Raw genomic sequence first — 72,089 nt, 5'->3', positions numbered from 1 at the left:
AGGTCAAAGTCCCCCCCAATCTGTCGGTGGTGCCGAAGGAGTACCACGATCTTGCTGACGTCTTCAGCAAAGATCTGGCACTCTCTCTTCCCCCGCACCGTCCGTACGATTGTGCCATCGATTTGATCCCGGGCGCTGAGTGCCCGTCCAGTAGGCTGTACAACCTCTCACGTCCGGAATGCGAATCAATGGAGACCTACATCCGGGACTCCTTAGCTGCTGGGTTGATCCGGAACTCCACCTCCCCAATGTGTGCGGGTTTCTTTTTTGTGGGTAAGAAGGACGGCGGACTCTGTCCATGCATCGATTACAGAGGGCTGAACGAATTACAGTTCGCAACCGATACCCGTTGCCCCTGTTGGATTCGGAGTTCACTCCCCTGCATGGAGCCCAAATCTTCACTAAACTCGATCTTAGGAATGCGTACCACCTGGTTCGGATCCGGAAGGGAGATGAGTGAAAGACGGCATTTAACACCCCCTTAGGTCACTTTGAGTACCTGGTCATGCCTTTCGGCCTCACCAACGCCCCCGCGACGTTCCAAGCATTGGTAAATGACGTCTTGTGGGACTTCCTGCATCGGTTTGTCTTCGTATATCTGGACGATATACTCATCTTTTCTCCGGACCCTGAGACTCATGTCCAGCATGTACGTCAGGTCCTACAGCGGTTGTTAGAGAACCGGTTGTTTGTGAAGGGCGAGAAGTGTGAGTTCCACCGTACATCTTTGTCCTTCTTGGGGTTCATCATCTCCACCAACTCCGTCGCCCCTGACCCGGCCAAGGTTGCGGCGGTGAGAGTTTGGCCCCAACCAACAAGCCGTAGGAAACTGCAACAGTTCCTCGGCTTTGCAAATTTCTATCGGAGGTTCAAAAAGGGTTACAGTCAGGTAGTTAGCCCCCTGACTGCCCTGACCTCCACTAAAGTCCCTTTCACCTGGTCGGATCGGTGCGAAGCCGCGTTCAGGGAATTGAAACGCCCGTTCTCGTCTGCGCCAGTTCTGGTGCAGCCTGATCCTAATCGCCAGTTCATAGTGGAAGTGGACACCTCTGACTCAGGGATAGGAGCCATGCTGTCCCAGAGCAGGGAGTCCGCTAAGGTTCTCCATCCTTGTGCCTATTTTTCCCACAGGTTGACCCCAGCCGAGCGTAACTATAACGTGGGCAATCGGGAACTCCTCGCGGTGAAGGAGGCTCTTGAAGAGTGGAGACACCTGTTGGAGGGAGCGACGGTGCCCTTCACGGTTTTCATGGACCATCGGAACCTGGAGTACATCCGGACCGCCAAGCGGCTGAACCCCAGGCAAGTCCGCTGGTCACTGTTCTTCGGCGCTTTGACTTCCAGATCACATACCGCCCCGGGACTAAGAACCAACGATCGATGCACGTCCCGGGTGCACAAGCGGAAGCCAAGGCCGAGTTGTCGGACCCAGCAGAGACCATCATCCCTGAGTCCACTGTCATGCCACCCTCACCTGGGACGGGAGAAGACCGTCCGGGAGGCCCTGACATGGAAACCCGGACCTGGGGACCGGCCCAAGGAACAAACTATACGTCCCACCGGAAGCCAGAGCTGCCGTTTTGGACTTCTGTCACGGGTCCAAACTCTCCTGTCATCCAGGGGTGTGCAGAACTGTGGCAGTGGTCCAGCAGCGCTTCTGGTGGGCGTCTCTGGAAGCCGACGTCCAGGACTACGTCCAGGCCTGTACCACCTGTGCCAGGGGCAAGGCAGACCACAAAAGAACTACGGGCCTCCTCCAGCCTCTGCCGGTGCCTCATCGCCCCTGGTCCCACATCGGTCTGGACTTCGTCACGGGCCTCCCGCCGTCCCAGGGCAACACCACCATCCTCACGATAGTGGACCGGTTCTCCAAGGCAGCCCACTTCGTGGCCTTCCCGAAGCTCCCGATGGCCCAGGAGACGGCAGACCTCCTGGTCCACCACGTCGTGCGTCTGCATGGGATACCATCGGACATCGTCTCGGACCGTGGTCCTCAGTTCTCTTCCCAAGTCTGGAAGAGTTTCTGTAGGGAGCTGGGGGCCACCGTGAGTCTCTCGTCCGGGTACCACCCACAGACAAACGGACAGGCAGAGCGGGCTAACCAGGAGCTGGAGCAGGCCCTTCGCTGCGTGACCTCTGCGCACCCGGCGGCCTGGAGCAACCATCTGGCCTGGATCGAGTACGCTCATAACAGCCAAGTTTCGTCTGCCACCGGCCTCTCCCCGTTTGAGGCATGTTTGGGGTACCAGCCCCCATTGTTTCCACTCGTGGAGGGAGAGGTCGGAGTGCCCTCGGTCCAGGCCCACCTCAGGAGGTGCCGCCGGGTGTGGCGGACCGTCCGTTCTGCCCTGTTGAAGGCCCGGACAAGGGCCAAGGCCCATGCAGATCGCTGGCGTTCCCCGGCCCCTGCATACCAGCCCGGGCAGGAGGTGTGGTTATCAACCAAGGACATTCCACTCCAAGTTGAGTCACAGAAAACTCAAGGACCGCTTCATTGGACCATTCACCATCCTTAAGGTCCTCAGCCCGGCCGCAGCTAAAGCTGCCAGCTTCACTGCGGATCCACCCAGTTTTTCATGTGTCTCGCCTCAAACCACACCACACCTCGCCGCTTTGCCACCCCTGGACCTGCACCGCCTCTGCCCGGATCATCGACGGGGAGCCAGCATGGACCGTGCGTCGGCTCCTGGACGTCCGTCGAAAGGGCCGGGGTTCCAGTACCTGGTGGACTGGGAGAGGTATGGACCCGAAGAACGCTCCTGGGTGAAGAGGAGCTTCATCCTGGACCCGGCCCTCCTGGCCGATTTCTACAACCGTCACCCGGACAAGCCTGGTCGGGCGCCAGGAGGCGCCTGTTGAGGGGGGGGTCCTGTTGTGTGGGCCGCTGAAGAGGAGGTACTGCTGGCCCACCACCACCAGATGGCGCCCTGCTTGGAGTGCGGGCTCCAATCACGAGAGGGCATCGGAACTACGGGGAGTGACAGCTGTCACTCATCCACACCAGCTGTCACTCATCAACCACATCTCCCATAAAAGCTGGACTGCCACTCCACCTCCCCGCCGAGAAATCAGCAACTGAGAGGTAATACTCTGCTATTCTGAGACTGTATTGTTAGTCTAAACTCTTCTTTGCAGCCGTTTTCCTGTTGGTGTGTCCTTATCTGTGAGATTGGCGTAAAGTGTGATCCGCGACGGCTTCACTTCACACTCCAACCAGGTAAGTGGTTAGAACAGGAGCTGCACGAGTGTGTGATTGGAGGTGGAGGTGCTCCCTCCCTAAAGAACACTGACTGTGGAATTACTGAGTGTGCAGACTCACACTCACCTGAACTGTTTCTGTTCTCTGCCAGCAGTACCAGGTCCGACAGCCGGAGACAGTGGCCACCTGGGGATTCAGGACTTGGCGGCTCCGGTGTTCTTCAGAGCCGTTGCGGTGGAAGCTTGTGGGATCCGGCTCTTCTCTCGCCAGAGGTCTCTATCCTTCGAGCCTGCCCACACGTCACCTTGTGTATAATTGGCAATCCACATTTCTGTCTTTGTCTGTATTCCGTAGTGCGATTCACAACATTAAATTGTTACTCTTTTGGCTTATCCATTGTCCGTTCATTAATGCCCCCTGTTGTGGGTCCGTGTCACTACACCTTCACAACATTTAATACCTCTAATCTCTAATAAAATTTTATGGTCAACAGTATCAAAAGCAGCACTGAGGTCTAACAGAACAAGCACAGAAATGAGTCCACTGTCTGAGGCCATAAGATCATTTGTAACATTCACTAATGCTGTTTCTGTACTATGATGAATTCTAAAACCTGACTGAAACTCTTCAAATAGACCATTCCTCTGCAGATGATCAGTTAGCTGTTTTACAACTACCCTTTAAAGAATTTTTGAGAGAAAAGGAAGGTTTGAGATTGGCCTATAATTAGCTAAGATAGCTGGGTCAAGTGATGGCTTTTAAGTAATGGTTTAATTACTGCCACCTTAAAAGCCTGTGGTACATAGCCAACTAATAAAGATAGATTGATCATTTTTAAGATCGAAGCATTAATTAATGGTAGGGCTTCCTTGAGCAGCCTGGTAGGAATGGGGTCTAATAGACATGTTGATGGTTTGGAGGAAGTAACTAATGAAAATAACTCAGACAGAACAATCGGAGAGAAAGAGTCTAATCAAATACCGGCATCACTGAAAGCAGCCAAAGATAACGATACGTCTTTGGGATGGTTATGTTATGTGTGGGACGCGGCTCGAGGAGCGGTCCAGCGTCTGACTGAACCCAGCGCTAAATAACCAGAAGCAGTTCCAAAAGAAACAAATTTATTTTTTTCCACTGTGCAATACAAAATAAATAAGTCTGGTGGGGTGAAGAGGTGGTGCGCTCTCCCAGCGCCTCAACGGACCGGAGTCCAAACGTTCTGGACTCAGGTTTTCCGCCGACACCCCCCCAGGTGGCTTTTCCCAGAACGGTACTCTGTGGAGGGGGAACAGAGGTGAGATTATTCGATACTATTACCAGAAAGCTATTAAAGGCACACTTATCAGCAACACGTTCAGTTCAGGTTTCAGAGTTAATTCAGATGAACAGCTGCTCACGGCTTGTGTAGGTTTATTATTCCGCACACCACAGCCGCGAGGAGCAAACAAGACAATTTCTTCAATGTTCAAATTTAGCTGTGCAAAAAACACCACATTATATTCACAAATAAGCCTTAAAGATAATCACCTCTGACGTGTGCTGACAGCTTTTGCCTCTCACCCTAGTCCTCCTCCACAGACGTAACGTCAATCTCTGGAGCGGCCCTCAGCGTCCCCAACGGTCGATACAAGGTCGTAACAAGGTTGTATTCTCCGGCAAACAGCCCTCATCACTGCTGGCTTAAATGCAACTCCTCATTTCTTCATTGACGCCAGCTGTGAGTCCTTAGTCTGCACGTGAATGTCACAGGTGTTGCAGATCATCCTGATAAAGAGCTGCACGAGGATGCAACAGGTGCAACCAAAGATCACAGAGGTGAGAGACTCTTCTGCAGCACAATTTTCCCAGAGGTCAGTCCCAGACCACCTGGGAAGGAGAACAAACACAAAAACCACAAAACAGTGTCCAGCCAAGCCCCCCAACACACAACAGTACCACCCCGTCAACGGGAAGCCTCCCGGCGACCGCACAGACCTGACCCGAAAACCGGTCCTCTCATTGTCAAAAACGAGGCAGGCAGTGACGACACAGCAGGCAACAGGGCCAGGAGATGCGGCTGGAAGGCAGGCTGGCAACAAAACAAAAACACCCCCAAAGAACCCCAAAAGAGTCCCAACACAACCCATACATAAAAACAAAAACACAGAAAAAGCCCCCAGCACCCCCCCCCCCCCCCCCCCCCCCCCCAGAGAATACCACTAACACACCCCAGGGAAGCACACCAGGGAAAAAACAAGAAAAAACATAACACCCACCCCAACACCTCCCCAGGGGACCGTCCCATCAAACCCCGGGGAGAAACAAAAAACATAACAACCCCAAAAAACCCCAACAAAACCCCCCCACACATTAGAACACAGGTCAAAAAGAAAAAACAACACCCTCCCACAACATGTGGAGCCCGACTTCCCCCAGGGGACATCATCGTCAACCCCAGGAGCAACAACCACGGCAGGAGCCATCCAGGAATCCCCAGGCATACACGGGAGCCTTAACGTCCCCCAGAGGACCGTTCCATCAAAACCCCAGGAGACACCCCACAACCCAGGAACCCCACCCCAGCCTAACACGGCCGGTCGGCCCCACAGCCACCCTCCCCCCCAGAGGACCGTCCCATCAAACCCCAGGGGAAACGGGAGGAAACAAAAAACCCCAAACCCCCAGGGATTTCCCAAAAACCACCCCAGGAGCAAACAAAAACAACCGGAAGCCCCGTTGACCTCCCCAGCACCCCGAAAGACCCCGGAACACCCCCAGAGTCTATTGGCAGACCCGTCATGGCAATCGGCTCAGGACTACTGAGCCGGGAAAGACAACAGGAAAAACGCAACCCAGCTCCAACCGCAAGGGCAGGGGAAAACTGGCAAGACGGCCGGCGTCGACCCCCTGACTATACTCCAACCTACCGGGAGGGGTGGGCAGCGGAAAAGGCGTACGGCACTGATCGTCCCCACCGCTCCGACTGGAGTATATCCCCACTGCCCTACACCTCAGTGACGCCAATGGCGAACGGTCAGAGGCTCACCGAGGCTGAAGTGGAACTGGGAATAACTAAAACCAAAAAAAAGCCCTGGACCACCCCCCCCCCAGGTGCAGAGGTCCTCATGGGAATGCCCAGTAACCAACCTGCACCATCCCACAACACTAAAGACGAACGGTCAGAAGTGTGTGAGGTTGGGGTTAGAGGACAGGGAAATAAAAACCAACAAAACAAAACGACCCACACCACTAACAAAAATTAAACAACTATAAATAATAAAAACTCACGCTTACCTGAGTCCAAGCGAACTCCGATCAGCCAACCCGTTCACTCCACCAGAACTACCTCAAGTGCTGTACAAACAAAAACCATTTACAAAAACCACCCATTTATATATCCCACATATTTCCCAAAAACACCTGGAGCATGTTACGATCCCATCTCCTGCTGCTCGTTTGACCTGAGCAATATGGCTGTTCTAACCTTTCCGAGTTGAATTGGCTCGTCCACTAGAGGAGCTAGAGGTCCCGTCGGAGGAGTCTCAGTGGAGCGAAGAAGAGGCGGTCCGGACTTGTGTCGGGGAGCGCCTCGAGACACAAAACCCCGCTCGGACGCTCGCCCTCTCTTCCGTCCACGCTCCTTAATCCGATCGTCTGGACGACCAATCAATCAACTTTTTTCTTGTATAGCGCCAAATCACAACAAACAGTTGCCCCAAGGCGCTCCACATTGCAAGGCAAGGCCATACAATAATTATGAAACACAGTCTACGTCTAAAGCAACATAACCAAGGGATGGTCCAGGGTCACCCGATCCAGCCCTAACTATAAGCCTTAGCGAAAAGGAAAGTTTTAAGCCTAATCTTAAAAGTAGAGAGGGTATCTGTCTCCCTGATCTGAATTGGGAGCTGGTTCCACAGGAGAGGAGCCTGAAAGCTGAAGGCTCTGCCTCCCATTCTACTCTTACAAACCCTAGGAACTACAAGTAAGCCCGCAGTCTGAGAGCGAAGCGCTCTAATGGGGTAATATGGTACTACGAGGTCCCTAAGATAAGATGGGACCTGATTATTCAAAACCTTATAAGTAAGAAGAAGAATTTTAAATTATATTCTAGCATTAACAGGAAGCCAATGAAGGGAGGCCAACACGGGTGAGATATGCTCTCTCCTGCTAGTCCCCGTCAGTACTCTAGCTGCAGCATTCTGAACCAACTGAAGGCTTTTTAGGGAACTTTTAGGACAACCTGATAATAATGAATTACAATAGTCCAGCCTAGAGGAAATAAATGCATTAATTAGTTTTCAGCATCACTCTGAGACAAGACCTTTCTGATTTTAGAGATATTGCGTAAATGCAAAAAGGCAGTCCTACATATTTGTTTAATATGCGCTTTGAATGACATATCCTGATCAAAAATGACTCCAAGATTTCTCACAGTATTACTAGAGGTCAGGGAAATGCCATCCAGAGTAACGATCTGGTTAGACACCATGCTTCTAAGATTTGTGGGGCCAAGTACAATAACTTCAGTTTATCTGAGTTTAAAGCAGGAAATTAGAGGTCATCCATGTCTTTATGTCTGTAAGACAATCCTGCAGTTTAGCTAATTGGTGTGTGTCCTCTGGCTTCATGGATAGATAAAGCTGGGTATCATCTGCGTAACAATGAAAATTTAAGCAATACCGTCTAATAATACTGCCCAAGGGAAGCATGTATAAAGTGAATAAAATTGGTCCTAGCACAGAACCTTGTGGAACTCCATAATTAACTTTAGTCTGTGAAGAAGATTCCCCATTTACATGAACAAACTGTAATCTATTAGACAAATATGATTCAAACCACCGCAGCGCAATGCCTTTAATACCTATGACATGCTCTAATCTCTGTAATAAAATTTTATGGTCAACAGTATCAAAAGCAACCAACCAAGGATATAAACTCTTTTACATCATTCGGTTCATCCCGGACGACGAGCTCGTCTTTCAGGGAAAGATTCAACCCGTCTATGAACACCCCCCCTCACAGCAGATGCACTCCAACCGGACTGCGCAGGAAAGACCCGAAATTCTACAGAATGATCAGCTGCGCTTCGTCGCCCCTGTCGGAGGACCAGCAATTGCTGAACCACGGCATCTGTCTGCTTAATTTGAATCAATAGGTGCTGTACTTGCTTCCAATTCATCTCCAGGTGTTTCTGGAATTTTTTCTGAAAAGGAACTGCTTCTGCCGCTGGGTCCATACTGGTTTGGCCGGAGAATTCTGTTATGTGTGGGACGCGGCTCGAGGAGCGGTCCAGCGTCTGACTGAACCCAGCGCTAAATAACCAGAAGCAGTTCCAAAAGAAACAAATTAATTTTTTTCCACTGTGCAATACAAAATAAATAAGTCTGGTGGGGTGAAGAGGTGGCGCGCTCTCCCAGCGCCTCAACGGACCGGAGCCTGAACGTTCTGGACTCATGTTTTCCGCCGACACCCCCCAGGTGGCTTTTCCCAGAACTGTACTCTGTGGAGGGGGAACAGAGGTGAGATTATTCAGTACTATTACCAGAAAGCTATTAAAGGCACACTTATCAGCAACACGTTCAGTTCAGGTTTCAGAGTTAATTCAGATGAACAGCTGCTCACGGCTTGTGTAGGTTTATTATTCCGCACACCACAGCCGCGAGGAGCAAACAAGACAATTTCTTCAATGTTCAAATTTAGCTGTGCAAAAACCACCACATTATATTCACAAATAAGCCTTTAAAGATAATCACCTCTGACGTGTGCTGACAGCTTTTGCCTCTCACCCTAGTCCTCCTTCACAGACGTAACGTCAAACTCTGGAGCGGCCCTCAGCGTCCCCAACGGTCGATACAAGGTCGTAACAAGGTTGTATTCTCCGGCAAACAGCCCTCATCACTGCTGGCTTAAATGCAACTCCTCATTTCTTCATTGACGCCAGCTGAGAGTCCTTAGTCTGCACGTGAATGTCACAGGTGTTGCAGATCATCCTGATAAAGAGCCGCACGAGGATGCAACAGGTGCAACCAATCATCACAGAGGTGAGAGACTCTTCTGCAGCACAATTTTCCCAGAGGTCAGTCCCAGACCACCTGGGAAGGAAAACAAACACAAAAACCACAAAACTGTGTCCAGCCAAGCCCCCCAACACACAACAGGTTATGAGTAATTTTTTCTCTAATAGTTAAAATTTTATTAGCAAAGAAAGTCATGAAGTCATTACTAGTTAAAGTTAAAGGAATACTCGGCTCAATAGAGCTCTGACTCTTTGTCAGCCTGGCTACAGTGCTGAAAAGAAACCTGGGGTTGTTCTTATTTTCTTCAATTAGTGATGAGTAGTAAGATGTCCTAGCTTTACGGAGAGCTTTTTTATAGAGCAACAGACTCTCTTTCCAGGCTAAGTGAAGATCAAATCAATTTTATTTATATAGCACCAAATCAAACAGTTGCCCCAAGGCACCTTATATTGTAAGGCAAGGCCATACAATAATTGCGGAAAAACCCCAACGGTCAAAACGACCCCCTGTGAGCAAGCACTTGGCAACAGTGGGAAGGAAAAACTCCCTTTTAACAGGAAGAAACCTCCAGCAGAACCAGGCTCAGGGAGGGGCAGTCTTCTGCTGGTACTGGTTGGGGCTGAGGGAGAGAACCAGGAAAAAGACATGCTGTGGAGGGGAGCAGAGATCAATCACTAATGATTAAATGCAGAGTGGTGCATACAGAGCAAAAAGAGAAAGAAACACTCAGTGCATCATGGGAACCCCCAAGCAGTCTAAGTCTATAGCAGCATAACTAAGGGATGGTTCAGGGTCACCTGATCCAGCCCTAACTATAAGCTTTAGCAAAAGGAAAGTTTTAAGCCTAATCTTAAAAGTAGAGAGGGTGTCTGTCTCCCTGATCTGAATTGGGAGCTGGTTCCACAGGAGAGGAGCCTGAAAGCTGAAGGCTCTGCCTCCCGTTCTACTCTTACAAACCCTAGGAACTACAAGTAAGCCTGCAGTCTGAGAGCGAAGCGCTCTATTGTGATATGGTACTATGAGGTCCCTAAGATAAGATGGGACCTGATTATTCAAAACCTTATAAGTAAGAAGAAGAATTTTAAATTCTATTCTAGAATTAACAGGAAGCCAATGAAGAGAGGCCAATATGGGTGAGATATGCTCTCTCCTTCTAGTCCCCGTCAGTACTCTAGCTGCAGCATTTTGAATTAACTGAAGGCTTTTTAGGGAACTTTTAGGACAACCTGATAATAATGAATTACAATAGTCCAGCCTAGAGGAAATAAATGCATGAATTAGTTTTTCAGCATCACTCTGAGACAAGACCTTTCTGATTTTAGAGATATTGCGTAAATGCAAAAAAGCAGTCCTACATATTTGTTTAATATACGCTTTGAATGACATATCCTGATCAAAAATGACTCCAAGATTTCTCACAGTATTACTAGAGGTCAGGGTAATGCCATCCAGAGTAAGGATCTGGTTAGACACCATGTTTCTAAGATTTGTGGGGCCAAGTACAATAACTTCAGTTTTATCTGAGTTTAAAAGCAGGAAATTAGAGGTCATCCATTTTGCAATATATCTGTATATTGTGAGTGTTTGCAGGAGTACCAGTCCCTCTTTCTGTGGAAGCTGATTGAGTGCAGGACGGCACTCTTTTCCTCTGAGGAATCACTGCAGTACTCTTCAGCATATTGAGTGAGAGGTGGAGGTGGCATTCCCACCGTTGTTGTTACTGGTTGTACACACACCCACACTTGACTGTCTTTGTTCTTTGCCGGCAGTACCAGATCCGACAGTCGGGGACGGTGATCACCTGGGAATTCGGGACTTGGCTGCTCCAGTATTCACCAGGTTCGGTGGCGGCGGAAATCGTGTGGTTCCGGCTCTTCTCAGGACAGACGTCTTCTATCCTCGAGCCTGCCCACACGTCACCTTTGTGGATTGACTGTAATCATATTCTGAGATTGTCTGTGTATTTGTTGTGCACCTTCACAACATTAAATTGTTACTTTTTGGCTCATCTATTGACCGTTCATTTGCGCCCCCTGTTGTGGATCCGTGTCACTACACTTTCACAACAGGATATCTCGGCCAGCGTCATGGATCCCGAGGGGCGTCATCCATCTGTTGGACAGCCAATGGAAGAGCAGGGTGCACAGGCGTCTGCAGGAGGCGTGCTCGGTGAGTTGCAGCAAATCCTCACCGCCTTTACCGCTCGGCTGGATTTGATGTCCGAGCAAAACATCATCCTTAATTGCAGGATGGAGGCTCTCACCGCACAGGTGGAAGCGCGTGATCAGAGCGCTGCTGCGGCTCCTCCTCCTGCCGACCCGGTGCCGGGTATTAACATTCCGCTGGTCATTCAACAAACCCCCCCACCATCCCCTGAAGCATACATAAGTCCCCCTGAGCCATACGGGGGTTGTGTGGAGACGTGCGCGGACTTTCTGATGCAGTGTTCGCTCGTCTTTGCACAACGACCCGTGATGTACGCGTCTGACGCCAGCAAGGTGGCTTATGTTATTGCTTTGCTTCGGGGTAAGGCACGCGCCTGGGCTACGGCGCTCTGGGAACAGAACACACGGTTGTTATCAGCATACACTGGGTTTGTGGGGGAGTTTAGAACAGTGTTTGATCACCCTAACAGAGGAGAGACCGCTTCAACAATGCTGCTGTCAATGCGACAGGGGCGCCGGTGCACAGCCGAATATTCAGTCGACTTCCGCATCGCGGCTGCGAGGTCCGGCTGGAATAACGTTGCGCTCCACAGCCGCAGCGCTCCGTGGGGCAACAGCTCCCCCTGTTGACGTTGTTAGGGAAATGCACAGGGCCAAAATGAGGAGGCTGGTCCGCGGGGAGTGTTTTCTCAACCGCCCTCAGAGACTGGGCTAAGGGGGGGTCAAAACATTCACGTGGGACACACACAGATTGCCACATGACTCCCAGTTACAATCCTGAGCGGGGATTTAACCCTTCAAGCCCCAGCACTGGTGGACACGGGGTCAGAAGGGAATCTGCTAGACAGCAGATGGGCAAGGGAGGTAGGGCTCCCTCTGGTGGCGCTTCCTTCGCCATTGCAGGTGCGGGCACTAGATGGCACCCTCCTCCCTTTAATCACACACAAGACACAACCAGTAACTCTGGTGGTGTCTGGAAACCATTGGGAGGAGATTGAGTTTTTTGTAACTCCTTCTACCTCCCGCGTGATTTTGGGCTTCCCATGGATGTTGAAGCACAATCCCCGGATTGATTGGCCGTCTGGGGTGGTGGTTCAGTGGAGTGAAACCTGCCATCGGGTGTGTTTAGGATCCTCGGTTCCTCCCGGTTTACAGGCTAAGGAGGAGGTCAAAGTCCCACCCAATCTGACGGCAGTGCTGGTTGAGTACCATGATCTTGCTGACGTCTTCAGCAAGGATCTGGCACTCACCCTTCCCCCGCACCGTCCGTACGATTGTGCCATTGATTTGGTTCCAGGCGCTGAGTTCCCGTCCAGCAGGCTGTACAACCTTTCACGACCTGAGCGTGAATCAATGGAGACCTACATCCGGGACTCATTAGCTGCCGGGCTGATCCGGAACTCCACCTCCCCGATGGGGGCAGGTTTCTTTTTTTGGGCAAGAAAGATGGCGGACTCCGTCCATGCATTGATTACAGGGGGCTGAATGAGATTACGGTTCGCAGCCGATACCCGTTGCCATTGTTGGATTCCGTGTTCACCCCCCTGCATGGAGCCAAAATCTTTACTAAGTTGGATCTTAGAAATGCGTATCACCTGGTTCAGATCCGGAAGGGAGACGAATGGAAGACGGCATTTAACACCCCGTTAGGTCACTTTGAGTACCTGGTCATGCCGTTCGGCCTCACCAACGCCCCCGCAACGTTCCAAGCCTTGGTTAACGACGTCTTGCGGGACTTCCTGCACCGATTCGTCTTCGTATATCTGGATGATATTCTCATCTTTTCTCCGGATCCTGAGACCCATGTCCAGCATGTACGTCAGGTCCTGCAGCGGTTGTTAGAGAACCGACTGTTTGTGAAGGGCGAGAAGTGCGAGTTTCACCGCACGTCTTTGTCCTTCCTGGGGTTTATCATCTCCTCTAACTCCGTCGCCCCTGATCCGGCCAAGGTTGCGGCGGTGAGAGATTGGCCCCAACCAACAAGCCGTAGGAAGCTGCAACAGTTCCTCGGCTTCGCTAATTTCTATAGGAGGTTCATTAAGGGCTACAGTCAGGTAGTTAGCCCCCTGACAGCCCTGACCTCTCCAAAAGTCCCCTTCACCTGGTCGGATCGGTGCGAAGCCGCGTTCAAGGAGTTGAAACGACGGTTCTCTACTGCGCCAGTTTTGGTGCAGCCCGACCCTAGCCACCAGTTAGTGGTTGAAGTGGACGCCTCTGACTCAGGGATAGGAGCCGTGCTATCCCAGAGCGGAGAGACTGATAAGGTTCTTCACCCGTGTGCCTACTTTTCACGCAGGATGACCCCGGCTGAACGGAACTATGACGTCGGCAATTGAGAACTCCTTGCGGTGAAAGAGGCTCTTGAGGAGTGGAGACACCTGTTGGAGGGAGCGTCTGTGCCGTTCATGGTTTTCACTGACCATCGGAACCTGGAGTATATCAGGACCGCCAATCGGCTAAACCCCAGGCAAGCCCGCTGGTCACTGTTCTTCGGGCGTTTTGACTTCCGGATCACCTATCGCCCCGGGACCAAGAACCAGAGGTCGGATGCCTTGTCCCGGGTACACGAAGAGGAGGTCAAAACTGCACTGTCGGATCCACCGGAGCCCATCCTGCCTGAGTCCACTATCGTGGCCACCCTCACCTGGGACGTGGAGAAGATCGTCCGGGAGGCCCTGGCACGAAGCCCGGACCCGGGAACTGGACCAAAAGACAAACTATACGTCCCACCAGAGGCCAGGGCTGCGGTCCTTGACTTCTGTCATGGTTCCAAGCTCTCCTGTCATCCAGGGGTGCGAAGGACTGTGGCAGTTGTCCAGCAGCACTTCTGGTGGGCGTCTATGGAGGCCAACGTCCGGGAGTACATCCAGGCCTGTACCACCTGTGCCAGGGGCAAGGCTGACCATAGGAAGTCCCAAGGTCAGCTCCAACCGCTTCCTGTGCCTCATCGCCCCTGGTCCCACATCGGCCTGGATTTTGTCACGGGTCTCCCACCGTCCCAGGGCAACACCACCATCCTCACGATAGTGGACCGATTCGCCAAGGCGGCCCACTTCGTGGCCCTCCCGAAGCTCCCTACGGCCCAGGAGACAGCGGACCTCCTGGTCCACCACGTCGTCCGTCTGCATGAGATACCCACTGACGTAGTCTCGGATCGTGGTCCCCAGTTTCCTCTCACGTCTGGAGGAGTTTCTGCAGGGAACTGGGGGCCACCGTGAGCCTCTCGTCCGGGTACCATCCACAGACGAACGGACAGGCAGAGCGGTCCAACCAGGAGCTGGAACAGACCCTCCGCTGTGTCACTCCCGATCCAGTCGGACTGGGAGTGACATGTTTAGCCGCATGTTCTCCTTGAATTGCTGGCTGTCTGAGTGGTGTCCAAAAAATGAGGTGGGCTTCATAGATAATTGGCAAAGCTTCTGGGGAAAACCTGGTCTTGTTAGGAGAGACGGCATCCATCCCACTTTGGATGGAGCAGCTCTCATATCTAGAAATCTGGCCAATTTTCTTAAATCCTCCAAACCGTGACTATCCAGGGTTGGGACCAGGAAGCAGAGTTGTAGTCTTACACACCTCTCTGCAGCTTCTCTCCCCCTGCCATCCCCTCATTACCCCATCCCCGTAGAGATGGTGCCTGCTCCCAGACTACCAATAACCAGCAAAAATCTATTTAAGCATAAAAATTCAAAAAGAAAAAATAATATAGCACCTTCAACTGCACCACAGACTAAAACAGTTAAATGTGGTCTATTAAACATTAGGTCTCTCTCTTCTAAGTCCCTGTTGGTAAATGATATAATAATTGATCAACATATTGATTTATTCTGCCTTACAGAAACCTGGTTACAGCAGGATGAATATGTTAGTTTAAATGAGTCAACACCCCCGAGTCACACTAACTGTCAGAATGCTCGTAGCACGGGCCGGGGCGGAGGATTAGCAGCAATCTTCCATTCCAGCTTATTAATTAATCAAAACCCAGACAGAGCTTTAATTCATTTGAAAGCTTGACTCTTAGTCTTGTCCATCCAAATTGGAAGTCCCAAAAACCAGTTTTATTTGTTATTATCTATCGTCCACCTGGTCGTTACTGTGAGTTTCTCTGTGAATTTTCAGACCTTTTGTCTGACTTAGTGCTTAGCTCAGATAAGATAATTATAGTGGGCAATTTTAACATCCACACAGATGCTGAGAATGACAGCCTCAACACTGCATTTAATCTATTATTAGACTCTATTGGCTTTGCTCAAAAAGTAAATGAGTCCACCCACCACTTTAATAATATCTTAGATCTTGTTCTGACTTATGGTATGGAAATAGAAGACTTAACAGTATTCCCTGAAAACTCCCTTCTGTCTGATCATTTCTTAATAACATTTACATTTACTCTGATGGACTACCCAGCAGTGGGGAATAAGTTTCATTACACTAGACGTCTTTCAGAAAGCGCTGTAACTAGGTTTAAGGATATGATTCCTTCTTTATGTTCTCTAATGCCATATACCAACACAGTGCAGAGTAGCTACCTAAACTCTGTAAGTGAGATAGAGTATCTCGTCAATAGTTTTACATCCTCATTGAAGACAACTTTGGATGCTGTAGCTCCTCTGAAAAAGAGAGCTTTAAATCAGAAGTGCCTGACTCCGTGGTATAACTCACAAACTCGTAGCTTAAAGCAGATAACCTGTAAGTTGGAGAGGAAATGGCGTCTCACTAATTTAGAAGATCTTCACTTAGCCTGGAAAAAGAGTCTGTTGCTCTATAAAAAAGCCCTCCGTAAAGCTAGGACATCTTACCCCTGATGCACTGTTTCTTTCTCTTTTTGCTCTGTATGCACCACTCTGCATTTAATCATTAGTGATCGATCTCTGCTCCCCTCCACAGCATGTCTTTTTCCTGGTTCTCTCCCTCAGCCCCAACCAGTCCAGCAGAAGACTGCCCCTCCCTGAGCCTGGTTCTGCTGGAGGTTTCTTCCTGTTAAAAGGGAGTTTTTCCTTCCCACTGTAGCCAAGTGCTTGCTCACAGGGGGTCGTTTTGACCGTTGGGGTTTTACATAATTATTGTATGGCCTTGCCTTACAATATAAAGCGCCTTGGGGCAACTGTTTGTTGTGATTTGGCGTTATATAAAAAAAAAATTGATTGAAATTGATTGATGTTTGGCCTTTGCCGGCACCAATCCACAGCCATAACTGTCCCATAACTCTTCTCTCAGTAAATAATTGGTTTCGATCCTCAACCTGGCAAAAGTACTACCAAAGGGCCTCTGCTGTCAACTGCACTGCCAAAACGTGTCCAAGGTGTGATCTGTAACAGAACAACGACATGAGGGCGAACTGTTCTAATTCATTCTACAGTGCGTGGTCCGTTATAATTGACGCACCAACGGTGAGGTTTTTAGCACATGATTCTTGTAAAAAAATATCACACCACCCAGTTCCCCAGGTAAGTCTATGTTGGGCTCTCAAAAACCTCAACATCTTCTGTGAAGATGAAAAAAGTCAACTTCCTCCTCTGTTGCAGCAGTTGAGCTTGAAGCCTCGCTCTCTGTCACAACCCTAAAGCCCCTTTCACACTGACGCAAACGTAGAGCTGTATTGTGGCATACCGTCTACACCGAGTTGAGCAGCTCTGTGCCCACTTTTCGCAGCTCTATGTCGAATTTTTGCTCCCTACGCAGCAGTATGTTGAGGGCTATGCATGTAGGATGGAAGAAATTAAACATGTTTAATTTTTTTGGCGTAGAGCACTGGACACAGAAAATATGCAGTTTTAAGCAGGTCTGTGCAACACCGCGCTCTTGTACACATCCAAAAACTGAGTGTGTGCATCCGGAATGAATCAGCTGGAAAACAGGATCACGCAGCCGCAGCGCCTGTGTGATCAGAACAGCTGATGTAACAGATGGACGTGTGTGTGCTCAGAACAGGGAATCGAACCTCAACTCATAAATCCAGATTTCCAGAAACACAACAGAAACATCATATTGGCCTCTCTTCATTGGCTCCCTGTTAATTCTAGAATAGAATTTAAAATTTTTCTTCTTACTTATAAGGTTTTGAATAATCAGGTCCCATTTTATCTTAGGGACCTCATAGTACCATATCACCCCAATAGAGCGCTTCGCTCTCAGACTGCAGGCTTACTTGTAGTTCCTAGGGTTTGTAAGAGTAGAATGGGAGGCAGAGCCTTCAGCTTTCAGGCTCCTCTCCTGTGGAACCAGCTCCCAATTCGGATTAGGGAGACAGACACCCTCTCTACTTTTAAGATTAAGCTTAAAATGTTCCTTTTTGAAAAAGCTTATAGTTAGGGCTGGATCAGGTGACCCTGAACCATCCCTTAGTTATGCTGCTATAGACTTAGACTGCTGGGGGGTTCCCATGATGCACCCAGTGTTTCTTTTTATTCACCTCTTTTTGCTCTGTATGCACCACTCTGCTTTTAATCATTGGTGATTGATCTCTGTTCTCTTCCACAGCATGTCTTTTTCCTGATTCTCTCCTCTCAGCCCCAACCAGTCCCTGCAGAAGACTGCCCCTCCCTGAGCCTGGTTCTGCTGGAGGTTTCTTCGTGTTAAAAGGGAGTTTTCCTTCCCACTGTCACCAAGTGCTTGCTCATAGGGGGTCGTTTTGACCATTGGGGTTTTTCTGTAATTATTGTATGGCTTTGCCTTACAATATAAAGCGCCTTGGGGTGACTGTTTGTTGTGATTTGGCGATATATAAATAAAATTGATTTGAAACAGCAGGTCTCTCTCTCTCTCTCTCATATCAAACTTGAATAAGTGCTGTGACTTTTTAAAATAAAAGCGCAGTCGCTGCATGTCGGTGCAATCATCAGACGACCTGATCGATCAGGTCTGATCAAACCTGAATATGTTATGTTTCGGACGCGGTCGGAGCACCGACCCAGCGTTTGAAAGGACCCAGCATAAAATAAGCAGAGCACGGTTCAAAAGATAACAGAATTTAATATACATAACAGTGGGTGAAGTGCTATACAACTAAAACGCCCGCGGTCTGGTGAGGTGGAAACACTGCGTGCTCTCAACAGCGCAAACGGTCCGGAGCCACAGCAGTTCGGACCCAAGGACCCCGCCGACACCCCCCAGGTGGCCGCGACAAACCAAGTCTGTGAAGAAAGAAAACATGAGGTGAGTCCAACTCCACACAGAGAGACACAACTCAAAGGTGCACGCAATCAGCAAACACTTCCTGGCTTAAATCTATACATCAGCTTCTCACCCTGCAGGCACGGAACAACTCAGTTCAAATCTCCACTGCAGCAGAAGCTGATTAGACAATTAGCATAATGTGACAGCTCAATACAACAAGGTGTGAGGGACACCAAATCCACTGTCATTACTTCATAAAAGTCACCAAAAGCAAATTACCTCAGGAAGTGTGCTGAAGAGCGTGAGACCTCACCCAATCCTCCTTCACAGACTGTGGCGTCAAACCTGGAGCGGTCTCTGCGTCCGTGATGGTGAGATTGTTCTCCTGACGTCGATCTCACACGTCTGCTCACAAGGTCGAGTCTCTGGCAATCACACACTGTGCATTCAAGATTTAAATGCAGCAATCTCTGTTTAAGACAAAATACACCACAGCTGTGAGTCCTGATGACCTGCACGTGAAAACAAGCCTCAGGTGTTCAGGGTGAGGTCCTAATGCTCAGCCACTCAGTCCTGAATGCATACCACCTGGTGGGAGAAACAGAAAACAAAAACCAAGCCAGCCAAACACCCCAGCCCACAACAGTACCCCACCCTCACGGGAAGCCTCCCGGCGACCACACAGACCTGGGCCAGAAAAAACAAAGCCCCCCTCCAGGGACCATGGCTGGAATGTTGGCTGGGAACAAAAAACACCTCCCGCAGCTTCAGTTTCAGCTCCTTGTGCTGACGATCCAGCTGGGAAAGGCCTGTCTCCAGGAGCTGTGCGTTACTGTGCTCTGACGACAGCTCCATCATCAGCTGCTCCACCTGCAATGTTAATTTCTTCATGCAGTCATTGATCATCTCAATGTTGAGCTTCTCTAGTTCTTCCTTCAGCTGGATAATGCACGCTTCCAGCCGCCTCTTCTCTGTCAACAGGGAACTTTGTGCCGAGACTATCACTCTCATCCTGGAGCTCATCCTTTCTCACCCTGAGCCTGTCTGCAGTAGACTGCTCCGCAGCTGACACTCCAGTGCAGAGATATCCTTTGTTGACTTTAATGGTCTTGCCCTCTGTTTCATTTAGCAAACCTGTTAGAGTCTCCACCTCTGACTGCATCTTTGCGTTCATTCCTGTCGACTCTTACTTTAGTTGTTCACTTTGCATAATTTTGGCCAGGAGTTCTTGAACCTGTGCACTCAGCCTTCTTCCGACTGTGTGTTAAAGTCTGCTTAGTCATAAGACAAATAAAAAGAAAAAAAAGACAAACACAAACAACCATATCAACCCCCCCCCCCCCCCCCCCTCCCCAGAGGACCGTCCCATCAAACCCTGGGAAGAGGAGAAAAGAAAAAACACAACCCAAACTTAAGCTTGCAGAAAAAAAAAACTCTTCCCCCCCCCCGGACGACATGTATGGACCAACACCCCCCAGAGGACATCCCGCCAGCTCCAGGAGTAATAACCACAGCCGAGGTCCCTCTGGGATCAAAAGTCACCCACGGGGACTCCCAGAGGACCGTTCCATCAAACCCCAGGAGACGCCCCCCCCCCCCCATGATTAACAGACCCAGCCCCGGCCGTCTACGGCTAGATGGAGCCACAGTCCTTTCCCCCCCAGAGGACACCACAGTCACACCCTGAGGGCGGAAACGGGGAAAAAACAAACAAACAAAAAAAAACAACAACCCCAACCCCACCCCCTCAGCGCAGTGGAAACTGGAAGTACGTCCAGTGTCACCAACCATGACTATACCCCAAAAGTCAACCGGGAGGAGTGGAACAGCGGTAATGGCGTACGGCACAAGACGGTGCCACCCCTCCGACTTTTAAACCAGCCACCAGCTGCAGGTATATTCCACTGCCCCAAACCTCAGCTACGCCGATGGCATACGGCTCAAAGGCGCGCTGAAGCCGGAGGTGGAACAGGGAATCAACAAAAAAAAACAACCCCGAACCCCCCCCTCCCGGATGCAGAGGTTACCCGGGTGTTGGGTTTGCACCCTGTTTTTAAAGAAATGAGAGGCACAAACACTGAAAAGAAAACAGCCAGAGAGAGACAAATATATATATTTTTTGCTCTGTGCAGAGGAGAACAATGAAGCAGCTTGTAAGTGCTCAGCTACAAAGCTCTCCTAAAATCTCCTCCTCTGGCCCAGCCTTTTATTTAGTTCATCAACATGAGAAAAAACAAACAAGGACAGTCGGGAGAGGTTACACATGAGTCATGTCTGCAAGAGGGAGATATTGGGACAAGGTGACTGCTGGAACCTTCCATTCCTGCGACATGAACCTTGTGGCTCCCACAGCAGGATAAGGCACTTATGTAAAATGAAAAATAGCTTGCTCACTCATGAAGAATGCAGTCAACAAGTCTTTCTTTCTAAAATCTCCTCTTCTCACAAAGAGGAAAAATAATAAGCATAAACTATAAGAAAATAAATAATAATAATATAAGCATAAACTAAAGAAAATAAATGATAATAAGAGCATGAACTATATAAAATCCTTGACACCGGGAAACGCCCAACATAACCAAACTGCACCACTCCAGCAATGCCGACAACGTACGGCTCACACGGCTGGAGCCAGAGAATAAGAGAGGGAACAACAAAAACAAAAAAGAAAAAACAACCCAATTACCCCCCCCCCCCCCATCACCCCCCAGAGGACCGTCCCATCAAACCCTGGGAGGTGAAACCAAAAGAAATAAAAAAGAAAGACCAACAGACAAACATAAGTCACCTGGGTCCATGCCATGCTCCAGACAGCCTGTATTTCAACTCCACCAGACCACTGAAAGTGCTAAAATCCACAAAAACAACAAATTAACCCCTGATAAAAACACCACATACCAAAACAAGAAACAGATAATAGACCAATAAAAAAAACTAACATTGGCCTACATCGTCAAGTGCAAACAATGGAAAAACGTATTTTCCATCCTTTGAACCTAGACGGTAATGTGACTGTCACCAACAGAGGGAGCCAAAGTGCCAAATAAGAAAATCCCCGTGGTAAATCAAATCAAATCAATTTAATTTATATAGCGCCAAATCACAACAAACAGTTGCCCCAAGGCGCTTCATATTGCAAGGCAAAAGCCATACAATAATCACAGAAAAACAGAGTAAAAACCAATACACACTGCTGTAAACGACAGCAGGTTATAACAAACAGCTTAAAGTGCAAACTAAATACCACCGGGGCTGCTACAACAGGCGTCGGAGCCCGCTGCACGGGAGGAGACGGGGCTACAGCCGTAACAGCGGGGTGTGACGCGACCCAAGCTGTAAACTCCACCATGCGGCGCACCAACGCGCACAACCCGGGCGGAGAGCACCCGCAACTGATCCCGGATCAACTCCAACATCTGCTGCAGCCTTCCCGGCAAAAATGCTGTCTCTGCTTCTGCTGGTCCATTGTTAAATGGCCAGAGACTACTGTTATGTTTCGGACGCGGTCGGAGCACCGACCCAGCGTTTGAAAGGACCCAGCATAAAATAAGCAGAGCACGGTTCAAAAGATAACAGAATTTAATAAACATAACAGTGAGTGATGCTAAACAACTAAACAGTCCGCGGTCTGGTGAGGTGGAAACACTGCGCGCTCTCAACAGCGCAAACGGTCCGGAGCCACAGCAGTTCGGACCCAGGGACCCCGCCGACAACCCCCAGGTGGCCGCGACAAACCAAGTCTGTGAAGAAAGAAAACATGAGGTGAGTCCAACTCCACACAGAGACACAACTCAAAGGTGCACGCAATCAGCAAACACTTCCTGGCTTAAATCTATACATCAGCTTCTCACCCTGCAGGCACGGAACAACTCAGTTCAAATCTCCACTGCAGCAGAAGCTGATTAGACAATTAGCATAACGTGACAGCTCAATACAACAAGGTGTGAGGGACACCAAATCCACTGTCATTACTTCATAAAAGTCACCAAAAGCAAATTACCTCAGGAAGTGTGCTGAAGAGTGTGAGACCTCACCCAATCCTTCTTCACAGACTGTGGCGTCAAACCTGGAGCGGTCTCTGCGTCCGTGATGGTGAGATTGTTCTCCTGACGTCGATCTCACACGTCTGCTCACAAGGTCGAGTCTCTGGCAATCACACACTGTGCATTCAAGGTTTAAATGCAGCAATCTCTGATTATGACAAAATACACCACAGCTGTGAGTCCTGATGACCTGCACGTGAAAACAAGCCTCAGGTGTTCAGGGTGAGGTCCTGATGCTCAGCCACTCAGTCCTGAATGCATACCACCTGGTGGGAGAAACAGAAAACAAAAACCATGCCAGCCAAACACCCCAGCCCACAACAGAATAAGCGCTGTGATTCTTTAAAATAAAAGTGTAGTCGCTGCATGTCGGTGCGATCATCAGATGACCTGATCGATCAGGTCTGATCAAATCAGTGGACCTGATCGATCAGGTCTGATTGAACCTGAATAAGTGCTGTGACTCTTTAAAATAAAAGTGCAGTCACTGCATGTCGGTGCGATCATCAGACGACCTGATCAGACGACCTGATCGATCAGGTCTGATCAAACCTGAATAAGCGCTGTGATTCTTTAAAATAAAAGCGCAGTCGCTGCATGTCAGTGCGATCATCAGACGACCTGATCGATCTGGTCTGATCAAATCAGCGGACCTGATCGGAGCAACCGGAGCTTTAAAAGTTTAAAGAGTCACAGCGCTTCATTCACGGCAGCCTTTACCACAGCCAGAGTCAGCAGCACCTGGACACAATGAAAACGATCCACCAAGACAAAAAAAAAGTTAAATTCTGACGTGCACCACAGCATGCAGTAGAGAACAGAGCGCACTTCCCCAGAGGCAGAAAATAGCAGCTAGGCTACATACGTGGCAGTAATGCAACTGTGCAAACCTCATGATACAGTCTACTGTTTTCCAAGCACAGCGATGTGTTCTGCACAGCCGACAGGAGTGAACTGAAAAAGAGCTGAATTGGTTTTAAATAGCGTCAAGGGCTACACGTGACTGTGCGCACACATTAAAAAGCAAACACATGCAGTTGCAAGCAAATCTACGAATGCAGTTAACACGGAAAAAGGCTGAGTACGTGCGCATTTTGGGCGTACTTAAACGAAACACAACAACGCAATACGGAGCTCTGCCTTTGCGCCAGTGTGCGGCTTAAGATGTGAGGCATCCTGAAGCATTAGTGTGTGAACCTTCTTTTTTGCTTGGAGACAGGTATTGCATCATGAAGTACGGATGTGTCAGACTTACCAGTATTGCTTCATTGACTTGTGCTCAAATTTCTAGAAAATGGCAGAATCAGCGTCAGAAACCATCAACAATGGCATGCAAGATCTAGCAACAACAAACAACACTAACATTACATTGAAAAGGAAGTTATCTGGATTCATGGCTGAGAGAAAAACAATTAGAATACACTAGGATCATTAAATCACTCATCATCAACTGGATCAACTTTGTCCACAGTCAAAGCTCAACAAGTCCGGGCATGCAACTCCAATTTAAGGTGCCATAACACTTGCAAGACCATCCCAGCCTTGTGCAGGTGTACAATTTTGTCCCTGGTGTCCTTAGACAGCTCTTTGGTCTTGGCCATGGTGGACAGGTTGGAGTGTGATTGATTGAGTGTGTGTGGACAGGTTTCTTTTATACATGTAACAAGTTCAAACAGGTGAAATTAATACAGGTAAAGAGTGCAGAATAGGAGGGCTTCTTAAAGACAAACTAACAGGGCTATGAAAGCCAGAATTCTTGCTGGTTGGTAGGTGATCAAACACTTATGTCATGCAATAAAATGCAAATTAGGGAAAGATCGTACAATGTGATTTCCTGATTTTTTTTCCTCTCAGTTGAAGTGTACCTACGATAAAAATTACAGACCTCTCCATTCTCTGTAGGTGGCAAAACTTGCAAAATTGACAGTGGATGAAATACCTGTTCGCCTCACGTATTTTTTTTTAAATATCTGCAACTACACAAATCTGTTAACCAACATATTTTAAAAATTGTCATGTCATTTTTGGTGAGAATTTCATCCATCCATCCATTTTCTTCCACTTTATCCGGAGTCGGGTCGCAGGGGCAGCAGCTCAAGCAAAGCCGCTCAGACCTCCTGATCCACACACACCTCCCCCAGCTCCTCCGGGGGAACCCCAAGGTGTTCCCAAGTCAGCCGAGAGATGTAGTCCCTCCAGCATGTCCTGGGTCTTCCCCGGGGCCTCCTCCCGATGGGACATGCCCGGAACACCTCTCCAGAGAGGCGTCCGGGGGGCATCCGGAAAAGATGCCTGAGCCACCTCAACTGGCTCCTTTCGACATGGAGGAGCAGCGGCTCGACTCCGAGCTCCTCCCGAGTGACCGAGCTCCGCACCCTATCTCTAAGGGAGCGCCCAGCCACCCTACGGAGGAAAATCATCTCAGACGCTTGTACTCGCGATCTCGTTCTTTTGGTCATGAGCCAAATCTCATGACCACAGGTGAGGGTCGGAACGTAGATCAATCGGTAAATCGAGAGCTTTGCACCCCTACTCAGCTCTCTCTTCACCACGACGGTCTGATACAGCAACCGCATCACTGCAGATGCTGCACCGATCCGTCTGTCGATCTCACGCTCCATCCGTCCCTCACTCGTGAACAAGACCCTGAAATACTTAAACTCCTCCACTTGAGGCAAGGACACTCCACCGACCTGAAGAGGGCAAAGCACCTTTTTCCGGTCAAGAACCATGGCCTCGGATTTGGAGGTGCTGATTTTCAATCAATCAATCAATTTTTTTATATAGCGCCAAATCACAACAAACAGTTGCCCCAAGGCGCTTTATATTGTAAGGCAAGGCCATACAATATAAAGCTTCACACCCGGCTGCAAACTGCCCCAGTGCACGCTGGAGGTCCTGATTTGACGAAGCGAACAGAACCACATCTTCCGCAAACAGCAGAGTCGAGATTCTGTGGTTCCCAAACCAGACCCCCTCTACACCCTGGCTGCACCTAGAAATTCTGTCCATAAAGACAATGAATAGAACCGGTGACAAATGGCAGCCCTGGTGGAGGCCAGCATGCATTGGAAACAGGTTTGACTGAGAATTTCAGTGTTTTATAAATTGTTCTGAGTAATTACTGTTAAAACTGATTCATTACATGTATTCGTTTATTTTAATACGTCGATCACACAATGGATCAGTTTGGCATATAACATAATAGATGTGATATTTCGCAGTATAAGATATAAAACAAAGAGGAGATTCAGAGGAATTAGAAGGGAGGAGGTCATACTGACTTGATTATACATTATGCACGCCAGCCTGATTTCATCTCTATTCATTTGTTATAAAATGCTCTCCTGAAAGCAGCTCTGCAATTAAATATGTCATCCTGAAATGTAAAATACAACAAATGTCAAAACTTTAAAGAAAACCTGAAGGAAGGAGGAAAAATGAGACCAAATTTTTGAAAACAAACAAAAACGTTTGCCATTTAAAAATCTATCTTTACTCCAGCCAGCAGGTGGCAGTAATCCATCTGGCTTCGCAGAAACAGACGTGTGGTTTCCTGTTACCTTCTGTAGTTTGCAGCTGCCGAGCTGGTTACTGTAAACTCTCCGTGAAACAGATTAAGCTTCATTCTGTGAATCTGTAATGTGTTCCTTCAAGAGCTATAGAGCCATGAAAATTGCCAATAAACCCGAAAAAGAAGAAACAACGTAGTTGGCGCAAAGGACCAACAGCGGAAGGTTTTTGAAGCAGCGGCTAACTGCTGCTAACGAAGAGAAAACAAACCACAGGGGCGCAAAGAAGAAACGAGCCTCCTGGATGCTGTTTTCAAGCCTGAAATTCGCTGAAACAGAGCAGGTTTGTTGACTAAACGTTATTTTAGAATAACCCAGCCACATCAAATTTATACCAGTTATCTTATGTTGGAGTTATTAATATGTTCGATGTTGCTGATATTAATGAGCGAAGCTCTTCACTCTTTGTATTTTGTAAATTGAATCTGTAAATTGAATAATTTTGTGGCTTTGGTGGAACATGAGCATGGCTAAAACTTTTCAGCTTCGGGGGGGGGGGGACCCCACCTTTTAATTATATATATATATATATATACACTCAACAAAAATATAAACGCAACACTTTTGGTTTTGCTCCCATTTTGTATGAGATGAACTGAAATATCTAAAACTTTTTCCACATGCAATAATATTGTTCACAAACCAGTCTAAATCTGTGATAGTGAGCACTTCTCCTTTGCTGAGATAATCCATCCCACCTCACAGGTGTGCCATATCAAGATGCTGATTAGACACCATGATTAGTGCACAGGTGTGCCTTAGACTGCCCACAATAAAAGGCCTCACTGAAAGGTGCAGTTTTGTTTTATTGGGGGGGGGGGATACCAGTCAGTATCTGGTGTGACCACCATTTGCCTCATGCAGTGCAACACATCTCCTTCGCATAGAGTTGATCAGGTTGTCAATTGTGGCCTGTGGAATGTTGGTCCACTCCTCTTCAGTGGCTGTGCGAAGTTGCTGGATATTGGCAGGAACTGGTACACGCTATCGTATACGCCGGTCCAGAGCATCCCAAACATGCTCAATGGGTGACATGTCCGGTGAGTATGCCGGCCATGCAAAAAGTGGGACATTTTCAGCTTCCAAGAATTGTGTACAGATCCTTGCAACATGGGGCCGTGCATTATCCTGCTACAACATGAGGTGATGTTCTTGGATGTATGGCACAACAGTGGGCCTCAGGATCTCGTCACGGTATCTCTGTGCATTCAAAATGCCATCAATAAAATGCACCTGTGTTCTTCGTCCATAACAGACGCCTGCCCATACCATAACCCCACCGCCACTATGGGCCACTCGATCCACAACATTGACATCAGAAAACCGCTCACCCACACGACACCACACACGCTGTCTGCCATCTGCCCTGGACAGTGTGAACCGGGATTCATACGTGAAGAGAACACCTCTCCAACGTGCCAAACGCCAGTGAATGTGAGCATTTGCCCACTCAAGTCGGTTACGACGACGAACTGGAGTCAGGTCGAGACCCCGATGAGGACGACGAGCATGCAGATGAGCTTCCCTGAGACGGTTTCTGACACTTTGTGCAGAAATTCTTTGGTTATGCAAACCGATTGTTTCAGCAGCTGTCCGAGTGGCTGGTCTCAGACGATCTTGGAGGTGAACATGCTGGATGTGGAGGTCCTGGGCTGGTGTGGTTACACGTAGTCTGCGGTTGTGAGGCTGGTTGGATGTACTGCCAAATTCTCTGAAACGCCTTTGGAGACGGCTTATGGTAGAGAAATGAACATTCAATACACGAGCAACAGCTCTGGTTGACATTCCTGCTGTCAGCATTCCAATTGCACGCTCCCTCAAATCTTGCGACATCTGTGGCATTGTGCTGTGAGATAAAACTGCACCTTTCAGAGTGGCCTTTTATTATGGACAGTCTAAGGCACACCTGTGCACTAATCATGGTGTCTAATCAGCATCTTGATATGGCACACCTGTGAGGTGGGATGGATTGTCTCAGCAAAGGAGAAGTGCTCACTATCACAGATTTAGACTGGTTTGTGAACAATATTTGAGGGAAATGGTGATATTGTGTATGTGGAAAAAGTTTTAGATCTTTGAGTTATTTTTGTTGAGTATATTACCTGTATATTACCTTTCAGCTTCTGGGGGGGGGTCCACTCCCCCAGACCCCCCAATTACAACCCTTTTAACCCCCTGCCACGTTCAGCATTTTTTTAATGTAGATGTAAATTAATATTCAAAGTTTTCAGCTAGTTGACAGTAAGGCTGTATAATATGGCCAAATTATCGTATCTCAGTATTGTCATGCAGGGGTCGAAATACATTTTTTAACCTACTTGCACTGGTGCTAGTAACAAAAAATTACTTGCACCAAAAAAAAGGTACTTGCACAACCAAAAGTCAGTCTTATATAAATCTTAAAACTCCTCCTCTGATGTGTCAGGCTCTTCCTTTCTGGGGAGAGTTTGAGGGCACACGTGAACAAATCGTCCGTGAAGATTATTTTATTTATTAACTATACAGATGTATAATAAAACAAATGGTGACTGGTTTATAACACAGTTATGACAGTTTCAGGGGAGAGAGAGCGAGGAACTACGGAGCCCTGGAAGTGTCATCGCAAAATGTTTTGCATGTGGAGAGAATGTGTGCACGTTTTATTATATTGTGTGCACGTTTTATGATATTGTGCGCATGTTTTATTATATTGTGCACACGTTTAATTATATTGTGCGCACGTTTTAAGCATCTTTGAGTAAAACAAGGGCACGATCTACTTAAACGTGGCCACAATTTGTAAAACGTGCACTCAGTATTGTCTTGACACATAAATGTTGGCCATTAGTCAACAAACCAGGAGACAGTGTAATACAATTCCCCATTAGAAATGGATCTAGTCAGAGTGTATCATCATGGTTTGGGCGCAGAAGGACATATAGAGAACTTCAGCTGCCCAGCATGACATCATCTGGAGTTTAAGCACATTAAAAAGGATGCTGAAGGCGAAGTGTCATGAGGATGAGAATTTAGGTCATATTATGAAGTTCATTTTGAACAAAAGGAAAATGTGCGCACGTTTTATTAATTCGAGGGCTCAATTAAAGGAAAACGTGCGCACGAATTATCACGGCCAGGAAAACGTGTGCACGTTTTATTAATTTGAGAGCACGTCGTTTTATTAATTCTTGGGCTCAATTAAAGGAAAACGTGCGCACAAATGATCATGGCCAGAAAAAAAAAATCACTCTAGTGACCTCTCCCGGGTTCTGTAAAGGAACTGCAGCGGCAACGAGTTTTGTTTTGTTTGTTTTTTTTCATGTGTGCGCGCGAACTAATCGTCCGTGAAGATAATTTTATTAACTACACAGATGTATAATAAAACAAATGGTGACTGGTTTATAACACAATGATGACAGAGTTTGAGGGGGAGAGAGAGGAACTGCAGCCAGACAGTTTTTTTTTTCCTTTTCTTTGTTTACATGTGCGCGCATGAACACAACAAATAGAGCACAGCAACTCACTTCGTGTGTGTGTCATAAAATGCAGGGAAGAGGAAGGCAACACACTAGAAATTGTTGTTTTTTTCCGTATTTATTCCTTTGTTGGTTCAGTCTGCTGGTGCTTATAGTTGATAGAACTTGGATAAAGTTACTTGAACCAGTGCAAGTGCAGTATAAAATTATGTGCACCGCTCGAATAATATGTGCACAGACTAGCACATGCACTATTTCGAGCCCTGTCATGTCAATATGATATACGATATGACTATGATTTCACACAAAGTGCAGCAGCAGTGAAAATTAAACACTCTACCACACTCATTTTGCACTCATCATAAGCTTTGGATACAGTGCCCTCCAAAAGTATTGGAACACTTGCTATTTAACACATTATGTGTTCGATCTCGTTGACATTAATGACTATCTGTGTATATATCAACAAACAACAATTTTAAATTGAATAATTGTTGCAGAACCTACCATCGATTTCTGGCTTTTACGATAATGTTGTCCAGTTTGTGGCTTTTTCCCCTATGGGCAGATTTTTTGTGCCATTTCCGCATTGTGTTTTTTTTTTTTTTTTGTCCCGTTTCCGGTTTGTGCCTTCATCTACCATAAGAGCGAGCTTTGCACCGCACTCATATTATAGATTGACCACCATGTGGGTTGTAGAAACCTGCGCCTTTGGTGGTTTTGTTGGTGAGGAAAGGCTTATTGACCTTGAGTTTGTGGGATACTGTGACTGCAGCACTTGACAAGCTAAGTGGGGAATCTGAGCATTTGGGTATGTGATTGTCCTGGATCAAGACCAGATCCAGGGTTTTAATGACTTCCTGGGCTCAGACTCGGGAGCGTCCCACTTGTCCCCATATTGAGAGCATGTTGAAGTTGTTTTTACACTTATGGTAGGCTGTATGTTGCAATAAAGTAAGTTAAGTAATGTTACAAAAGTGTGACAATAAAAAAAAAAGAATTATGCTCAATTACCATTATTTGTTGGTTTTCAATTCAACAGATTTACAGACAACAGTACAATTAAAGGTGATTAATGGTGTATGTCAACAGAATCATATGTTTTATTTTTCTAAATTGAACAAAACTGGATCTGGTTTGTTAGCCATTTGAAAATATTACATTTATTTGTGAACTTTAAAATCAGTTTGGGGTTGTAATGTACACCATCAAATAATATAGAGCGAGACTCGGCTATGGAAAGCAACACTCACAGTAAAGGGCAATCAGTTCACCCTGTGGAGGTTTCAGATCCCGCAAGATCTCAGAGAGGTGGCTTTCACTGCGAGATATATATTATAGTGTGTGTGTATATATATATAATGGTTTCACAGTTACGGAGAGCAGTGCTGTCACTACTGAGTCACTTTTAATAATATAAAGAGGTTAGGACTAGTGGACCCTCCCCTCGACTCAGCCATCAGAATTGTGTCTGTATCATATGTGGTGAAAGTGTTGAACTTGCAGAGACATTTATTTATCTCAGCAGTGATATTCATGTCTCTGGGTCCTCTGGGTCCCTTTATCTTTGCAGGAGAATGAAGGTCCATGTTTTTAGGGTCCTGTGGGCTTTATTTATAACAGTTGCACACACACACAAAATGGGGTCGCAAAGATATGCATGACAAGGTTAACGCAAACATTTTGATATATAAAAACACTAGATGGCAAAAATGGTTGCACATGTATTAGGGCTGCAGCTATAGATTATTTTAGTAATTGAGTATTCTATCGATTATTCTGGCAATTGATCGAATAAAAAGTACTTTTGCGTTTTTAAACAACATCAATAGTCCAGGGCTCTCCCTATGCAGTGGCACAATGTTGCTGTGCCAAAGTGTTGACATTTTGCTGAAATGGCGATGGGATGTGGCTTTGTTTTGTTTTCTCCAACTTGTAAGTTTTAACCATTTTTAAGTTTTTTTTTTTTTGTTTTTTTAATAAAGGTTGGTGGACTGGGTCCCTGCGTGATTAAAAAAAAAAAAATCCTTTTTCTGCAATTCAGCAGATGCACTTCAGTTGGAGTTTGAACATGCAAGCATCGCAGTCAGTTTTTTTTAATTATTATTATTTTATTTAAGTTACCGTGTTTGTGAAGCGTTGTGTGTTGCCCAAAAAAGTGAAACACTCAGTGCAAGTCTGAGCAAAACACAGAAGAAAGAGTGGACTTCTGCTGTTTGTCAATGTAGCTGGGGACGGAGCTGTGAGTCGCCTGGTATGAGACCCCCTCACACTGGGTAGAGAGAGACAGCAGCCAGCCGCCGGGTCAATAGTCACTCCCCACGTAGAGCGGACCGTGTGTTTTTTAAAAATAGACAAACACAATGCTTCACTTTAAATGCGCAGTCAGTCTATTTCAGATTATCAACATGGACCGTGTTTCTCTTAAATGGCTTTATTTTACTCTTAGTGTTGCGTTGGAAAGCTGTAGCTATCGTTGCTAATTTGATTAGCTGTTATCTGTTATGCTCTAGTCTTCTTCTGTTTTTTTTTCTGGGGACGTTGCAGCACCACACAGAGGCCTGGCATATGTACTACAACGTTACGCGGCACAGAATTTGCCTCAAACATTTTTTGTAATCGAATTATTACAGTTACTCGACTAATCGTTTCAGCCCTAACGTGTATGTAAAAGGTGACCCATGCATACAAACATGTTAGAGAGGGCTAAAATATGAGTGGCAGCTTTACGCATAAATTGATGTGAATGAGTCATGAATCTGACATCCAATTCCACTTAATTACACACTTCACATACAGATGTACTTTATCATAAATTCAAATTTTTTGTTAAATATGATCATGAGCCATAATTATTCCAAAGTGACTATTCAGGTCTTAAATATACATACGAGCCGACAGTCTCAACCACACACACTGATTTATCAGCGTGCTGCTGCTGCTGAAGTGTGAATACATTAGTACTGGACATGACTGGATTATCACCATTTTGACACTTAAGGTTCTGCTGCTCACACACACAATTTTTTCCTTCTTTCAAATATATATTTCTATGGCAGTAGTTGGTAACTGCAAGTCTGCAGGCCAAAAATGGCCCACCACCAATAATAATATTTGGCCTGGCAGGTGATTTTAAAAATCTGATTCATTTTATTTGTTTATATATTATTATTTGTTTATCTTCATAAAACAACAATTTCATACAAAATTCAAAGCCTTCATTCTGAAAAATTATGAATACTGCTTTAGCAATGCATTTCTCACCTCACCAACTAAAAATAAATAAATGAATAATCCCTGACAGTATTGTCTTTACCTCCCACCGCTTTTGGCACGCTATTAGCACGACTAACCTCTATTATGGCGTTGAATCCAAACACTCTATTTCACTGATTCTGTGACAAAACTGAACCATTAATAAGACATAAATCAAATCAGTGCATCACAGTCAATAAATACCATTATTTCTACACATTTGTCTTTTTTGTTAAATTCAAGTGTTTTAAAACAATCATGACAACTGACGAGTTAAAACATACTTTTATACATATTAATAAGGAAAATCTAAAGTACAATCTGATTTTTAAAAGAAGTCTGATAACAAAATGAATAATATCCCATTAAGTCACTTTAAAATCAATTTAAGGCAAAATACCCACAATGCAATGAGGCAGCATAATCCTGCTCAGGTTCTTGATTGACTGTTGTGATGACTCCACTCACTCCAAAAAAACATAAATTTAACTCAGAAACACACAACTAAACTGTCTTATCTTTATTAATGAATGTTGTTAACAATTTCATCCATTGAAATACTTGCTTGCAGACATGCAGCAGCTGTTAGTGAGTAAAGAAGTTGTTCTGTCTGAGAAGCAGTAAGAAAATCCGAAACTGGAGCAAAAGGACTCAGAGCCTCCAAACATGAAAGAGGAGCAGAAGGAACTGTGGATAAGTCAGGAGGTAAAGCAGTTTCATGGCCTGAAAGAGGCTGTTTTCACTGAGCTCCTTTTCACTGTTTTCTGTGTGAAGAGTCAAATCAAATCACATCAATTTTATTTATATAGCGCCAAATCACAACAAACAGTCGCCCCAAGACGAAGAGTGAAGATGAAGAAAAACCACAATCATCACACCTTCATCAAAGCCAAAGAGATGAGAGCACAGAGGTGGAGCTTCTATCCACCAACTCACCTGAACACAGAACACTGAAAACAGAAAGTAATGGAGATGACTGTGGAGGATCAAAAACTGCCAGCAACTCAGATTTGCAACCAGATACTGAAGGTAAGAGTTCTGACTTTTCTCACACTGAGCCTGATGGTATGTGGAGTTAATCTAATGCCTAAATTTAAATGTTTAAAAATGTGGAAGTTCAGGGCCTGATTTACTAAAGGATTAAGTGTGTAAAAATGTGCAAACATCATAGCACTTAGAAAAGAACATTCCTGCTAATTTATTACCAGTGAGTACTGAGTTCTTTCAAATGAGCAAAGTGGCATTTAAAGGACATGTCGCATGTTTTTAATGTCCCACTTAGTAAGACAACATAAAAGTATTCATGATTGTAAGTCTCTCCGCACACATGCGCTAATAATTAGTCATCGCTGATGTATTTTATTTCTCTCACCATGAGTGTTAGCAGGTGCATTTCCAGAAAACGTCTCACTCTGCAATTCTCTACATTTTTCAGAGTGTGACGTTCTTATTAGCAAAACAGAAACATCTCGATGACTGACAGACAGAAGGAAATGAACCTGCTCTGTCCGAAAACAAAGCTTCTGAGATTTCTTTCGAAAGTGATGGCTCGGATTTACAGACAGGAGAGGACACACTTTGGAACCTAAAGTGTTTGTGTGGATGCTGGTTTACTGGAGCTGTGTACATGGACATGGAGACATCTCCATGACATTATGGACTGCCTTGACACAGAAATGGATTTGTTACATTGGAAAAAGTCAGAATACATTATTTCCAGGAGTTAATGGACTTTATTTAACATGCCACAAATGTGAAAGAACGACAGGTGGCACAGCAGCTGGTGATCACGCGTGCAAGCGTGTGTGGGGGCTTTTTTGAACATGTGGTGTTTACATTTGGAAAACAGTCTACAACTGGGTGATTTTGGCATGTTCAGTATTTTCCCCCTTTTGTGTGTTTGTTTTCTCAGTGGAGCTGGCAAGCTTTTTTTTTTTTTTTTTTTAACTTTGAGAAAGTCTCTGAATTTGAAACTGCAGTGTGTGTGTGTGCTGCACAGCACGCTACTCCTCTCAGCTGTTTTACTGCCTCTGTGAACATGAATGAGTGTCTCCACGATGTCTTTTGCATGGCAGCAGATTTGTTTTTTTTTGTTGTTGTTGTTGTTTTTTAGATTTTATTGATAACACTTATAATTAATCGTGCACAAAGCTGAGCCTTGAGCAGAGATTGTTATTGACAAGCTGCGTTTCTGACTAGTGGCTGTGCAGGTGGACTAAACCTTCTCAGGGCTGCAGCTTTTACCGTGACTGCATCCAAGATAACAGTTTTCACTTAAAAACAAGTCATCATAACACGACATCACACGTATGCCAACTTTTAAATTAATCTGTGCCTCAGTTCTTAATGTTAGCAGCTACATTTCATTCATGCGCATGCTGGGGCGCTTCTACAACCCCTGGCAATAATTATGGAATCACCGGCCTCGGAGGATGTTCATTCAGTTGTTTAATTTTGTAGAAAAAAAGCAGATCACAGACATAACACAAAACTAAAGTCATTTCAAATGGCAACTTTCTGGCTTTAAGAAACGCTATAAGAAATCAGGAAAAATAATTGTGGCAGTCAGTAATGGTTACTTTTTTAGACCAAGCAGAGGGAAAAAAATATGGACTCACTCAATTCTGAGGAATAAATTATGGAATCACCCTGTAAATTTTCATCCCGAAAACTAACACCTGTATCAAATCAGATCTGCTCATTAGTCTGCATCTAAAAAGGAGTGATCACACCTTGGCGAGCTGTTGCACCAAGTGGACTGACATGAATCATGGCTTCAACACGAGAGATGTCAATTGAAACAAAGGAGAGGATTATCAAACTCTTAAAAGAGGGTAAATCATCACGCAATGTTGAAAAAGTTTGTTGTTCACAGTCAGCTGTGTCTAAACTCTGGACCAAATACAAACAACATGGGAAGGTTGTTAAAGGCAAACATACTGGTAGACCAAGGAAGACATCAAAGCATCAAGACAGAAAACTTAAAGCAATATGTCTCAAAAATCGAAAATGCACAACAAAACAAATGAGGAATGAATGGGAGGAAACTGGAGTCAACGTCTGTGACCGATCTGTAAGAAACCGCCTAAAGGAAATGGGATTTACATACAGAAAAGCTAAATGAAAGCCATCATTAACACCTAAACAGAAAAAACAAGGTTACAATGGGCTAAGGAAAAGCAATCGTGGACTGTGGATGACTGGATGAAATTCATATTCAGTGATGAATCTCAAATCTGCATTGGGCAAGGTGATGATGCTGGAACTTTTGTTTGGTGCCGTTCCAATGAGATTTATAAAGATGACTGCCTGAAGAGAACATGTAAATTTCCACAGTCATTGATGATATGGGGCTGCATGTCAGGTAAAGGCACTGGGGAGATGGCTGTCATTACATCATCAATAAATGCACAAGTTTACGTTGATATTTGGGACACTTTTCTTATCCCATCAATTGAAAGGATGTTTGGGGATGATGAAATCATTTTTCAAGTTGGTAATACATCTTGCCATAGAGCAAAAACTGTGAAAACATTCCTTGCAAAAAGACACATAGGGTCAATGTCATGGCCTGCAAATAGTCCGGATCTTAATCCAATTGAAAATCTTTGGTGGAAGTTGAAGAAAATGGTCCATGACAAGGCTCCAACCTGCAAAGCTGATCTGGCAACAGCAATCAGAGAAAGTTGGAGCCAGATTGTTGAGTACTGTTTGTCACTCATTAAGTCCATGCCTCAGAGACTGTAAGCTGTTATAAAAGCCAGAGGTGGTGCAACAAAATACTAGTGATGTGTTGGAGTGTTCTTTTGTTTTTCATGATTCCATAATTTCCCAGCAGAAGACTGCCCCTCCCTGAGCCTGGTTCTGCTGGAGGTTTCTTCCTGTTAAAAGGGAGTTTTTCCTTCCCACTGTAGCCAAGTGCTTGCTCACAGGGGGTCGTTTTGACCGTTGGGGTTTTACATAATTATTGTATGGCCTTGCCTTGCAATATGAAGCGCCTTGGGGCAGCTGTTTGTTGTGATTTGGCGCTATATAAAAAAATTGATTGATTGATTGATAATTTATTCCTCAGAATTGAGTGATTCCATATTTTTTTCCCTCTGCTTGGTCTAAAAAAGTAACCGTTACTGACTGCCACAATTTTTTCCCTGATTTCTTATAGTGTTTCTTAAAGCCAGAAAGTTGCTATTTGAAATGACTTTAGTTTTGTGTCATGTCTGTGCTCTGCTTTTTTTCTACAAAATTAAACAACTGAATGAACATCCTCCAAGGCCGGTGATCCATAATTTTTGCCAGGGTTTGTAATAGTCACATTGCCTGTCAGAAACGAGTACTTTGTGTTTGGATGTCTCTGTAGCTGGTTGTTGTGAATGCCGTATACGTTGAAACCGGTCACGGAAGTGCACAAAGTAATCTCGGTGGATCATCAGATGGTCACTAACAGCCTAAATCTAAATTATTATGATTTTGGTGCAACATGTCCTTTAATGTTTGCCTTCATGCATATGCAATGTGGGGTTTGTCCACTCTAGTGCGCAAAATTGTAAGTGTTAAACATGCCAATAGGTGAGGTTTGCACATGTAACACAATTTGTCAAGGTCAAAAGGAAATTTATCAGGTTCTGATAGCATCTGTATATTGTGCAGTTGACAGACTGCTGTTTTAGTAGCCAAGATGCTGCCCCTCCTTGTACACGGAGCAAAATCAAAATTACACTCAGAAAAACACTCGCAAAATACGTGTTAAAATGCCATTCTGACCTGGATATCGAGCCAATAAAATTAATTAACAAATCATCAATCAATCAATCAATCAATCAACATTTATTTATAAAGCGCTTTACAGCACCGACTGGTGTCCAAAGTGCTTAACATTAAAAACACAAATTTACAAAAATAAAACATATAAAATAAAATTTTAAAACAACACATAAAAAAAGAACATAAAAATAACAGAACATGTCACCTCCCCACTAAGTGTTAAAAGCCAGTTTAAATAAATAAGTCTTTAACTTAGATTTAAAAAGTGCTAGGTCAGGAATAGTACGTAACTCAAGAGGTAGCTCATTCCACAGTCTGGGGCCAGCTACCGCGAAATGTCAGGAAAGTATTAAATGTATTTTAACAACCACACATTCCCAAATACCAGTGGTTAAAGTTGACACAGATCTGCATTGTTAAGCTGTGCTGCTGGGCTGAACCGAGCTGCTGCTGCTGTTGCTGTTTTCAGTGCAGCACGGCTCCTAAAACCATTACGAAACATTTATATATATATTTATTTAACACAATTATAATATTTTTACACAATTATCCTTTATTGACCGAGTTTCATTCATGAAGGCAGTGGTGTGTGTGCACATCTCTGTGTGTGAGTGGTTTGTGTAAGTGTTGTCCGTGTCCTCGGACACAGGCACAGACAGGAAACATACACCTGTTTATCAACCAAATGTCACGGACAAAGTGACAAGAAGAACCAAAACCACTTACTTATGGAAGGAAATATTGCCTCCCTAACAATAACAAAGAGCAAATAAACAAAGTACAGCAAAGAATTTGCAAACATGTAAAACAAGAACAGAAATATTATATTCCTTATGTTGCAGCCACGTTATAGTCCTTCAGCAGTTGTCATTCACAAATGTTCCTCAGACAGGCTGCACACTCAGACAGAGGACCGATAAAAGGGTGCTCAAATCCACCAAAATCCATCCTCAAAAAGGTCCAATAACCACCACTTGAAACAGAGAAAGAGAGAAGATTCAGTGAGCTGGAACTAATAACTCTCAGAATACTGCTATAAAATAACAGAATCACAAACAGGATGCTGTCAGCTAGCTCCTCCATTATTAATGACAAAATTAGGATGGAGGGAAAAAAAATCATTCAGTACAATACTAGTATCTCATTTATATGAACAGAGAGAGCAGATGCGACTTTAATTTGGATTTAAATGTCTCCAGAGAATCAGTTTAGTTTTGTTTTTTAATCTCAGCAGGCAGACTTTTCCACAGAACAGGTGCACAATAGGAGGAACCTCTGTGGCCTGCTGAGTTCTTGTTAACATTTAGAACACATGATGATCCTGCCTCCTGAGAACGCAGAGCACAGGCCGGTACATAAGGTTTTATTAGTCCATTGAGGTGAGGATTTTCTGTTAGTAACATATCCTTAAAACCTGCCTCACACGGACAGGAAGCCAGTGAAGATAGGCCAGAATTGCGGTAATATGGTCAAACTTTATTCTCTTAGTCAGAACTCTAGCAGCAGCATTCTGAACCGAGAGCTCTGAGGCTGGAGAACAGGACGTTACAGTAATGCAAACTAAAAAAGACAAGGATATGATTCAGTGTCTCTGTGTGTCAACTATAGACAGAACAGTTTGAATCGTCTCAATATTATGGATGTGATAGAAAGTAATCTTAGTTAATTCTCTATTGTGTAAGTCGAAGGGGAGTCTGGGATCAGAGGGCACCTGAGATATTTCTTTTACTTTATCTGTGATGAATAACACACAAGTTCATGGTTTAGGCTAGCTGGTAAAACTGATGCCTGCCTCTCACAGGACCAATAACATCATTGGTCTTGTCAGAGTTAAAAAGTAAGTTGCTAGACATCCAATTTTTCACTGAGGCCAAGCAGTCCTTCTGTCCACAGTCAGTGATACTGTAAGCGGGTAATGCCTTTAAACAGCTGGGGGTGGGTCGGGTGCCCACAGCTTGTCTCTCACGTTGACACTGCAGCAACAGTCGCTTTATCTCAAAGTGTTTCTTTTCCCACTTTTAAACACATGGATAAAATTCTTATTTCTCCACAACTCTGACTCCATGGGGTTTTTGAAGTGCATTTCTCACGCCGTGCTTGACTGCATTTCTCCAGTCTTTTCAGGAGGTGTGTACAAAACGTCTCCCTCTAAAATCTTTACTGTGGAAAAACTGCACAACTAATAAAACCACGACTGGTTATGATGGACCCTCCCAAAACACACCTGTTCACCATTTCAACATATTCACCATCAAAGTCTACAATAGAACACTGATTTCATCCTGCAGAAAGTTTGTTTTCCCATTCATTTTAATGAATGGGTCTGAGGAGGCGGTCCCTCACACGGTATCACCAAAGTCAACATTTCTGATAGGCTCATATTTCTGAGCGTTTATCAGCAGCAGATAAAATCAAGCTAGTTTCCCCATGTTTATGACTTCATTTCAACGGGCATATGGCACCAGAAATAAAGCATGATACATCAATATTTTCATAATTTTTTTGTTTAGCCAGCTCATTTGACATTTGATTTACCACAGATATGCACTTTAACATCATCGTGTTGTCTGTGTTCAATTTTAGTTATCTAGCCAGTCTGGAGCCGTAACCTCATCAAGAAAACAATGAGAATTATGTTTTCTTCATATCAGTTATTGGTCCAGTTGTCTGTCACTCACATCAGACCAAATAAATAACAGATCAGAATGGAATTAACGTATTCAGCAAGTAGCCAATAGACTAAGGTACACGGACTCTGCTGTCAGCTTCTCATATTTTTTTTTTTCCAAGTTTCAAACTGCAGTGTTTAGTTTCAGTTTTCAGTTCTGCTGAACTTTCAAAATACTGCATTTCCCAGAGTAAAGTTGCATTTGTCATTCAAAATACTGCATTTCCCAGAGTAAAGTTGCATTTGTCAAACAATGTATTGCAAAGAAGAAAAAAGTATCTAAACACACCGGAATATAAATTGCACCTGTTTTGTTTAATTGGAACTCTATAATGCAGCATTGCCCTGGGAGTGAGGTTAACAATGGACAGGAACACCGTGTACCACGTAACTTGACTTTTACATTCAAAAAATAAGCGAAGTGGACAAATAAATGCTCATTGGACCAGATATTGGATATTATTTGGTGCTGTTTGGACAAAACAAATCATCAGATGGATACTGATTGCAGGCCCATAGCAACATGGCGAAGTGAATAATGGCTTAATGCCGGAAGCCCTCAGCTTCAGGTGTGTACCATAAGGATAATTAATTTCCAAAAATAAGCAAGATGGACAAATAAATGTTTGCCAAATATATTGGGTGTCATTTGCTATTGTTTGGACAAAAGAAATTTTCAAATGGACGTTTATTGAAGTTCATTTCCTTTAGTCACATACTGTTAAGGTAAAAAAAATACTGCCTCAGCTTGAGTCCGTTGGACTAACCATCATAGTTATAATGTCTGGCTACAGTTAAAAAATGTGTGAAACAAACAGTCCTGACGTACTTGTCCAAAGTATCAGTTCCATCAATACAGTAACTTACTGTAATCAGGTTACACTCACCATTCCACAGCTTTGTTTTTATTGTAATGAACATTAATTGACTATCAATTTCATTCATTCTTTGCAGATGTACAGCAGTTGTTGGTGATTAAAGAAGAATTTCTCTCTGGACAGCAGGAGTGGAATCTGGGTGTTGACCAGGAGGACATTAAAGAGGAAGAAAAACTCTGGATCAGTCAGCAAGGAAAGCAACTTCAGCATTTGGAGGATGATGATCTCACTAAGTTCCCTTTCCCTGCTGTCCTTGTGAAGACTGAAAATGATGATGAAAAACCACAATCACTGTTTCATCAAAGCCAGAGTGATGAGAGCACAGAGGCTGAGCCTGTAGCCAGCAGCTCACCTTTATACAGAGCACTGACAGCACAAGTTGATGGAGAGGACTGTAGAGGACCACACCCAGCCAGCAACTTTGGTCCACATAGTCCTTTACATCCAGATACCAATGGTAAGAGTTCAGACAGTTCTGAAACAGAGACTGATGACAGTTATGATTGGAAACAGACCAGAAACTTTCATTCAGGCTTTAACTATCTGAAAAACACCAGTGTCTCTGTTAGTTCTAGCAGTTGCAACATTGCTAAGAAACAAATTAAAAGCTGTGAATGTGGAAAAGCATGTGATCACATGAACTATTCAAACCAAGACAAGGGAAGGCAAGCAAGTGATAAACAATTTACCTGCCCTAAATGGGGTAAACTGTGGAGACAAAAGAGCACTCTGAAAAGACAAATGAGAATTCATACAGGTGAGAAACCATTTGGCTGTTATGAGTGTGGTAAAAGATTTGGTGAAAGGGGCAGTCTACTCATACACACGAGAAGTCATACGGGAGAGAAACCATTTGGTTGTCCTGAGTGTGGCAGAAGATTTGGACAGAAGGGTCATCTGATCATACACATGAGGCGTCATACGGGAGAGAAACCTTTCAGCTGTTCTGAGTGTGGTAAAAGATTTTGTGAAAGTGGAAGTCTGGTCATACACATGAGAAGTCATACGGGAGAGAAACCATTTGGCTGTTCTGTGTGTGGTAAAAGATTTCCAACAAAGGGCCATCTGGTCAGACACATGAGAATTCATACAGGAGAGAAAAAATTTTGCTGTATGGAGTGTGGTAAAAGATTTGGTCGGAAGTGCACTCTGAATACACACATGAGAATTCATACAGGAAACAAACCATTTGGTTGTTTTGAGTGTGGTAAAAGATTTCGAGCAAAGGGCCATCTGACCAGACACGTGAGAATTCATAAAGGTGAGAAAACGTTGAGCTGTTCTGAATGCGATAAAAGATTTGGACAAAAGTGCTTTCTGAGCACACACATGAAAACTCATACTGGAGAGAAAACATTTGCCTGTTCTGAGTGTGGTAAAAGGTTTGGTCAAAAGTGCAATCTGGACAGACACATGAGAAGTCACACAGGAGAGAAGACATTTGCCTGTTCCAAGTGTAGTTTAAGGTTTGGTCAAAAGTGCAATCTGGAGAGACACTGGAGAACTCACACAGGAGAGAAAACATTTGCCTGTTTTGAGTGTGGGAGAAGGTTTGGTCAAAAGTCCGATCTGAACAGGCACATAAGAATTCACACAGGAGAGAAAACATTTGCCTGTTCTGAGTGCAGTAAAAGGTTTGGTCAAAAGTGCGATCTAAACAGGCACATGAGAATTCATACAGGGAAAGAAAGAAAGAAAGAGATGCCTAGAACTTTATAACATCAATAAGGAAGTAAGATCTCTCTTGAAAACACAAATGAATAAGTGGAACACCACCATCACTCTAAACCATGCAGAGGGGCAGATAATAATCTCAGACATAAAAGTGACGCGAGGGATATACCAGGGAGATAGTCTCTCTCCACTCCTTTTTTGTCTTAGTATTGATCCATTAAGCTCAAGGAATTGGACATCGGGTATGACTTAGATGGAGGTAGAGGAAGAAAACATAAACAGGTGGTGAGTCACCTTCTGTTTATGGACGACTTGAAGATATTAGCAGACTCAGAGAGGGGACTCAGGAGATTAGTGGAGGCAGTCCATACGTTTTCTAAGGAAATCGGTATGGAATTTGGGCTGGATAAGTTGTAGTCTTACACACCTCTCTGCAGCTTCTCTCCCCCTGCCATCCCCTCATTACCCCATCCCCGTAGAGACGGTGCCTGCTCCCAGACCACCAATAACCAGCAAAAATCTATTTAAGCATAAAAATTCAAAAAGAAAAAATAATATAGCACCTTCAACTGCACTACAGACTAAAACAGTTAAATGTGGTCTATTAAACATTAGGTCTCTCTCTTCTAAGTCCCTGTTGGTAAATGATATAATAATTGATCAACATATTGATTTATTCTGCCTTACAGAAACCTGGTTACAGCAGGATGAATATGTTAGTTTAAATGAGTCAACACCCCTGAGTCACACTAACTGTCAGAATGCTCGTAGCACGGGCCGGGGCGGAGGATTAGCAGCAATCTTCCATTCCAGCTTATTAATTAATCAAAAACCCAGACAGAGCTTTAATTCATTTGAAAGCTTGACTCTTAGTCTTGTCCATCCAAATTGGAAGTCCCAAAAACCAGTTTTATTTGTTATTACCTATCATCCACCTGGTCGTTACTGTGAATTTTCAGACCTTTTGTCTGACTTAGTGCTTAGCTCAGATAAGATAATTATAGTGGGCGATTTTAACATCCACACAGATGCTGAGAATGACAGCCTCAACACTGCATTTAATCTATTATTAGACTCTATTGGCTTTGCTCAAAAAGTAAATGAGTCCACCCACCACTTTAATCATATCTTAGATCTTGTTCTGACTTATGGTATGGAAATAGAAGACTTAGTACCATATCACCCCAATAGAGCGCTTCGCTCTCAGACTGCAGGCTTACTTGTAGTTCCTAGGGTTTGTAAGAGTAGAATGGGAGGCAGAGCCTTCAGCTTTCAGGCTCCTCTCCTGTGGAACCAGCTCCCAATTCAGATCAGGGAGACAGACACCCTCTCTACTTTTAAGATTAGGCTTAAAACTTTCCTTTTTGCTAAAGCTTATAGTTAGGGCTGGATCAGGTGACCCTGAACCATCCCTTAGTTATGCTGCTATAGACGTAGACTGCTGGGGGGTTCCCATGATGCACTGTTTCTTTCTCTTTTTGCTCTGTATGCACCACTCTGCATTTAATCATTAGTGATCGATCTCTGCTCCCCTCCACAGCATGTCTTTTTCCTGGTTCTCTCCCTCAGCCCCAACCAGTCCCAGCAGAAGACTGCCCCTCCCTGAGCCTGGTTCTGCTGGAGGTTTCTTCCTGTTAAAAGGGAGTTTTTCCTTCCCACTGTAGCCAAGTGCTTGCTCACAGGGGATCGTTTTGACCGTTGGGGTTTTACATAATTATTGTATGGCCTTGCCTTACAATATAAAGCGCCTTGGGGCAACTGTTTGTTGTGATTTGGCGCTATATAAAAAAATTGATTGATTGATTGATTGATAAGTGCTCTAAATGTACAATCAGAGGTGGTAAAAAGCGGGTCACAGAAAATATACAGTTGGATGAGGGGAACGTTATTGAAGATTTGGCTGAGGATTCCACGTACAAATATTTGGGAATTGAAGAAAATACTACAATAGAGCATAAAAAAATGAGAGAGAAAGTAACACAAGAATACTTAAACCGCTTAAAGAAGATCTGTAAATCAGAATTGACACCAAAGAACAAGATCACAGCCATAAACCAGTTTGCATTGCCTGTGTTGAGCTATGGCTTTGGCATAGTAGAGTGGCCACAGGGTGAGCTTAACAAATTAGATACTAAAACTAGGAAGATGCTCACCCTACATAAAATTACATACAGAAATCAATGTATGGATAGAATATATCTCCCTCGTCGAGAAGGCGGCTTAGGTCTAGTGGAGATCAACCAGGCTTATAGAGCATCTATAATAAGTATTGGGCAGTACTTAAAGAGCTCTCAAGAAGAAGTTATGAAAAAGGTTATGCAACATCATATTAAGACTATGCCACAACAGACCTCTATTATAAAATTGGCAGAAAACTTTGGCAGAGATCTTTTGCGAGAAAGAGAAAGCAATGAGCTGACACCTGCAACAACACTAGCAAGACAGGCCAGGGAAAAATACAGCAAAAGAGAACAAAAACATCAAATGAACAGATGGAAACAGCACAAAAGGGCTGGCCGATTCCAAGAAGAACTTGAAAAAGAATACATAGACAAAGAAGGATCTGTGCGGTGGCTTACAAACGGAGAACTTGGTTTTGATGGGGAAAGAATTATAGTTGGAGCGCAAGACCAAGGACTATTAACAAATGGCTTCAAAAAAATGGCAGGAATATCACAGAATGATCAATGCCGTTTCTGTCATGCAGCTGTTGAGAGTGTAAACCACTTAGTATCAGCATGTCAGATCCTCATGGCAGACGGACATTACACAAGCCGGCATAACAAGATCTGTAAGTATTTACATTGGAAAGTATGCAAGGAACTGGAGGTGGAAGTAGAGGGACACGTTTGGGAGTATGAGCCAGCACCAGTCTCATCCAATGGAAAAGTGACTGTCTTTTATGACAAAGAGATCCCAGCAGGAAGACATATCGAAGGAGGTGCAGTAAAACCTGATATTGTCATTTGGAACAAGCAAGAGAAGACAGCAAAAATTATTGATGTGACAGTCCCCAATGACTATGGCCTGAATAGAGCTGAAAGGGAGAAAATCACGAAATACCAAGACCTTAAAAATGATCTACGAATAACGTGGTCATTGAAAGAAATTGATATCATACCAGTCGTGGTGGGAGCAACAGGGCTTATGAAGAAGAACCTGAAGAAATATCTTGAGGCAATCCCTGGTCACCCAAGTGCCCATGAGGTGCAGATATCCGCAGTTAAAGGAACAGTTACCATCTTGAAGAGAGCCCTCGGATACAATGCCAATAATGATTAATGATTAGGATGTAATTGTAGACCCCAGGGTTGGGGCCCATTACACTCTGTAAAAAAAGAAATTGAAGAGAAATAAAAGGCAAAAAGGAAAGGGCTGGTCGATTCCAAGAAGAACTCAAAAATGAATACATTGTCAAAGTTGGATCAATGCAGTGGCTGAAAAATTGAGAACTTGGTTTTGATGGAGAAAGAATTCTGATTGGAGCACAAAATCAGGGACTTCTAACAAATGGCTTCAAAAAATGGCAGGGATCTCACAAAATGATAAATGCAGATTCTGTCTCTGTTGAGAGTATAAACCATCTAACATCAGCGTGTCAGATCCTTATGGCAGATGGACATTATACATCCCTACACAACAAGATCTGACAATATCTCCACTAGAAAGTATGCAAGGAACTGGAGATGGAAGTCAAAGAAAACGTATGGGAGCATGAGCCAGTGCCAGTATCGTCCACCAGAAAAGTAACTGTCTTTTACGACAAAGAGATCCCAGCAAGACATATTGAAGGAGGTGCAATCAAACCTGATATTGTCATCTGGAACAAGCAAGAGCAAACAGCCAAAATCATCGATGTGACAGTCCCCAATGACTATGGCCTGAATCGAACAGAAAGGGGAAAGATCACGAAATATCAAGACCTGAAAAATGACGTTCGAATAATGCAGTCATTGAAAGACATCGATATCATCCCAGTTGTGGTGGGGGCAGCAGGCCTGATAAAGAAGAACCTGAAGAAATACCTTGAGGCAATCCCCGGTCACCCAAGTGCACATGAGGTGCAGTTGTCTGCAATTAAGGGAACGATCACCATCTTGAAGAGACCCCTCGGATACAATGCCAGCTCTGGTTAGAATAACTAGAGAGCCTAGGGTGCAACTTTAGACCCCAGGTCTGGGGCCCACTGCATTCTATTCAAAAGACATCAAAGATAAATGAAAAAACAAAGGAAAGGTGGGTGGGTTGGAATTCCAAGTGGACACAAGCCTTGAGTGTCCTCAGTCCCACTGTGAAGGGGTTTGCCAGGAGAGATACAAATACCAGTGGTAACCTATGGGTTTGGCATAATAGACTGGCCACAGCGTGAGCTTAATAAGTGGATATGAAAACCAGGAAGATGCTCACCCTCCACAAAGTCAAATACAGAAATCAGTGCATGGACAGAATATATCTCATTTGTAGAGAAGGCAGTCTGGGTCTCACTGAAATCAACCAGGCCTACAGAGCATCGATAATAAGTATTGGACAGTACCTAAAGAGTTCTGAAGAAGTAGTCATGAAAAGGTAGCACAACATCACGATAAAACCTTATCCAAATAGACCTCAGTTATCAAACTGGCAAAAAACTTTGGCAGAGAACTCTTACAAGAGAGAGAAAGCATCAATCTGATGCCTGAAACAAAAGTCTCAAGACTGACCAGGGGACAATATAGCAAAAGAGAATGAAAACATTGAGTGGACAGATAGAAATTCATACAGGGAAAGGGCTGGACGATTCCAAGAAGAGCTCAAAAAGGAATACATTGACAAAGTTGGATCAATGCGGTGGCTTGAAAATGGAGAACTTGGTTGATGGAAAAAGAATTCTAGTTGAAGCACAAGATAAGGGACTTCTAACAAATGGCATTAACAAAATGGCAGATTCTGTCATACAGCTGTTGAGAGTATAAACCATCTAACATCAGAATGCCAGACCCTCATGACAGATGGACATTATACATCCCAACACAACAAGGTCTGTCAATATCTCCACTGGAAAGTATGCAAGGAACTGGAGATGGAAGTAAAGGAAAACATCTGGGAGCATGAGCCAGCACCAGTCTCATCCAGCGGAAAAGAAGTATCTTCTACAACAAAGGGATCCCAGCAGGAAGACATAGGACGTGCAATAAAACCTGATATTGTCATCTGGAACAAGCAAGAGAAAACAGCCAAAATCATCAATGTAACAGTCCCCAATGACTATGGCTTGAATAGAGCTGAAACGGGAAAGAAGACCACGAAATACCAAGACCTGAAAAATGAGCTATGAACAACATGGTCATTGAAAGACATCGATATCATCCCAGTTGTGGTGGGGGCAACAGGCCTGATGAAGAACCTGAAGAAATACCTTGAGGCAATCCCCGGTCACCCAAGCACACACGAGGTGCAGTTGTCTGCAATTAATGGAATGATCACCATCTTGAAGAGAGGCCTCGGATACAATGCCAGCTCTGGTTAGAATAACTATAGAAACTGGGGTGCAACTTTAGACCCAAGGTCTGGGCAGGGTTGGGTAGGATTACTTTGAAATGTAATCAGATTACAAGTAATCCAAATGTACCCAACCTTGGGTCTGGGGCCCACTGCATTCTATTAAAAAGACATCAAAGATAAATGAAAAAAATCAAGGAAAGGTGGGTGGGTTGGAAGTCCAGCTGGACACGAGCCTCGAGTGTCCTCAGTCCCACTGTGAAGGGGTTTGCCAGGAGAGGACGTTTATGAGGACATTTCAATGAAAACGAAACCCATCAAAAAATTCCACGAAGCAAAGATGAAAAAGTCTAACAATGATAAATTGTATTGGCCGGACGTCGCCCAGGATAAATAGGTCCCCAAATCACGCCTAGGCACGAGGGTGTGTGAGGAAAGCAATGGTGCAACTTCTCCCAGTGCTGCAGGGAAAGATCTCTCCTGTGGCAACACTCAGATGGATAATCCACCAGATCAGCATAGTTCTGTTCCAGAACCCCAGCAACAACAGCATCAAAGGCCCAAAAAGAAAAAAAACTACACCACTGTAAAGCGGACCATTGAGGAGAAGATCTTTCACTGCTTCACTTACTCAAGGCATGAGAAGTGGGGAAGGAGGAAAACAGCAGTATTTGAGGAGAGGATAAAAGAAGTGGATTTACCAATAAATAAGGAAAAAAATGTGTTCTCTGAGCATGAATGGAGATTTGAACAAAAGACAGTGTGAAGGTGTGACAGTTTCTCTCCTGTATGGAAAAAATCAAACAGGAGAGAAACCACTTTGCTGTTAGCTCTGTAATGCTACACTACACAGATGCACTAAAAATATTTGGATTTGGAGAACTACCTGCTGTATATAGATACACTATTATGTATCTATATACAGCAGGTAGTTCTCCAAATCTGATTGAACATGCCAAAAGTGAGGCAAGCCAGCAAGATACCATGACAACTCTAAAGCAGTCAAATTTTGGCTGTGATTTGAGAAACTGGGAATAGTGATTTTTTTTTTTTGTTTGTTTGTTTGTTTTGCAAATCTAGTGGCACAGCATCATGGTGGACTCAAGCAAAGAAGGATATTCTTAAAAATAAGACTTGAAAGTTCAGCTACAGTTTGCTAGAATGTACCTGAGAGACTAGTACCTATATTTGATGTCCTTCCTTGTATGAAAGGCCTTCTGTATGCCCCTCGACCATGACACTGACTGTTGATGTAATAGACAAAATCCTCCCTTTGCAGTTTCTCCAATCACAGCCACAGAAACGTCTACTCCTTCAGAGTGGTCATGGTTGTCTTGGTTTCCTCTACTAATCTGCTTCTTGCACAATTATCTGGTTTTTGAAATCTTTCTACTCCATACAGATTTATTGTACAGTACCACATTTTGTGGCGTGGTACTGTACTCTGGGTGCTCTGGCTTCCTCCCACATCCAAAGACGTGCAAGTTATAAATGGAAACTTTAAACTGACCACTGGTCTGTGTGCTAGTGTGAATGTGTTTATCTGTCTACATAGATAGGCTGGTGTCCGGTCCGGGGTGTGCCCCGGGTGGAGAAAATGAATGAGTGAATGAAGTCAAAGACGTCTGCCTTGATTTAGAAGTGTTTATGTATCCATCCACTGACATGGGAAGAAAATTGCCTATGAAAGTCATGATTTACTTGTTATAATAAAGTGTGGCATTATTTATGTAGCCAATTTATGTAGTGTTGTAGAGAGATTTTAAATTGAGTTGAATTGATTTTTTTTTTTATGTAGAGAAGTCTGAATTATTGTTTTTGTGGAAATGGCATAAAGAAATTAAAATATGTAAAATTCCAAGGGTGTGTAGACAAGTATTATAAAATTCAGTTTTCCTTGTTTGCATTTGGCAAAGATTTAGGCTTTCTGCTGTCAAGTTGACTTTTGACTCGTAAACCTGCAAGGTTAGTGAATTCATCCTTGGGTGTGACTATAAAAACATACAAAATTTGGTGAAAAATGTTTGCTAGTTTTTGTGACGTTTTGGAAATACAACCCCAATTCCAATGAAGCTGGGACATTGTGTGAAATTTAAATAAAAACAATACAATGATTTGCAAATCCTCTGAGGAATGGGAAAGAATTCCAGCTACAAAGCTTCAACAATTAGTGTCCTCAGTTCCCAAATGTGTATTGAGTGTTGTTAGAAGGAAAGGTGATGTAACACAGTGGTAAACATACCACTGTCCCAGCTTTTTTGAAATGTGTTGCAGGCATCCATTTCAAAATGAGCAAATATTTGCACAAAAACAATAAAGTTTATCCGTTTGAACATTTAATATCTTGTCTTTGTGGCGTATTCAATTGAATATAGGTTGAAGATGATTTTCAAATCATTGTATTGTGTTTTTATTTACATTTTACACAACGTCCCAACTTCATTGGAATTGGGGTTGTATACACACAGACACGCAGGTAAAAACTTTACTTGGACCTTTCATTGTTCAAGGTTAAATCCGGTGGCACATGGTGTCCCAAAAAAGTCCCACAAAATCATTTGACTAATTCTGCAACAGCTAATCTGAATTCTGCCCCCACCCCCAAAGATATCAAGGTACATGTGATGAATTTCTTCTGATTTAGTTTGAAACTGCTCCAATGAGGATGCTGCTTACAATCGAGCAAAAAGGGAAACTGGTGGAATTCTACTTTGAGACCAAATCAACTGTGCAAACCCAACAACAATATCAATGTCACTTTGCAGTTAGAAAAGCTCCAGACAGAAAGACAATAAGGAGGATTGTAAAGAAGTTTCGAATTAATAGAACTCTTCACAGTGTTAACAAAAGGAGATCAGGTTAAACCAGAGGAGCCAAAATGCATATTGAGCACATCTTGTGAATGCCAAAGCTCTTACAAACTGAAGTGAAATTAGAAAAAGTGTATAGATGTTCTATGGCTTTATTTTTGTGGCACTTTTTTTGGGACACCCTGTATACAGTAGTGTTCAGAATAATAGTAGTGCTATATGACTAAAAAGATTAATCCAGGTTTTGAGTATATTTCTTATTGTTACATAGGAAACAAGGTACCAGTAGATTCTCACAAATCCAACAAGACCAAGCATTCATGATATGCACACTCTTAAGGCTATGAAATTGGGCTATTAGTAAAAAAACAAAAAAAAAAGTAGAAAAGGGGGTGTTCACAATAATAGGAGCATCTGCTGTTGACGCTACAAACTCAAAACTACACTCAACAAAAATATAAACGCAACACTTTTGGTTTTGCTCCCATTTTGTATGAGATGAACTCAAAGATCTAAAACTTTTTCCACATACACAATATCACCATTTCCCTCAAATATTGTTCACAAACCAGTCTAAATCTGTGATAGCACTTCTTTGCTGAGATAATCCATCCCACCTCACAGGTGTGCCATATCAAGATGCTGATTAGACACCATGATTAGTGCACAGGTGTGCCTTAGACTGTCCACAATAAAAGGCCACTCTGAAAGGTGCAGTTTTATCTCACAGCACAATGCCACAGATGTCGCAAGATTTGAGGGAGCGTGCAATTGGCATGCTGACAGCAGGAATGTCAACCAGAGCTGTTGCTCGTGTATTGAATGTTCATTTCTCTACCATAAGCCGTCTCCAAAGGCGTTTCAGAGAATCTGGCAGTACATCCAACCAGCCTCACAACCGCAGACCACGTGTAACCACACCAGCCCAGGACCTCCACATCCAGCATGTTCACCTCCAATTTTCCCCTCTCCAATCAACTTTTTAATCAAACTACGCTGTTCTTCTGAACAATGTCTTGAACGTCCCATTTTCCTCAGGCTTTCAAAGAGAAAAGCATGTTCAACAGGTGCTGGCTTCATCCTTAAATAGGGGACACCTGATTCACACCTGTTTGTTCCACAAAATTGATGAACTTACTGCTTCAATGCCACACTACTATTATTGTGAACACCCTCTCTTCTACTTTGTTTTACTAATAGCCCAGTTTCATAGCCTTAAGAGTGTGCATATCATGAATGCTTGGTCTTGTTGGATTTGTGAGAATCTACTGAATCTACTGGTACCTTGTTTCCCATGTAACAATAAGAAATATACTCAAAACCTGGATTAATCTTTTTAGTCACATAGCACTACTATTATTCTGAACACTACTGTATTTTGAAAGCCAACATATGACTTCCCATTCATGTTCAAAAGTAACTATGGGTGTATCTGCTCTTACTCTGGAGTTAGAGACCTTTGGAAGTTGTATGTGGCCTAAATTTTGACCTTGTGCTTTGACCTTGACACTTGAGCCCAAATCTCAGCAGTTCATGGGATCATCCTTGAGTAGGTAACCCATTGTCATAATTTGGTTGAAATCCATTCATTTTATTCTTGAGATACTTGAACATATGCTGGCTAAAACAACAAGCCCTCTGACTGAACTCAATGGTCAGATTGAAGGCAACAGAGCAAATGCATTTGTATTTTATCATTTCTGTCCAGTTTTTAAGTTATAGTTTTATAGTATACTTTTTAGAAGCTTGCCAATTTGTGTTAATTCTGCAGAAGGTTTTTATTATTGGATGACAGGATTTTAAATGCTAGTTTTGCTAACTTTGCTAACATTTTGGCTGCTGCTAGTCTCACTTGGTTTGTTTTAAACCATGTAGCTGTACTCGGTTGTGTCATCTTATTGTGGATTTTAATAAATTCATGAGCTGTGGGATTTTGCAGTGATGACTACCCTTTCCTGCCAATATTATGTGCTTCTAATGAAAGCTAACAAAAGGATCGCTGACCTTCAGGAGGACATCAGGCAACTATTTGATGAGCTGCTGAAGAGGTAGACACTTTTGTCCAGGATGTTAGACATGGCATCTAAGCAGTCCAAAAAGGTTAGCAGAGCTTAGTTTTGGCTTCCAGGAGACTGTTGTGTGGGCCCCTTGGCAGAAGACTGCGTCTTCCTGCTCAACACTGAATATGAGATGAATACATACAAGTATGACATAGGAGATGTCCTGGGCAGAGGTATTGTTCCGTGACCTCAACGAATGACTGGACAGGGCCACCTCACCATCTTCGCTATCCAAAAGCTGTACAATGCTACTGGAGGATGCACAGATTCATGCTGTTGATATTCATGGGGATCTCTGGTCCTGATCCAGACCTGTCTTTGAAGGCAGCATGCATGGTCATTCAAGCACATTACTCCTCAGCAGCTTCTGGGTAACCTGTAGCTTCATCACCACTGATTACTGGCAGTGTTGTGATGGTTCACTGTCCCATGATGGGTTTGGATGGATGATTGTCATCTCAGGGGGCAACCTTCTTGGCTCAACATGAAATAAAATGCAGAAAGATGCCAGAACCTATTGCTTCTATGATCTCCGCCTGCTAGGCCCAACAGAGGTGTGTAGAAACATGTAGGCAGCAGTCGAGGATAGGTGATGGCTGAGGTCTGAGTCATGCTTCTGGGAGAGCAAGTGAGTGGGCCACCTGTGGATAGGAAATAGTTACATGGAGTGTTCATGGGTGATTCTTTAACTACGGGCACTATTGGCCTTGTAAATGTAATTTCCACCACACCATTGCCTTACAATATAAAGCGCATTGGGGCAACTGTTTGTTGTGATTTGGCGCTACATACATGTGCTCTGATGTCACTGTTTATCTCCATAGAAACTACCCAAACAATCTTTCATACAAACTGTTTAGGGACATTACAGTGTTGTGGTGGAAATTACGGCAATAGTGTGGGACAACTACATTTTGTTTAAAAAAAAATCACAACAGTTGTATGACATTGAATACCCCAATTATGTTTTGATTATTTTACTGATATTTTATTCAGAGATATTTTAAAACATTAGAATAAACGTTTCTTTAACATTCATTTTTATTGTTGAAGATCAAAAGTCTGGGTGTGGGACAAGCACAAAATGGCAAAAAAAAAAGGTGAAAAAGTCATCATAGACTACAGGAACAAATTTCTTAACACACTTTCATTGTAAAGATAACTATAAAAGTGTGAAATTTCCCCTTTTTTCTGTTTTTCATACAATATGATCAAAGGACATAAGTGCCCGTAGTCTAAGAATCACCCTCATAGGCACACGTCAACAGAATGGCAAACTTGGCAGAGTTACTCCTCCACCAGTGTACAAGCTGGTAAGTAGTTCCACATTCAATAATACTCCTCTTTACTGCTACTTCATGATTAAATTGAGAGACTCAGTTTGGCAACACACGATCACAGGTCAACTATAGAAAGGACATGTAGGCGTCCTGAGATGTGGAATCTCTCCAAATATATGTGCAGGTTATAAACAAAGTCCATACACATCTCCTGACACGAATACCAACTTTTATCTTCTTCAAACAACATTTGAAGTGTGCATTTAGTGAACCAAACTCTCATGAAGCAGTGCTGTACACATAGTGGAGTCTAAGGGACAGCTACCCACAATGCAACATTTTCACTGGTAACATATAAATAAAAGCCGGTCAACTTAAAAAGTCCTGAGCGCTGTTCAGGACTGTAAACTGCACTTCACTGAAATGTTGATCTGGTGAAAGCTTCAATACTTATCAAAAAAAAATGCTTTTTTCTTCCCCATGTGTTATTGCCACATCAGCATACTGACATCTAGTGGCCAAATAATTTTGAGCACAATACTGTAGTATAATTAAAAGTCATTTCTTTTGGCTTCTCCAGCAAATAATATTCTCGTCGCTTTTGTCTAGATATATACAGAGAACGGCTTCAAGTCAACAAGGCTTTTGAACAGGGCACCCTAAATTTTTAAGTAAAATTCTTTGTGAAAATTTCTCAATTGTTTTCTTATTTGTTAAGTAATCTTCCAAATTAAGACTGTAAATGTGTGTGTACCTGTGCCACAAACGAGACACTCTGTGTAGGTCCTGTGTTGGGCTATCACCTCAGCCTCAGTCTGTTAAATTACAGTAAGTAGCTGTGATTATCAGAATAATTCTACAAAAACAAATAGAACCAAAATAATAATATTTCATGACATTTCATTGGGCTTCTAGTGTGCACAGGGTCATCAGAGGAGGTTTGGAATGTACATGCTGAACATACTTTCTGAGGCAATTCCAGCTCAACAAGGAGGAATAGGACAGGGCGAGCCTTCAACCAGCTACCGTGCACCCAGAAAGTGTTCACAGCGCTTCACTTTTTTATGTTACAGCCTTCAAAAATGGATACAATTCATTTTTTTACCCTCAAAATTCTACACATAATACATGCCATTGACAATATCTAATTTTTTTTTTTTTTTTTTTTACATTTTTGCAAATTTATTTAAAAAACAACAAAAACCAACCACAAAATCACATGTGCATACATATTCACAGCCTTTGCCATGAAGTTCAAAATTGAGCTCAGGTGCCTCCTGTTTCCACTGATCATCGTTGAGATGTTTCTACAGCTAGAGTCCACCTGGGGTAATTACAGGTAATTGGAGATGTGCTCTGACAGTGCATGTCAGAGCACAAACCAAACATGAAGTCAAAGGAATTGTCTGTAGACCTCCGAGACAGGATTGTCTTGTGGCACAAATCTGGGGAAGGATACAGAAACATTTCTGCTGCTTCGAAGGTCACAATGAGCACAGTGGCCTCCATCATCAGGAACGGAAAGTATTTACAGTACTTTAACATTTTGTTATGTTACAGCCTTATGCCAGAATGCTGTAAATTAATTTTTCCCCCTCAGAATTCTTCTCATAGCACCCCATAATGACATGAAAAAAGTTGCTTTTTTGTTTTGCTTGTTTGTTTGTTTGTTGTTTTTTTGCAAATTTATTCAAAAAAAAAAAAAAAAGAAATCACGTGAGAGCGTTTGTCTTTTTGGCACTCTGCCACTAGGACGCGCTCTTATTTTTCAGACAAAACAACAGAGGGATGGCATCAAACACGATACACTTTTCACTTATGGTGAAAACATGGTGACACTTAACTCACTAAACCAATTGAACTACAAAAACATGATAACTCAACAACATTAACAACATTTTTAAACTAACATGAACCACAACAGCAACATTTTAAACCCCAAAACCCAGAACTCCCATAATACATTGCAGCACAAGAATTTACAGGTTTAGCGACCGACCCGGTGATCACTCCAATGTAATCTTACCAAGAATCATCATCATGACATTAAATTATTTTCATGATTACGCATTTCTTAATGCAGTTATATGATCGGTTGATTTTACTGTTCATTCATATGTAGGAGTGCAGAGTGCATTTATTTTTTATTTTCCTTTCCCTTTCCATGACAACCAATCACAGCTCTTACAGGACCACATCATACCTAACAACAGGGTCAACCCTGCCTCCTCACTAAGATAGGAGTTTCAGTCTCCTTCTTGCTCATACGCCTGGCTCACTCTTAGGCTAAGATTCCTTGCCAGGAAATTTTAGGCTACGTTAGGAACTCTTTGAGAGGACTTTGAGATGCTTCATGCATACGGGCCCAGGTCTCTTTTGCTGAGAGAAGCTGATCTGTGCTGAGTCGTTGTGTCAGTAGGTGCCAGTGTACTGAAGTCAATACTGAAAGTTATCGGTTTAGCTTTTATCTGTAACTTCCGATAAATTTTTGAGGGATTTATTGGTTTAGGTTTATAAAAGTTAACTTTTCAGTGAGTGGATTAACTGTTATCGAAGCTAGCTTTTTGGTTAACTGTGCTCACCACTGAATAGATAGATAGATAGATAGATAGATAGATATGAAATTTATTATGAACAAAGGAAAAATAAAATAGTAATAATAATAATAATAATAATCCAAAAGAAAAAATATGTCAACTAAGAAACAATACTCATAAAGGAGTAGGAAAAAGTAAACACATAAACTCGTTCCTCCTTCTCACTCGCCATAGATTAAAATAAATGACAACTCAATTATTTCACCATGTGAATCCAAGATATTTACAGTCCAAAACCCACCCAGTGTCAAAAAAAAATCAACAAGAAAATACAAAATTAAATTAATTAAACAATTATATAAACAGTTATTCATGTTCCTTCTGTACAATTTTTTTTACATGCTCTATGTTATTGTTTGTCTGCAATTCTTCAACCAACCTGTTCCACAAGTCCACCCCACAAACTGAAATACACGTTTCATAGTTGCATGAACACAGTGTTTTTAAGCACTTTTTAAATTATAACTACCCCCACAACAAAACATTTTTTTGAATATTGCCCAGAATTAAACTTTTTTTTTTTGCTTTATACATAAACTGTGCTGTTTTAAATATACGTAACTATATCCTCAAATTTCACTGCATGTGCTCCCCGTACCCCACATTATGCACAATCTTAATTGCCCTTTTTTGTAATGTGTATGGTTGTAAGTTGTTTCTATCGGTGTTACCCCAGACCTCCACACAGTAGTTTAGATATAGTAAAATAAGCGAACAGTGCAATCATATACAGTGACTTATATTCCAGTACTTCTCTAGGCTTTCCCAAAACTGCCACACTCCTTGCTATCTTTGATTGAATGTAACTTATGTGGGATTTCAAGCTGATTTTGTGGTCCAATATTACATTCAGAAATTTATTTTCATACACTCTCTCAATAATAACATTTTCTGTTTTGATTTGCTGGATCTATACCGCAATTTTCAAATTTTGTTTTGTTTACTGTAAATTTAAAGACTTCATACATCTATATCTATATATAAAATGTCTGTATATGTATATGTATGTATATACATTTCAGTTTCATGACTTTGTCAATTGTCCCAACAGATTCAGCTGCAAGAAAACAACTCAGTACACCACAGATTATGTCAAAAGTTAGGTTAAAGTATACCAAAACATAATGCTAATCTTCACAGGATGATGTAGATCAAGAATGAGAATGTGAAACAGCGGTGCAAGAGAGGAATTCAGGGTTTATTGCAGAAAACCTGCTCCCGACCAGGTTAGATTCACAGACTAAGTTACCATAGTAACTGACTCTGAGCTTTATATCCCTCCCTTTCTAAAACAGGCTTGAGTTCGCCTTCTGTCTAGGGTTTGATTGCTATCCCTTTCTGAAACAAAAAACTTTTTCCTAACATGAAATTACAAAGAATGTTTTGTCCATCACGTTGATTTTATTCAGAACATATACCGGTATGAATTACTGTGCAACCGTAACATGTGCAACAAACAGTAAGACACCTTATAGTGGTGTGTGGCGTGGAGTTACATATGTAGGTCTACGAGCCAAATGGTTTCTCTCCTGTATGAATTCTCATGTGTCTACTTAACTCATCATTTCGTCCAAATTTTTTATCACACTCAGAACAGGCAAATGTTTTCCCCCCAGCATGAATTCTCTTGTGTCTGATCAGACGATCCTTTTGACCAAATCTTTTATCACACTCAGGACAGCTAAATGGTTTCTCTCATTTTATTTCTCTTAGATTTCTTTTTTACAGACTACAGTGGGCCCTAAACCCGGGGTATATAGTTGCATCCTAAACATGACTGGCATTGTATCCAAGGGCTCTCTTCAAGATGGTGACCGTTCTCTTTATTGCGAATATCTGCACCTCATGGACACTTGGGTGACCAGGGATTGCCTCAAGGTATTTCTTCAGGTTCTTCTTCATGAGGCCTGTTGCTCCCACCACAACTGGTATGATATCTGTTTAATCAATTCAATTAAACTGTTTTCATCTATTTCTCTTTTTTCTTTTCCAATGGTAAATCCGCTATTTTTATCCGCTCCTCAAATACAGCCTTTTTCCTCCTGCCCCACTTCTCATGCCTTGAGTAAGCGAAGCAGTAAAAGATCTTTCTTCTCCTCAATGGTCCAATTTACAGTGGTGTAGTTTTTAGAAGATTTCTTTTGGCCCTTTGAGGTTGTTGTTGCTGGAGTCCAGGATCAGAATTATGCTGATCTGGTGGATTATCCAGCTGAGTGCTGCCACAGGAGAAATCATTCTCCGCAGCACTGAGAGAAGTTGCACCATTGCACTCCTCACATACCCTGCTGCCTAGGCGTGATTTGGGGACCGTTTTATCCTGGGTGACATCTGGCCAGCACAATTTACAATCCCATTTCAAATGAAGTTGGGATATTGTGTAAAATGTAAATAAAAACAGAATACAATGATTTGCAAATCCTCTTCAACCTATATTCAATTGAATACACCACAAAGACAAGATATTTAATGTTCAAACTGATACTTTATTGTTTTGTCAAATATTTGCTCATTTTGAAATGGATGCCTGCAACACATTTCTAAAAAGCTGGGACAGTGGTATGTTTACCACTGTGTTACATCACCTTTCCTTCTAACAACACTCAATAAGCGTTTGGGAACTGAGGACACTAATTGTTGAAGCTTTGTAGGTGGAATTCTTTCCCATTCTTGCCTGATGTACGACTTCAGTTGTTCAACAGTCCGGGGTCTCTGTTGTCGTATTTTGTGCTTCATAATGCACCACACATTTTCAGTGGGTGACAGGTCTGGACTGTAGACAGGCCAGTCTAGTACCTGCACTCTTTTACTATGAAGCCATGCTGTAGTAACACGTGCAGAATGTGTCTTGGCATTGTCTTGCTGAAATAAGCAGGGACGTCCCTGAAAAAGACATTGCTTGGATAACAGCATGTGCTCCAAAACCTGGATGTACCTTTCAGCATTTATGGTGCAATCACAGATGTGTAAGTTGCCCCATACCATCACAGAAGTTGCCCATGCTGTGGGCACACAGCTGTTCACAAAGTGGTGATTTTCACTCCATCTTTGCTTGTGAACAGCTGAGCCTTTTGTGGATGCTCCTTTTATACCTAATCATGACACTCACCTGTTTCCAATTAACCTGTTCACCTGTGGAATGTTCCAAACACATGCAGAATGTGTCTTGGCATTGTCTTGCTGAAATAAGCAGGGACGTCCCTGAAAAAGACATTGCTTGGATGGCAGCATGTGTTGCTCCAAAACCTGGATGTACAACCCCAATTCCAATGAAGGTGGGACATTGAGTAAAATGTAAATAAAAACAGAATACAATGATTTGCAAATCCTCTTCAACCTATATTCAGCTGAATACACCACAAAAACAAGATATGTAATGTTCAAACTGATAAACTTATGTTTTTGTGCAAATATTTGCTTATTTTGAAATGGATGCCTGCAACACATTTCCAAAAAGTTGGGACAGTGTCAACAAAAGACTGGAAAAGTTGATGAATGCTCAAAGAATACCTAATTGAAAACAGGTGAGTGTCATGTTTGGGTATAAAAGGAGCATCCCCAAAAGGCTCAGCCGTTCACATGCAAAGATGGGGCGAGGATCACCACTTGTGAACAAGTGCATGAAAAAATAGTACAGCAGTTTAAGAACAATGTTTCTCAATGTTCAATTGCAAGGAATTTAGGGATTCCATCATCTACAGTCCATAATATAATCAGAAGATTCAGAGAATCTGGAGAACTTTCTACACGTAAACGGCAAGGCCGAAAATCAACACTGAATGCCCGTGACCTTCGATCCCTCAGGCGGCACTGCATTAAAAACCGACATCATTGTGTAAAGGATCTTACCGCGTGGGCTCAGGAACACTTCAGAAAATCATTGTCAGTTAACACAGTTTGTCGCTACATCTATAAGTGCAAGTTAAAACTCTACCATGCAAAGCGAAAGCCATACATCAACAACATCCAGAAACACCGCCGCCTTCTCTGGGACTGAGCTCATTTGAAATGGACAGATGCAAAGTGGAAAAGTGTGCTGTGGTCTGATGAGTCCACATTTCAAATTGTTTTTGGAAATCATGGACGCCATGTCCTCCGGAGAAAAGAGGAAAAAGAGCATCCAGATTGTTACCAGCGCAAAGTTGAAAAGCCAGCATCTGTGATGATATGGGGGTGTGTTAGTGCCCATGGCATGGGCAACTTACACATGACATATTAACTACTTAACTACTTATTCACTACATTAAATCGGTGCCCATGTGTGAGGTGCGATCCATTCCAAATAATGAAAGTAATTTGTTACACCTGTTCACCTGTGGAATGTTCCAAACAGGTGTTCTTTGAGCATTCATCAACTTTCCCAGTCTTTTGTTGCCCCGTCCCAGCTTTTTTAAATGTGTTGCAGGCATCCATTTCAAAATGAGCAAATATTTGCAAAAAAACGAAAAGGTCTGTCAGTTTGAACATTAAATATCTTGTCTTTGTGGTGTATTCAATTGAATATAGGTTGAAGAGGATTTGCAAATCATTGTATTATGTTTTTATTTACATTTCACCCAACATCCCAACTTCATTGGAAGTGGGGTTGTATCATTATTAGACTTTTTTATATTTGCTTTGTGGAGTTTTTAGCTGGAGTTCATTTTCACTGAAACATCCTCATACCGAGATCTCTCCCAGCAAACCTTCTTCACAGTGAGACTGAGAACACTCGAGGCAAGTGTCCAGTAGGAACTCCAACCCACCACTGTATGAATTCTCACGTGTGTGATGATGTTGCCTCTCTGCCCAAAGCTTTTATCACACTTGGAACAGGCAAATGGTTTCTCGCCTTTGTTTTTTCATTTATCTTTAATTTCTTTTTAATAGAATGCAGTGGGCCTCAGACCTGGGGTCTAAAGTCGCTCTATAGTTCTATAGTTATCCTGACCATAGCTGGCACTGTATCCGAGGGCTCTCTTCAAGATGGTGATCGTTCCCTTAATTGCAGACAACTGCACCTCGTGTGCACTTGGGTGACCGGGGATTGCCTCAAGGTATGTCCTCAGGTTCTTCTTCATCAGGCCGGTTGCCCCCACCGCAACTGGAATGACATTGATATCTTTCAATGACCATGTTGTTCATAGGTCATTTTTCAGGTCTTGGTATTTCGTAATCTTTCCCCTTTCAGCGCTATTCAGGCCATAGTCATTGGGGACTGTTACATTGATTATTTTGGCTGTTTTCTGTTGCTTGTTCCAGATGACAATATCAGGTTTTATTGCACCTCCTTTGATATGTCTTCCTGCTGGGAGTTCTTTGTCATAGAAGACAGTTACTTTTCAGTTGGATTAGACTGGTGCTGGCTCATATGCTCCCAGATGTTTTCCTTGACTTCCATCTCCAGTTCCTTGCATACTTTTCAGTGGAGATATAACAGCTGTATGACAGAATCAGCATTTGTCATTTTGTGAGATCCCTGCCATTTTTTGAAGCCATTTATTAGAAGTCCTTGAGCTTGTACTCCAATTACAATTTGTTCTCCATCAAAACAAAGTTCTCCATTATTCAGCCACTGCATTGATCCAACTTTGTGAATGTATTTCTTTATGAGTTCTTTTTGGAATCACCCAGCCCTTTTGTGCTGTTTCCATCTTTCCATTCGATGTTTTCCTTCTCTTTTGCTGCATTGTTCTCTGGTCTGTGTTGTGTTGTGAGATTGTTGCTTTCTCTTTCTTGTAAGAGTTCTCTGCCAAGGTTTTTTGCCAGGTGATGACTGAGGTCTGTTCAGATAAGGTCTTCTCATGATGTTGTGTGATTTTTTTCATGACTACTTCAGAGCTCTTTAAGTACTGTTCCATACTTATTATTAATGCTCTGTAGGCCTGGTTGGTTTCACTGAGACCCAGGACACCTTCTCTGCGAGGGACCTATATTCTGTCCATGCACTGATTTCTGTATGTGACTTTGTGGAGGCTGAGCATCTTCCTGGATTTTGTATCCAATTTATTAAGCTCACGTTGTGGCCAGTCTTCTATTCCATACCCATAGGTCACCACTGGTATTGCAAACTGGTTTATGGCTGTGATCTTGTTCTTTGGTGTCAACTCTGTTTTGCAGATCTTTTTTAAGCAGTTTAGGTGTTCTTGTGCTGTTTTCATTCTCATTTTCTTGTGCTCGATTGTAGCATTTTGTTCAATTCCCAAGTATTTGTATGTGAAGTCTACAGCCAAATCTTCAATGTAGCTCCCGTCATCTAACTTTTCAATCAAAAATTTGGAATTTTGTCGATGCCTGGTGCCTTGAAGTTACTGTATTCACTCATTTTCTTTCTCATTTTCTTTCTTTTTAGCTCCTCTTCAGTGATTACAATTGGTGGCATTTTCTGTTTGTCTTTGTTTTTCTGTTTTATTATTTCAAGCCACTCGGCCTCTTGGTGTTGTTTTGGGTCTTCAAAGAGTGGTCTCTAGAATTTTTCAACTTCTTCTCTGTTGGGTGGTTGTTGTACTTCTGTTGTGTCGTTTGCCATGTTCCTGTACACTAGTCTGGGTTTTTTTTGCGAATTGCTTATCTGTTTTGCTTGTATTTTCTTGTCCTTATTCCTAATTTGTGCAAAGCTTTCACTAAGGTTTGATGTTCAGCCAGCCTCCCACCCAGCTGTTTATCTTCGACATTGTATTTTCTTTTAATGTGATTTACTTTTTAAGGAGATTCCTTATGGTTCTGGCCTCCCAAAAAATGTTGCCATTTGGGGGATCTCTGCTCTAAGACGGCTGATTTTTTTGTTGTAATGTCTTTTTCCATTGTGGCAGGGTGTTCTTTTTCTTAATTGTGGTTCCTTTTCTTTTTAAATAATGTGGGGCTGATTTACTTTGTATGTACCATGCCGCTCTATAATTTACACAGTTTAAATCTGTCAATGTGGTTCCTTCTGGGCCAGTCCCAGGTGAACTTTTTTATTCTCCTTTAATTTAGTCACTTTTGGACGCTTTTCATGTCCATTTTTCTTGTTTCCTCAATCTTATTTGCCAATTCCTCTTCTACTTCCCGCTGTTCTGGGTTTGACTCCTATTGTGTTGGGGCTGTGTTTGATTCCTACTTCTTCTGTGGTGTGAGAGGCTGGCTTGGTCTGGTGCTTTTTTTGGATGTATGCTTTCTGAGGACAGTCATTTCTAGGTGGTCCAGTGGGTTGTGTCAGAGGGCAGATGCCGTCCCTGACCATTTGCCCAACTTCCTGTTGCATCACTTGTATTTCCACATCCAAGGAGTGTTTTTGTCCTATAAAGTTGTGTCTTTGGGTGGTGAGTCGCCCTCTTGGGATGCCTTTCTTACTTGGGCAGTGGTGTATTTTATTTTTGCATATTCCATTGCACACAGTACCCACTCTTCCTCCCTCTTCCACTGACTCCTTTCAGACTCAAGTTGTTTCCCTTTCTCCATCGACTGATGATCCTTTATCGCTTCTTTTTGGGCTTCTTCCTTTATTTTTTGTATTTCCTCGTGTGTGATCAGGTTGCCCTTTTGTGCAAATCTTTTACTACATTCAGAACAGTCAAATTGCTTCTCTCTTGTGTTTTCATTTATCTTTGATTTCTTTTTAATAGAATGCAGTGGGCCCCAGACCGGGGGTCTAAAGTTGCATCCTGGGCTCTACAGTTACCCTAACCAGAGCTGGCATTGTATCTGAGGGCTCTCTTCAAGATGGTGATTATCATGTGTGTGATCACTTTGCTCTTCTGTCTAAATCTTTTACTGCACTCAGGGTAGCCAAATGGTTTTTCACTTGCTTGCATGCCTGTGTATTGCTTTGAATAGTTCTTGGGACCACATTGAGAGAAAGTCTCTTCAGCCACAGACTGCTCCTTCCCAAGTGCAGGACCAACAGACTGAAAAACTCCTTTGTCCCTCAGGCCATCAGACTCTACAACTCCTCACTCAGGGGGTGGAGGAGTAACAGGAAGACAGAGGACAGGAAGGACAGGAACAGTAGTAGCCACTGAACCAATAGCGATCAGTACTTCTGGTATTTATGTCTGCAATTTTTTTTTACTTTCACTTTTGATACTGTGTGCTTCTTACCCTGTGTGCTGCTATAGAAAGCTGCTAGAACCTCAATTTCCTTGAGGGAGTCTTCCCAAGGGATTAATAAAGTTCTATCTAATCTAATCTAAGACGTGTTTATTTTGTTAAGTGATGTAAAAACAAAATTGATTTAAACTGATGTGTTTGTGTATCTTCTTTTTTTTTGGGTGAATAAAATGCTGTCAGTCCTCAGGTCAAAGTCATAACATCAAGAAAACTAACATTTTAAGTTGCAGTGCTTGTTAGGTATCCTCCACTCCTCATACAGGTGTCCATCTGGAGAGCTTCGCAGAAACAGAGATGTGCAGTGTAAATTTTGTAGACTATGTAAGCGAGCTGACATATCTTTGGAGGTCCAGTGGGGTTCAAACACCAAAATTGTTGGTTTTGAGAGCTATGCACTATCAGGTCAGTCAAAGTTGAATTTCCCATTGGCTGAGCTAGTGAGAACATCTTTTCAGTCTGGACTTTACTTTGTTACATAAGCATACTGTTGGGAAAGTGTAGTGACACGGACCCACAACAGGGGGCGTAAATGAACGGACAATGGAAGGAGTCAAATTATAACACTTTACTGTTGTGAATGTCACAACCAAACACAGCAGATTCAGAATGTGCAACAGTCAATTAATAAAGGTGTCGTGTGGGCAGGCTCGACGATAGGAGACGCCCGTCTGGAAACGAACCGGAACCACACGATTTCCACCGCCACCTGAACCCGAGGAATACTGGAGCCGCCAAGTCCCGGAGTCCCCAGGTGGCCACCTTCCCGGCGTGTCGGATCTGGTACTGCTGGCAGAAAGCAAAGACAGTCAAAGGGTGGGTGTGTGAACACCCAGTAACAATGGTGGGAATGCCACCTCTCACTCAACACGTTGCAGCGGTCTCAGATGAAAAGGAGCGCCGTCTTGCACAGCCTCCGCAAAAACGACCGGTTCTCCTGCAAACACTCACAATAACAGATTTATAAATCTCACAAAAAGGCTGAGAGTATTACCTCCAGATGAAGATGATATCTCGGCAGTTTGGTGGAGGTGTCTTCCTGCTTTTATACCAGATGTGATGATTAGTGACAGCTGTCACGGATGATGGGTGACAGCTGTCACCACGGCTTGTTCCTGAGGCGGCAGCGCCCTCTCGTGCCTGAAGCCCGCACTTCAGGCAGGGCGCCTTCTGGTGGTGGGCCAGCAGTACCTCCTCTTCAGCAGCCCACACAACACATACTGGCAGTTTATCTGTATTGTCAGTTCAATTGCATTATCACAAAATCTGTTATCATTACACCAGTCGAATGTGATATTCCAAGAAAACAGAGTCAGTCCATTGTATTTTCCGGAAATTAGTGTTGGTCTCCAATGAATGAGTCTCTTAAAGGAAAAGTATTGTTGCGGGAACAAAAGAAAGATTCCCTCACATTACATTAAATTTTAAAATCCCATGGGATTCAAAGAAATAATGGAAAACAATATACTGGTAAACAAGCTATATAACCTGATAGCCCTCATAAACCTTTAAGCAGATTATTAAAAAGCAACTGACATACAATACTTTCTGAACTTTGTAATGGGGAGCTGGCAGGTAAAAGTCCATTTATTGTCATCATCACTAAAAAAAACATTCTTGATAAGTTCAGTCTTGCAGAACACGCAGAGGTTTGCAGAGATTATTTTTTTCTCAGTTTAGATAAATTTCCTTTCAATTTTGGACTGTTAGTTGTGTTTTGGTCTCTTCTGTTGCGCACTGATGACCAGGTAAAATACATATTTATTTTTGTTGAAGTTGATTTCATTCTGTTGGTATAAATTTGTTTTTTGGAGGAATCACCTCTGTCAAACAATCAATGGAATCAGATTGTTTGATACTAGTGTGGTGGTGGAGAAGGTTGTTTGCTGTCAAGCAGCAGATCACACAGTGTTATATATTTTATTAATACAGCCGTAGGACAGAGTAAGCTAAAGTCTTCACAAGTAGGGGAAACTGGGGCACAGTGAATCACGGAGCACAGTGAATCAGTAGCTGTATCTGCAAAACTACTTATATATTTGCAGCAGTTATGCCATATTTTTATGCATAAAGACCCCCCCCCCCCCCCTTATAAATTAGTGTTTTGTTTTTGGATACATTGAGTGTAAAACTAAGTGGCAAGTAAAGTCAATTTTTTCCTATGAAAAGTAAATTTTGTGGATGTAAGTGTCTTTGTATTTATGTCTCACAACAGAGGAAAGGTGACCCCCAAAAAATGATTAGTTAGAAGACTACCCCGTCCAACTGATGAGCATGTGTTATGTCTTCTCCAGACTATCAGCTATTTGATAACATGACTCATGTGTGTCACATGTACCCGGGGCACAGTGAATCAGTCCAGAAATTGATTTACTAAGCCCCAGTATCAAGTGGATGACAGTTGAAGTGTACCTGCGATAAAAATTACAGTCCTCTCCATTCTTTGTAGGTGGGAAAACTTGCAAAATCGACAGTGGATCAAATACTTATTTGCCTCACTGTAGGTTCAGGATCAGGACCCACTGGTTATGGATGTTATATACGAACTTCACTGTATAAGTCTGTAACTGCCCACATACACCCTTAAAAAGGAACTGCTGTTGCAACAACAAAAATTGATGTAACAATTTGCATAGATTTTTTTTTTTTAAGTTATTTCAACTTACAACTGAGTTAATGCCACAAAACCTCAACTTTCAACTGAGTTAATGCCACAAAACCTCTCTAGTTAAGTAGAAATAACTTAAGTTAAAATAGCTTAAAAAAAATCTATGAAAATTGTTACATCACTTTTTCTCATTGAGACAGCAGTTCACTGGAGAGTGTGGACGGATCTACATATCATGTATCTATGTGCTCTTGAGTCTGGAATTAAGTCATAATCATCATTTTTCCTCCCGTCTGTGTGTTTTTACTGCAGTACCACCACCAGATGGTGGAGGTGCTATGTTTACGTTCCACATATGTACTCGTGCCCATTTAAAGTTTATAAACACTGATGAGCAGGGTTATGAAAATTTTTCCAGACTTAAAATCTGGCAAGAAATAATTTTATTATATGGCTGCGATGCTACGCGCACTCTGATTGGCTGATTACCAGTTGGATATGTTCCCATATCGGACCGGTTACCATGAGAATTGGTCTGCAAAGCGAAGCTAAAAACACCATTAGAAAAACCAAGTCGGACATGAACATATTCCATAAATATCTAAACAGCATCGGAAAAAACACAGATTGAAAGCTTACCAGCAGCATATTCGGGCAATACTGTAAGTATGCGTGTTTATATATACAATAGCCATATAATAAATGAATTATTACAATTAAAGAAGTACGGACAGTGCGTACGTACATACTGTCAACACCTCAGTCTGATATCCCTGTACAGACCGAGCAAGCAAGGTTAATAATCCTTTAATATTCCCAGGAGAAAAGACCATATTTCATGTATAATTAACATGCCTGTAATGGAATCAGCACTTTAAATGAATGCACTGATTTCCTGTGCATAACCTCTGTTGTTATTTTAAGACCTTGTCTTTACACATTTCCTCTGTGTGTGTCATTCTCTGCTATTTTGACTCAGCTTTGTTTAAGGAGCTGTAATGGTCTGATCACAAACCCAAATGCTTCCTGGTCCATATTAACTGTACACGGGTCTCTAAAGTTCAACTTTTCCATTGAAACTCTTACAATCATATTCCTGGATTAGGAAGTGAAAATCCCTCCTTCCACGTGGAATAATATTATCCAGTCACCATAATCTACTTGGACATCAGTGGCAAGGGTCTGAGAATGTCCGAGGCTACCCATTTGTATGTTCTTGAGGCCACTGCTGGCTCTTATCCAATAGAAGGGTGGTGCCGGTAAGTCTTTTTGAGGTGCAGTGGAAACAATGTCTACAACATTGGTTTATGTCTGCAACACATCTGGACTGCTAAAAATGGAACTTCATTTCCTCCTGCACCTTCCCATCTCCCTAATGTTCCTGGAACTAAATCAAGCCTTTGAAAGAACAACACTGGGAAGAACAACCTTCATCTAAGATGTAGCAGGGATGGGTTTGTCATCTGATAGAGGAATATTGGAAATTTCTTTGACAGTGTATTGCTGTGTTTGTGGGAAGGTATGAACTCTGCTATGGAAGAGGGTGAGCACACAGAAACTGATCTGTGTGGGGGCCATGAGATCCAGAGCAAGGCTCAGAGGTAAGACGAGGGCCTGTAACTGTCTGTGGTTGTCCATATCAGAGATCACATCACTGCCCCGTCATTATTCACACTGAGGGCTCCGTGTGTGTGTGTGTGTTCTAGACTACAGCAGGACACAGCACGCTCTGCTCAAGTTGGATCTGGACCTGACCCCAGCTGTGAGTCCCTGAAGAGCGACAGGTCAAAGGGTTATCCCCTTGATTTTAAACAGAGGTATTTCTATGGCACACAGTAAAGTACCTGTAGTAAAATATTTACAGTTATGAGGGTCACCTAAAAAGTTCTGCCTCCAACAGGATCATTTCAATATCAAGCAAGATATCAAAGTGAAACTGGTACAACAATAATCCTTTACTTACTGATTATTGTTACACAAAAAAGTCTTTGCCTGCAGCATCAGGCATGAACACAATCTCCTTCAATACATGAGCACAACAGTCGGTAGAAAATGGTGATGTACATGGATGTACATTTGAAACAATGTGCTCTTATTGAATTCCTCACAGTGGGGAACTCTACACTTGAGGACATTCATCAATGAATGAGTTGTCTATGGCGATGCACAGCATCAAGTGCAGGTGTGATGGCGTAGTCCTCATAGAATTTTTGGAACACACTGTATTAAGTTAAAACAATATTTAATTAAATATGATCAATATTAATTAGTCTTTGATCTGAAAGTCATAAAGTCTGGATACGACTGATTGAACATCTGTCTTCAACTGGACACAAGACAAACAAATGGTGTAGTATTTATTGATTTATTTACATATGTACAGGTACAAGGGCAGCACGGTGGCTTAGTGGTTAGCAGTATTACCTCACAGCAAGAAAGTCATGGGATTGATTCCCACCTGTGGCTTTTCTGTGTGGAGTTTGCATGTTCTCCATTGTTTGCATGGGTTCCCTCCAGGTTCCTCCCACATCCAAAGACATGCAGGTTAGGTGGATTGGAAACTTTAAATTTTCTGTAGATGTGCATGCAGGTGTGAATGTGTTTGTTTATATGTGGTTCTGCGACAGACTGGCGTCTTGTCCTGGGTGTATCCCACCTCACGCCCTATTACTGCCGGGATAGGTTCTAGCCCCCTGTGACCCTTATTTGGAGTAAGCAGTTGATGAGATGAGTGTACAGGTACAAACAAAAGTGACACAGATTTTGTCAATATGGGTAATGATTCATAGATTTATTACTGAGACGATATGTTGATGATGAGATGTGAAAAGCGGGAGAAATTAAAGAACAAAATATAGCACTAAACATAGAAATTTAATAAGAATAAACCTAGTTGGAATCTAGTGGTAAATTTGGGGTTCACAAATTGTTATTATTAAGAAAGAAAAGAAAGCCACTTTGCGTCACTGACAGAACATTGACGGTTCACTTATCTGGGACCTTTGGATCAGGTGTAGTGGAAAGGTTCGATCTGGTCCAGTTCCTGGTTGGAACTTTATTGCTGATCACTGTTATCACTTCTTGCTTGCCTCTACTGGTGGTTGGCTCTCACTGCGGTATTGTATCACTTCCTGTTCCGGAGCACAGCGGTGTTTTGCTGTATCTGTTAGCTGTTTAATCTGCGCAGTTAGATTGATCTAGTTATCTAGATAACGATTTGTTTCACAGTGTAATCTTTACGTGCCTTAACTAAAGCACTCCCTCTGCTGAATCACCTCTAAATTATTTACACATTATTCACTTTGTGTGTTTTTAGGAATCCGCTAGCTTAGCGCAGCTACTAGCTCTTAGCTGGTTTAGCATGGCGGCTTCTCCTGTCTCTCCTGCACTTTTCTGCTCTGGGTGTGAAATGTTTAGTTATTCCTCGGCCTCCTTTAGCAGTAATGGTACTTGTAATAAGTGTAGCTTATTCGTAGCTTTGGAGGCCAGGCTGGGTGAATTGGAGACTCGGCTTCGCACCATGGAAAATTCTACAGCTAGCCAGGCCCCTGTAGTCGGTGCGGACCAAGGTAGCTTAGCCGCCGTTAGTTCCCTTCCAGCAGATCCCGAGCAGCCGGGAAAGCAGGCCGACTGGGTGACTGTGAGGAAGCGTAGTTCTAAACAGAAGCCCTGTGTACACCGCCAACCCGTTCACATTTCTAACCGTTTTTCCCCACTCGGCGACACACCCACCGAGGATCAAACTCTGGTTATTGGCGACTCTGTTTTGAGAAATGTGAAGTTAGTGACACCAGCAACCATAGTCAGTTGTCTTCCGGGGGCCAGAGCAGGCGACATTGAAGGAAATTTGAAACTGCTGGCTAAGGCTAAGCGTAAATTTGGTAAGATTGTAATTCACGTCGGCAGTAATGACACCCAGTTACGCCAATCGGAGGTCACTAAAATTAACATTGAATCGTGTGTAACTTTGCAAAAACAATGTCGGACTCTGTAGTTTTCTCTGGGCCCCTCCCCAGTCGGACCGGGAGTGACATGTTTAGCTGCATGTTCTCCTTGAATTGATGACTGTCTGAGTGGTGTCCAAAAAATGAGGTGGGCTTCATAGATAATTGGCAAAGCTTCTGGGGAAAACCTGGTCTTGTTAGGAGAGACGGCATCCATCCCACTTTGGATGGAGCAGCTCTCATTTCTAGAAATCTGGCCAATTTTCTTAAATCCTCCAAACCGTGACTATCCAGGGTTGGGACCAGGAAGCAGAGTTGTAGTCTTACACACCTCTCTGCAGCTTCTCTCCCCCTGCCATCCCCTCATTACCCCATCCCCGTAGAGATGGTGCCTGCTCCCAGACCACCAATAACCAGCAAAAATCTATTTAAGCATAAAAATTCAAAAAGAAAAAATAATATAGCACCT

The 72,089-nt window shown here is 43.3% G+C and overlaps 1 protein-coding gene and 1 long non-coding RNA gene across 2 annotated transcripts; both read left to right on the top strand.

The window, feature by feature from the left end:
* The first annotated feature begins 33,621 nt into the window (after positions 1–33,621).
* LOC117528769 (gastrula zinc finger protein XlCGF57.1-like) lies at positions 33,622–43,003 on the top strand. The gene is made up of 3 exons (XM_034191397.1): positions 33,622–33,830; positions 41,185–42,810; positions 42,990–43,003. Exons 2-3 carry the CDS (start codon positions 41,745–41,747, stop codon positions 43,001–43,003), a joined length of 1,080 nt encoding a protein of 359 aa, XP_034047288.1. The 5' UTR covers positions 33,622–33,830; positions 41,185–41,744.
* Positions 43,004–44,404: 1,401 nt separating this feature from the next.
* On the top strand, positions 44,405–59,284 carry LOC117528405. Its single transcript, XR_004565759.1, has 3 exons — positions 44,405–44,415; positions 56,049–56,058; positions 59,074–59,284. It is a non-coding gene; the product is annotated as an uncharacterized LOC117528405 (long non-coding RNA).
* Positions 59,285–72,089: the final 12,805 nt, after the last annotated feature.

This window comes from Thalassophryne amazonica, chromosome 16 (assembly GCF_902500255.1).
Source record: "Thalassophryne amazonica chromosome 16, fThaAma1.1, whole genome shotgun sequence".
Classification (NCBI taxonomy): Eukaryota; Metazoa; Chordata; class Actinopteri; order Batrachoidiformes; family Batrachoididae; genus Thalassophryne; species Thalassophryne amazonica.
The sequence above is the reverse complement of the archived record's forward strand: the minus strand, read 5'-3'. Positions and strand labels throughout refer to the sequence as shown.

Bases quoted from the DNA above. Each gene is read 5' to 3' on its own strand.
- LOC117528769 (XM_034191397.1), top strand. From the start codon at position 41,745: ATGAACTATTCAAACCAAGACAAGGGAAGGCAAGCAAGTGATAAACAA.